Source organism: Carcharhinus amblyrhynchos, chromosome 30 (genome assembly GCF_965287045.1).
Source record: "Carcharhinus amblyrhynchos chromosome 30, sCarAmb.v2.hapA, whole genome shotgun sequence".
Classification (NCBI taxonomy): Eukaryota; Metazoa; Chordata; class Chondrichthyes; order Carcharhiniformes; family Carcharhinidae; genus Carcharhinus; species Carcharhinus amblyrhynchos.
The window spans coordinates 21533922-21597350 of record NC_137353.1 but is presented as its reverse complement, the minus strand read 5'-3'; the positions used below and the strand labels follow the sequence as shown (position 1 = coordinate 21597350).

The 63429-nt window shown below is 46.7% G+C and overlaps 2 protein-coding genes across 2 annotated transcripts in view; one reads left to right on the top strand and one right to left on the bottom strand.

The window, feature by feature from the left end:
- The first annotated feature begins 25987 nt into the window (after window positions 1-25987).
- Window positions 25988-40202, top strand: LOC145360037 (rho guanine nucleotide exchange factor 19). Its single transcript, XM_080214934.1, has 10 exons — window positions 25988-26068; window positions 27311-27471; window positions 28577-28729; window positions 30303-30429; window positions 31860-31934; window positions 33085-33177; window positions 35250-35389; window positions 37601-37747; window positions 38253-38305; window positions 39920-40202. The coding sequence occupies exons 1-10, from the start codon at window positions 25988-25990 to the stop codon at window positions 39943-39945; spliced, it is 1056 nt and encodes a 351-aa protein (XP_080071060.1). The 3' UTR covers window positions 39946-40202.
- Window positions 40203-47886: 7684 nt separating this feature from the next.
- Window positions 47887-63429, bottom strand: part of arhgef19 (Rho guanine nucleotide exchange factor (GEF) 19) — a 103667-nt gene continuing 88124 nt past the window's right edge. Inside the window, exons 13-16 of the mRNA XM_080215165.1 lie at window positions 56858-57016; window positions 54229-54311; window positions 51892-51996; window positions 47887-49806 (exon numbers count right to left, since the gene is read on the bottom strand). Coding sequence (XP_080071291.1) covers window positions 49649-49806; window positions 51892-51996; window positions 54229-54311; window positions 56858-57016 — 505 coding nt within the window. The 3' untranslated portion in view covers window positions 47887-49648. The remainder of the gene's footprint in view (window positions 49807-51891; window positions 51997-54228; window positions 54312-56857; window positions 57017-63429) is intronic.

The following is a 63429-nucleotide window of genomic DNA, read 5'->3' as shown; positions in this document are numbered from 1 at the left end:
ATCTCCAATTAGTTCCAATTCCTCCGTCCTTCCTGGAGTTTATCAAATATCTCATCAAGTGGCTTTTCTGTTGCTAGGTAAATGCAACTCAAAACAATTTTAGATATCTACCACTAAATGGTATTACCTTTGAAACCAGAGAAGTACTTTGCATGAGATATTTTAGTTGCCTGTGTAAGCTCATAAAAGACTGGAGTCGGAGCCAGCAACAGACTGGAATAACAAAAGGATTAGAATCAGAATCAGACTAGGATCAAACCAGAAGCAAGCTGGAATCAGAACTGGAATTAGACAGGAATTAGAATCAGATTTAGAAGCAGAACCATATTTAAAATCAGATTAAGTGAAGACTTGATTTGATTTATTATTGTCACATGTATTAGTATACAGTGAAAAATATTGCTTCTTGTGCACTCTACAGACAAAGCATACTGTTCATAGAGTAGGAAAGAAGAGAGTGCAGAATGTAGTGTTACATCCATAGCTAGCGTGTCAAGAAAGATCAACTTAATGCAAAGTAAGTCCATTCAAACGCCTGACAGCAGCAGGGAAGAAGCCGTTCTTGAATCGGTTGGTACGTGACCTCAGACTTTTGTATCTTTTCCCCGAAGGAAGAAGGTGGAAGACAGAATGTCCAGATGCGTGGGGTCCTTAATTATGCTGGCTGCTTTGCCGAGGCAGCGGGAAGTGTAGACAATGAATGGGAGGCTAGTTTGGATTGGGCTACATTCCGTATATGTCCATTAAGGACAAAAGACTCAGTGAGTGATGTGCACTCCCACAGCAGAAAATCAGGCTATCATTGACTATCTGTATGTGCTTACACATGAAGTGATCCCATGAGAGAGAGTAGACCCCCAGGAACTGTCAGCACCTTAAGGAGAGAGATATCTGACGTTCTCTATCCTCTTTCCATATTCCTAAATCATTTACTTCTCAAATAGGCGTTCATCCCTCTTTTAAATACCTTAACTCGTTTTGTGTCCACAATCTCCTGGTACAATATTTGAGATAACCCTACAAATAAATTGTCACTGGATTTACTTTTAACCATCTGCACTTTTATTTTAACTTAATATCCTCTTGTTCTGGATTCACATGCTTCAGGGACGAGATATCCTGTACCTGCCCTCGACCAATTCATCCAAGCACCAAGCCAACTGAGAAAGTGGCACCCAATGACTATTCTTAAGGTGCAAAATCATATTTTGCAAACCTGCGTTCTGTCTACAGTCGACCAGATGTTCAGTGTCCCTTTGTGGGAACATTTACTGAGCTTTTCAGGAAATCTCCTAGCCAGGAAACAATGGCCTAATGCCTCGGATGTAAATGGGCTTTTCCACTTCCTTATTTATGTTGAAATTCCAGACAAATCTTGGAATGTCCGGTGTTGTCATTTCCTGCAACTCCCCCCCCCACCCCCCACCCCCAACCCCATATTTTACATCAGTCATCTCTGTCGCCTTTCTAAGTGAGGATTTTAATTTAAGATCAGTTCTGGGCAGTTCTTAGCTCACATGCTTTGGAACTAGAGTGAGGCTGCTCCGCCCATTTTATATGGCACCGCAGTGATGGGAGAATATTTTTTCCCAAAAACCTACTTAATTCATAGAATTCAGAAAGGTACATTATATAACAGACTTGCAATAAAATTCGCCTTATAGACAGTGTGTTCCTCTCCGTGATCTTTGTTGTTCCTCTTCCCACATTGAGTGGTGCACAAGACAGTCTCTTGTCTGTTCCCACAGTGAAGGTTTTCCTGCAACAGGATGCTATAGCCTGTGGCCAGGGGCTTATAGCTTGAGGGATGCCAGTCCCCATCAAGCATGGCTGACCAGGAGTCACTCCTATTCTTACCACCAGCCATTGATGTGTTGGAAGGATTTTGCAGGTTGACATTCAACCTGTCCAACCCCGTTATGAGCACACTTTCCTTAACCATCACTCCTGAGGGGGGACTCGAACCCAGAGCTTCTGGCTCAGAGGCAGGGATGCTAACCCACTGTGTCACAAGATCTCTGACATTTTTGATTTGATTTATTATTGTCACACATATTAGTATACAATGAAAAGTATTGTTTCCTGTGCACGATATAGGCAAAGCGTACAAAGGAAATGAGAGATTGCAGAATGTAGTGTTATAGTAATAGCTAAGAAGTAGAGAAAGATCAACTTAATGCAAGGTAAGTCCATTCAAATGTCTGACAGCATCAGGGAAGAAGCTGTTCTTGAGTTGGTTGGTACGTGACCTCAGACTTTTGTATATTTTTCCCCTGGAAGAGAGAATGTCCAGGGGCCGTGGGGTCCTTAATTATGCTGGCTGCTTTGCTGAGGCAGCAGGAAGTGTAGATAGAGTCAGTAGATGGGAGATTGGTTTGCGTGATGGACGGAGCTACATTCATGACTTTTTGTAGTTTCTTGTGGTCTTGGGCAGAGCAGGAGCCATACCAAGCTGTGATACAACCAGAAAGAATGCTTTCTATGGTGCATCTGTAAAAGTTGGTGAGAGTCGTAGCTGACATGCTAAATTTCCTCAGTCTTCTGAGAAGGTAGAGGCATTGGTGGGCTTTCTTAACTATAGTGTCGGCATGGGGAGACCAGGTTATTGGTGATCTGGATACCTAAATACTTGAAGCTCTTGTCCCTTTCTGCTTTGTCCCCATTGATGTAGACAGGGGCATGTTCTCCTTTACTCTTCCTGAAATCGATGACTATCGCCTTCGTTTTGTTGGCATTGAGGGAGAGGTTACTGCTGCCGCACCAGTTCACCAGATTCTCTATCTCATTCCTGTCCTCTATCCGATCCACTACGGTGCTGTCATCAGCAAACTTGAAGATCGAATTGGAGGGGAATTTGGCCGCACAGTCATAAGTGTATAAGGAGTATAGTAGGGGGCTGAGAACACAGCCTTGTGGGTAACTGGTGTTGAGGGTGATTGTGGAGGTGTTGTTGCCCATCCTTACTGATTGTGGTCGGGGGATAAGGAAGTTCAGGATCTAGTCGCAGAGGGAGGGGCTGAGGCCCAGGCCACGGACTTTGGAGGTGAGTTTTGTGGGATTAATAGTGTTGAAGGCTGAGATATAATGAATAAATAGGAGTCTGACATGGGTGTCCTTGTTATCTAGGTGTTCCAGGGTTGAGTGCAGGGAAATAGTTTCTGCTGTGTACCTGTTGAGGTAGTAGGCAAGCTGTAGTGGATCCAGGCAGTCCAGAAGGCTGGAATTGATGCATGCCATAACTAACCTTTCAAAGCACTTCATAATGATGGATATCAGAGACACCAGCCGATAGTCATTAAGGCACGCTGCTTGGTTTTTCTTAGGTACAGGAATGATGGTCATCTTCTTGAAGCAGATAGGGACCTCAGATTGTTATAAGATTGGAATGTTGAATGAGACTGTGGCCTTCAAACCAGTGTTTATAAATAGAATTCCTGAAGGGCACTATTATTTAGATTGGGTTGGGTGTTTAGAAAGGACATTGAGTTCAAAGTGGGGCCATTGATTAGAATAGTGGCTGTGTTTGGAATGTGCCCAGTTGCTTAGAAGGGGTTCGAGTCTTTGCTCCCATTCTTCTCAGGCACAGAGTAAATCCTGATCAACACCACAGTGCAAAGTCATGCCTGCTGCAAATGTGGCTAAGAACACACTTGGGTCTTTCCCTTAGCCAATAAAGAGATAACTGAACTTTAGTTGGATTGACGCAGAGACAAACCAACAAGGAAAATAGTTGAAAGCAGCATAGATAGAAGAGAGAAGGGCACACAGCGAGAGGCGCAAGTACATGTGGAAAGGGATGTAGACAGAGCATAGGTAGAGAATGATAAAGGCATGTGTGCACAATGCTTAAGATCCCATTCATTATCTGACCTTTGAACTTCCCGTTCGTGCGATGGAAAACAACATTTCGGGGACATGGAGCAGCTTGCTCGGTCAAACAAACATGAGGGCTGTAGACAAATCGCTGCCTCAGCGCATCTCAGGATTATTAGCCACCAATGAGAGTACAGGGCCTAGACAGGAATGTTCCATTGAAACTCTTCCAACACAACGCTTAACACTTTCAGTGCTAATGAGAGAGGTGAGCAGGCCAACACATTCTCACTCAGTGTCAGCAATAATCCAATTGAAAATTCCACAAAAGCAAATAGTACACCAGTGCTACAGAACGTCAAACAGAAATCATCAAAACCAGTGGGTAATAAGAAAGGCCATTTGGTCCATCTACCTAATCATTGCATAAAATCCCCTATCACAGGTCCTAGCTCATTTTAGAATGGCTGCAGAATTTGTATCTCCACTTTCCTACCTAGAAATCATTCCAGGTATTAATCACTTTTAGTTCATGTGCTGAACACTTCCTGATATCAGTCCTGAGTTCATCATAGCAACATGGAAAGATGGAAAATAGAAGCAGGAGTAGGCCATTCGGCCCTCCGAGCCTGTTCTGCCATTCATTCTGATCATGAAATTCATGGCTGTCTTCCCTCCAATTTCCTTGATCCCTTTAACCTCAAGAACGATATCTAATTTCTTCTTGAAATCTTGATCCTTTATTAGAATCCAGTCTGAGATGTTTTATGCTGCTTTATCCTCTTATATACTCATTAGTCGGAATTTTACCAGCCCGCCCGCATCAGGAATCGGAGTGGGTGAGGGGAAGGTCTGTTGACTTTGGGCGGGATTTTACGGTTTCGAGACAAACGAGGCTGTAGAATCTCGCTCAGTGCAGAAGGAGGCCATTCAGCCCATTAAGCCTGCACAGACAACAATCCCACACAGGTCTTACTCCTGTAACCTGAAGTATTTAATCTACTAATTTCCCCGACACTAAAGGGCAATTTAGCATGTCCTAACCCAAACATCTTTGGACTGGGGGAAGAAACTGGAGCACCCGATGGAAACCCACACACACAAAGGGGAGAACGAGCAAACTCCACACAGATAGTCACCTGAGGCCGGAATTGAACCCGGGTCCCTGGCATTGTGAGGTAGCAGTGCTAACCGCTGTGGCACTGTGCCACCCTTGACATTGACTTGTCACATACTGGAACACATTGACAAGATAGCAGCTAATTCTGACACGGAGCATTTCCACTTCCCGCAGGAGGTTAATTAGACATCAGACAACTAGAATCCGCTGCTTGGATGTATCAGGTCCCATCTGCCGATATTACTGCTTCTCAGGGATGGTTCAAGGCGTTATGGTTGAAAAAGAGCAAGAAGACCTCCCAGTGTTCTGGTTAACAACTCCCCGCTTCCCCCAACACTATCAGAAACAGATTATCTGGTCTTTAATGCATTGTGCACAAAATAGCTTCTGTCCTTGCCTAACCAATACACTTAACCGAGTGAATTATTCTGGGCTAGTTCTAAGGGTTATGATAAGGACCAGAACATTTCCTATTCCACCCCCGTGGGCAGGATTTATTGTCAGGGTACAATTTTGAAATGCATGATAATCCGAGGACCTTGATAATTAGGAGGAGAGATGAGTATCCGAGGGCACAGCCACAGAGTAATGGGCCAACCCTTTAGAACCGAGATGAGGAGGAATTTCTTCCGCCAGAGGGTAGTGAATCTGTGGAATGTTAAGCCTCTCATTTGCAGTCCAGTAATAAAAGATGATGTAAGTCCAGCTTCTTCACAAACTGACTACACACACACACACACACACACACACACACACACACACACACACACACACACACACACACACACACACACACACACACACACACACACCCTGTGCTGCCTGTAACCCCTTTATATGTCCCACTGAGTACCATTAAACTACTAACATACAAATTATGTCTAAAGTGGAAGGCTGCAGTTCACCCAATCCGAACATTGAATTCATTAGCACACAACGCTGTGGAGGTCAGGTCATCAGGCGGAATTTTCTGGCCACTCTCGCCCCAAGACTGGAAAATCTCCCCCCAATGACAACGGACTTTTGCGTGGTCCAGCCCTGCCCACTACGTTTCCGGTGGTGGACAGGATGGGAAAATTCCGCCCATTGTTTGTATTTAAGACAGAGATAGACAGGTTCTTGATTGGCAAGGGGATCAAAGATTACAGGAAAAAGGCAGGAGAATGGGCAGAATGGGCGGCATGGTGGCACAATGCTTAACACTACTGCCTCACAGCTCCAGGCACCCAGGTTCGATTCCCACCCTGGATCTGTGAGGCAGCACTGTCCGTGTGGAGTTTGCACGTTCTCCCCGTGTCTGTGTGGGTTTCCTCCAGGTGCTCCGGTTTCCTCCCACAGTCCAAAGATGTGTGGGTTAGGTTGATTGGCCATGCTAAAATTGTCCTTATTTTCCTGAGAGGGGGATTAGTAAGTCAATATGCAGTGATACGGGGGAAGAGCCTGGGTGGGATTGTGGTTGCTGTGGACTCGATGGGCTGAATGGCCTCGTTCTGGACTGTAGGGTTTCTATGATTTCTATGATTCTCTTTTTGAGGGTTAGGTACATTGGGCGTGCTAAACTGATCCTTAGTGCATCGGGATGCATAGTTTAGAGGGATTAGTGGGGTTAATATGTGGGATTACGGGGGTAGGGCCTAGGTGGGATTATTGTTGGTGTAGACTTGATGGGCCAAATATCCTTTTTCTGCACTGTAAGGATTCTATGAACAGGGTTGAGAAACCATGAGTGAGCAGACTCGATGGGCCGAATGGCCTAATTCTGCTGTGACATTTTACGGTCTAATTGCATGCACCAACAGTTCTTTGTTAACTAACTTCTTTGTGAAAGATCTGCTTCAGCAGCAATGAGATTAAAATTAATGTGGTTATTGTTTATTCAAGAGGATTCTTAGGAGATTAAAGGTTATAAAGCATAACCATAAATACTTTGTCATGCCAGTTTACCTCAGTATTTTAATTCTGGGGATTATATACTGAAGTTTGAATTAATTATCCATTTCACACCCAGGAATTTTTGGGGTGAGAGAGACACAATGCAGAGGAGTGGATGACAAAGACACTTCTGTTACAATGCTCAAGCCCATTATTTGATTGAATATAATTGTTATCAGTCCGCGTAGGCAACAAAGCCTTTCTGTTGGAGCTAAAGCATATCATTATTACTGAGACATTGTGGGATCTTTGCCGCTGAGGTAAAATTGCAATTACCTTAAGGTCTGCCTCACTCCCTAACTGAATGGAGGGAGTTCCTCGTCATTAAGAAATAATGACTGTTATTTCTTAAGTACACATGTCTTGACAATTAGTCTGCCTTAATGTCTCAACATGACCTCTGTACCCATTTGGCAACACTCATTGGCTCACAGATTTGCCATGGCATTCAGTAATTGTTAATTAAAGCCTTCCATTCCACAGTGCAGGGCTGATTGAGTGTGAGCGCTGTTCAAACAATGAGCTGATCTGTGCAGAGGATTCACGGACGTTGTTTAAACAAATGTGTCATCTGATACCCTGGGATCCTTTCTTTTCCCTCTCTCCACCTACACAGTTCTAGCACCGGCAGACCATTCCCTGCATGAGCCATGGGCTATCTGAGAGAGGGAGGCATCACAGTGGAGACTGATCCTATTCTCACCCAATGTTTGTACCTACTTTCTCATTATCGAATTGAATTGATTTTATTATCGTCACATAGAATCCCCATAGTACAGAAGGAGGCCATTTGGCCCATTGAGTCTGTACTGACAACAATTCCACCCAGGCCCTATCCCTGTAACCCCAAGTATTTGCCCTGCTAATCCCCCTGATACGAAGGGGCAATTTAAAATGGCCATCAACCTAACCCGCCCATCTTTGGAGGAAACCCACACAGACACGGGGAGAATGTGCAACCAGAAGGGAAAATGCTGGAAAAATCTCAGCAGGTCTGGCAGCATCTGTAAGTGGCAAGCCCCCAAAGCTAGTGGCGTTTACTACCAAATAAGCCTGTAGGACTTTAACGTGGTGTTGCGAGACTTCTTACAGCATCTGTAAGGACAGAAAAGAACTGACATTTTGGGTCCAGACGACCCTTTGTCAAGGTTCTTTTCTCTCCTTACAGATGCTGCCAGCCCTGCTGAGATTTTTGTTTTGGGTTTCAGATTCCAGCATCCGCAGTAATCTGCTTTTACTGGGAGAAGGTGCAGACTCTGCGCAGACAGTGACCCAAGCCAGGAATCAAACCCCGGTCCCTGGCGCTGTGAGGCAGCAGTGTTAACCACTGTGCCCATCGTGCTGCCCCATGTTTAGGATACAGTGAAAATTATCGCTTCTTCCGCACTATGCAGACAAAACATACTGTTCATAGAGTTTTAAGGGAGTCTGAAAGGAGGAAAGAAAGAGATAGAGATGTCAGGAGGGAAGTGGCCTGGACTGGTGAAAGTGCAGCTACCAATAATGGAGTGCTTAAAATCAGGGAAACACAAGGGACCAGAATGAGAGAAATGCAGAATAAAAGGTCCATTCTACCATTTCCCCAACATTTTTCTGTTGATTTCCTCTCGTTCAGTCTCTGCTGGAGGAACAGTTCTGGGACGAGGTTCCATAGATTGAGTGTTCTGGTACCTTGTTCAAGTTTTGGTTTATTTTTCTTCCACGTATTGGGATTTAGTGAAAAGTATTGTTCCTTACGCGCTGTACAGACAAAGCATACCGTTCATAGAGTACAGAAAGGAGAAGGGAATGAGAATATAGTGTTACAATTACCAAAACGGTGAGGAGAAAGGTCAGCTTAATGTGTGATAGGTCCATTCAAAAGTCTGATGGCAACAGGGAAGAAGCTGTTCTTGAGTCGCTGGGTACATGACCTCAGATTTTTCCCAACAGAAGAAGTTGGAAGAGAGAATGTCTGGGGTGTGTGGAGTCCTTGATTATGCTGGCTGCTTTTCTGAGCAGTAGGATGTATAGACAGAGTCAATGATGGGAGGCTGGTTTGAGTGATGGACCGAGCTTTGTTCACAACCCTTTGTAGTTTCTTGCGGTCTTGGGTAGAGCAGGAGCCATACCAAGCTGTGATACAACCAGAAAGAATGCTTTCTATGGTGCATCTGTAAAAACTGGTGAGAGTCGTAGTGGACATGCCAAATATCCTTTAGCTTCTGAGAAAGTTACAATAATTCCTTAGAAATTAAGAATCATCTTAGTGTACCTCAACTGAATTCACCAGAGACCAAGAATCAATTCTAGGAACCACAACATTTACTCTGACAATTTGTTAGCTGCGACAGCTATTGCTTATTTTAATCCCAATTCCCAGTGATGCATATATCCACTGATTAGAATAGATAGGTGTTTGATGGCTAGTGCAGCTATGATGGGCCGAAGGTCCTCTTTCTGTGTTGTAAATTCTATGAAACTCAGTCAGCTCCTTAACCAGGAAACAAGAATATTTACCTCTTACTGTGATATTGGAATAGTGTTCTGGTCAGAGAAGAGCTTGAGAATTGGGTCAAATTCTTGTCATTAAGGCAGAGAGCCAAGAATTAACCATTACAAAAAGCCGTGAGACAAATCTCTGGCATTTATGACTTTTGAAGAAAGGCTAGATATATTGGACCATTTCCACCTTTTAAAAATTTATTTATTATTGTCACAAGTAGACTTACATTAACACTGCAATGAAGTTATTGTGAAAATCTCCCAGCCACCACACTCCAGTGCCGGTTCGGGTACACTGAGGGAGAATTTAGCATGGCCAATGCACCCCTAACCAGCACGCCTTTCGGACTGTGGGAGGAAACCAGAGCACCCGATGAAACCCACGTAGACACGGGGAGAATGTACAGACTCCACACAGACAGCGACCCAAGCAGGAAATCAAACCCGGGTCCCTGGGAGGCTGCACTGCTAATCACTGTACCAGCGTATCACCCCCTGTAACTTGTTAGGAGGTATCTGAGTGAGGAAATCTTTACACGGCAAACCGCAAATTTGAAAAAAGTCACCATCGATTAAATTGTGACATAGGACAAGGGTTCAGACTAATACAGGAGCAATTTAGGATTGATATCAGGAAACGCTCTGTACAAAAAGAGTGTTAATCTTTCCCAGTATAATCCAAGAGCAGAGACAGTAAAACCCTAGAATTGTTCAAGGGAAAAAAACCAATGAAGGAACTTTATGGTCCACCCGAATGGATTAACAAAAATAAACCAAATAGCCACCCTCACTGGGAATTATTTCCTGATGATTAGATCTGGGTGTGGACCTGTCCCAAATGGTGAAGTAAAGTCCCAGATGACCAGAGGCTGCTCTCCCCTTTATGGGGGAGAACTGACGGGTGGTGATTTAACCTGAGGATCACCACAGCTCAGGCAAGGTGGAGAAGGCAGATATTAATGAATTGTCTCAGCTGGTATGGGAATTGAACCCACGCTTTCGGTGTTGCTACGCGTCACATACCAGCCATCCGGCCAATTGAGCTAACTGGACACAGCCCGCCTGCTTTCCTGTGTCTACTCATGGCTGACGTGTCCATCGTGTTCGTCCTCATCTCCAAAGTGTCTGGAATATCAATGCTCCCATCACTTGGCCCTGCTGCAAGGATGTTCCCTCAGCCAGAGGGGCCAAGGAAACCAATGAGGATGCGGATAATGGCGGCCTGAGAGGCACCTTTGTCCTCAGCGGTGACTTCCCCGGCCTGTGGATGACCATCAGCTGCGGAGCAATTGACATCCACTCCGTGCGTCATCAACACCACTGATTGATCAATTTTGCGCAAGTCAGTTCCTTCATCAACTCAGAATTCTGTCACATACAGGGTGGCACGGTGGTTAGCGCTGCTGCCTCACAGCGCCAGGGACCCGGGTTCGATTCCCGACTTGGGTCACTGTCTGTGTGGAGTCTGCATGTTCTCCCCATGTCTGTGTGGGTTTCCTCTGGGTGCTCTGGTTTCCTCCCACAGACCGAAAGATGTGCTGATTAGATGCATTGGCCATGCTAAATTCTCCCTCGGTGTGCCCCACAGGCACCGGACTGTGGCAACTAGGGGATTTTCACAGTAACATCATTGCAGTGTTAATGTAAGCCTACTTGTGACACTAATAAATAAACTTAAACTTTAAAACATGAGTTTCTCCGTGAGATTGGCCAGTCAGGATGTATGTTGGAGCACAGCCCCTTGGCATCCACTCCTTGATTGGCCACTCCCTCAGCGGACAATCCTGAGCCATAGCGCTGCACATGAGAATGGACTCCTCCATTCTTAGCCCGTGACCTGCACTGCCTTAGGGAACTTTGGCATCCAGCTCATTCTCCTGGCCAAAGTAGAACTGCTTTGTTTGTGAGTCTGTCTGTGTCCAGGGCTATGTGTCTCCTCCATCATCTGAGGAGGGACTGCCCTCTGCTCCCCCTCCTACTCTCACTGTTGCCCACTAGTGATAAGCTCTTTACCCAATGCCAGTTGTTCTAACTGCGCATAAGGACCCATCGACTTGCATGCCATTTTGCTACCGAGGAGCGTGTTTGAATAATATGACGGTTTTGGGTCTGTGGTGTTCATGTCTTCTGAGGGCGTGGTAATGCTGCGAATACGCGGGCACAATGCCCCCTCCTCCGCAAATGGCCCTGTGGGAGGTGAAAGGAGATCATGAGAACAGGTAATCATCCAGGGAATTCAGAATCTTGTCACTCTGTGCTCCCTCACTTCCTCAGGAAGTACCGCTCTCTCAATGTCAAGTGTTTACCACCTCCACTGTGGTCAAGCTGGTGAGCTGGGGCAATCCACCTGCTGTGCCCACCCTCTCCCAAGCATTTTGTGCCCTCTTCTCCTGCAAAGACAGAAAAGAAGGAGATCAGACAATGCTGGCCTTTCTCAAATGAATCTTCTTTAAAATAAGCTGCTGTTTCTCAGTAGCAGTTAGGTTAGGGCTTTGGGCCTTGCTGGCGGGGCCTGAGGTGTACATTCCTTCCATGTGTAAGAGGGGCACACTCGGGGTGTTCAGCTGGTGTTTATGGTGGCGGCTGCAGACCGAGAGGTCTGGTGTCGCGTTCAGTCACCTTGGCAGAGTTAAGAAGGTCGTCAAACCTCCTACATCACTGACAATATTGTGTCTGAACAAATGATCTCCAGCTGGTTCGCTTGGTTTGGCAGAGCAGCCTTTCCCTGTCAGCTTCCGGGAATGAGAACTTTGTCTTTCTCGCGATGCCTCACTCTCGCCTCGAAGACGATATCTTTAAACCATGTGACAGCTCAGCCATGCTTGCCTGGCCTCTGCCTCTCCTCTTTCGCTTCCCTGACACAATGGTGGTTACCATCACGCCTGTAAATCGGGCCTGCATTTACAGCCTCCCATATCTCTTGTGCCTGTCATCACTAATTGGATGCCAAATGTGCCTTTGAGCCAATTACAAGAAATCTCAGGGAAAATCAGGCCAGTTTTCCCCTTGCTTCCCCCTTGGATCAGATCCAGAAACAGTTCTGAGGTTGGCCTTTTCAAGTATGAGCTCCCTGATTGAGGTAATGATTGGCCAATCAGGGAGCCTCACCGGTGTGTATATATTGAGGAGTGTCAGGGTTACTGACTCTCCAGATTCTGACTTTGTATCTGAAACACTCTTAGGAGTGGAAACCAGTTTGTAAATAAAGGCAATCTGGTGAAGGGACACCGGCCTCTGAGGAGGTAGTACATGTTCCAAAACAAGGATCTCAACCCCAAACAGAAAGTCCTGCCCTAAGAATTTGGGGTGAGTGTGACAGGAGGCTGAGGGGCACAGATAACAAAGGTAATGAATTTGATCCTCAGTAGATAGGCAATTAACCAATTAACCATTGACCTTGAGAGACATCTCACTAACGTTCTTTAGGGAAGGAAATCTGCCATCCTTACCTGGTCTGGCCTACATATGACTCCAGAGGCACACCAATGTGGCTGACTCCCAACTGCCCTCGGGCAACTAGGAATGGGCAATAAACATTAGCCAGCCAGCGATGCCCATGTCCCACGAATGAATTTTAAAAAAAGTTGGTTACATAGCTTGAGGGCATCACCCTGCATCAAGTACAGGGCAGAGATGAGGAGCAAGTCCCCAGTCAACCAAAAATAGGTTGAACCCATGCTTTTGGCAACATTCTGAACCAGGCACTAGCCAAATGAGCTAACCAACCACCCCACCCCCACCTCCCTCCCACCCCCAGCCTCAAAAATGTGTGACAATCTCCTTTTAAATCTGACACTTGCAAACAGGGTGATTTGCGTAACTCACATTTTCACCCTCTGTGAGTTCAGTGTTTCCTCTCCCAAGAGACCCAAGTGAAGTAACTCCCCGAGGGAGGGCTCAAGATTAGGCTGGAAAATAGCCAACTTGGGCGGCGGGGAGGACAAAAGGCTGGAAGGAAACTAACGCAGATAAACTGCCCATGAAAAAGTGGCAGGGCAAACAATAGGAAGGATTCAAACAGCAGACGATTGGGGGACAGACTAGACATATTCCACAAGATTGTGCAACAAAGACAAATGTTCCATGGATGAGTAGAAAAGTTTAAAAAAAGACTTAGGAATGGAGCAGATGCCAAATCTCGGACTAACAAAACAAATCAAGTTGAACATTTGTTGAATGAACATTTGGGAGAGCTGTAACAACAGAATGTTGAGATAAGGAGAGGAATGCCAGTACTTGCTGACTGCTGTAAAGTCACGTATAATTGTTGGCCCACAAGCCCACACCAATGGATTAGCCTTATGTCCATTTTTAACATTCTAACATGGGACGTGGGCATTACTGGCCACTTTTAGTGTCCATCCCTAATTGCCCTTGGACTGAGTGGCTTGCTAAGTTATTTCAGAGGGGCATCTGTGGTCTGGAGTCACATGTAGACCAGACCAGATGGCAGATTCTATCATAGAATTCCTACAGTGCAGAAGGAGGCCATTTGGTCCATTGAGTCTGCATCGACTACAGTCCCATCCAGATCCTATTCCCGTAACCCCAGTATTTACCCTGCTAATCCCCCTGACACTAGGGTTAATTTAGCAGGGCCAATCAACTTAACCTTTGGACTGTGGGAGGAAACCCACACAGACACAGGGAGAATGTGCAAACTCCACACAGACAGTCACCCGAGGCCGGAATTGAACGCGGGTCCCTAGCACTGTAGGGCAGCAGTGCTAACCGCTGTGCCATCACGTCGCCCTAAAGGGCATGAATAAACCAGATAGAATTTTACAACAATTTAACATGATTGCATGGTCATCAGTAGACTTTAAATGCTAGATTTTCATTTATTCAGTTCAAATGGGCAACATAGTAGCATAGTGGTTAGTGCTGCTGCCTCACAGCACCAGGATTCAATTCTACCCTCGGGGCACTGTCTGCCTGGGGTTCGCACATTCTCCCCATGTCTGCGTGGGTCTCCTCCACGTGCTCCTGTTTCCTCCCACGCTACAAAGATATGCGGGTTAGGAAGATTGGCCATGCTAAATTGCCCTTTAGTGTCAGGAGGTTTAGCAGGGTAAATAATTGGGGTTAAGGGGATAGGGCCTGGGTGGGGCTATTCTTGATGCAGACTCGATGGGCTGAAGGGCCTCCTTCTGCATTGTAGGGGTGCTATGGTTCTATGAAATTTCACCATCTGCCAAGGCAGGATTCAACCTGGGTCCCAGATCACTGTCCTGGGTCTCTGGATTACTGGTTTAGTGACAATGCCACTATGCCACTGCCTCCTCTGCAATTCTCCAGTTTATTGTGATTGTAACTTTGATTACTTTAATTTGTATAAATAAACAAACCATTCTCCTCAAGTCGGCCTGGATTTCCTCCGGATGCTGTGGTTTCCTCTGATGGTACAAAAGTGTGCAGGTTTGGCCATGCTAAATTGTCCGTTAGAACATAGAACATAGAACATAGAACATTACAGCGCAGAACAGGCCCTTCGGCCCACGATGTTGCGCCGACCAGTTACAAAAACAATGACCCACTAGCCTATACCAATCCCTTTTCGTCCATAAACCTATCCAGAGATCTCTTAAACGCCCCCAAACTAGACGCATTTACAACTGCAGCAGGCAGGGCATTCCAATCCCTCACCACCCGCTGGGTAAAGAACCTACCCCTGACATCCGTCCTGTAGCTACCCCCCCTTAATTTAAAGCCATGCCCCCTCGTGCTAGCTTTCTCCATCCGAGGAAAAAGGCTATCACTATCCACCCTATCTAAACCTCTAATCATCTTATATGTTTCAATAAGATCCCCTCTTAGCCGCCTTCTTTCCAACGAAAACAACCCCAAATCCCTCAGTCTCTCCTCATAGGACCTCCCCACCATACCAGGCAACATCCTAGTAAACCTCCTCTGCACCCTCTCCAACGCCTCCACATCCTTCTTGTAATGCGGGGACCAGAACTGCACACAGTACTCCAAGTGCGGCCGCACTAGAGTAGTGTACAGTTGCAACATTACACTGCGACTCCTAAATTCAATCCCCCTACCAATAAACGCCAGGACACCGTACGCCTTCTTGACAAGATGTGCAGGTTAGGTGGATTAGCCTTGGAAAATATGCTGGATTATGGGGATAGGGCAGGGGAGAGTGACTGGGTAACATACGCTGTCAGAGAGTCAGTGCAGACTCGATGGGCCGAATGGCCTCCTTCTACACAGTAGGGACTCTATGGTTCTATGATTAGTCTTTGAAAAAGTTGAGCATGCCACATTGCATATGCCATTATGAAAAGTAATTCTTTGATTTTCTTTACATTGTAAATATGATTTGATTTGATTTATTATTGTCGCATGTATTGGGATATAGTGAAATGTATTTTTTCTTGTGCGCTATGCAGACAAAGCATATCAGACATAGAGAAGGAAAGGAGAGAGTGCAGAATGTAATGTTACAGTCATAGATAGGGTGTAGAGAAAGATCAACTTAATACGAGGTATCATCGAACCCTACAGTGCAGAAAGAGGCCCTTCGGCCCATCGAGTCTGCACCGACCACAATCCCACCCAAGCCCTACCCCCATACCCTACCCGCTAATCCCTCTAACCTCAGCATTTTAGGACACTAAGGGGCAATTTTAGCACGGCCAATCAACCTAACCTGCACATCTTTGGACTGTGGGAGGAACCGGAGCACCCGGAGGAAACCCACACAGACACGAGGAGAATGTGCAAACTCCACACAGACGGTGACCTGAGCCGGGAATTGAACCCAGGTCCCTGGAGTTGTGAAGCAGCAGTGCTAACCACTGTGCTACCTTGCCACCCATTCAAAAATCTAATGGCAGCAGGGAAGAAGCTGTCCTTGAGTCGGTTGCTGCGTGACTTCAGACTTTGTATCTTTTCCTGACAGAAGAAGGTGGAAGAGAGAATGTCTGGGGTGCATGGGGTCCTTGATTATACTAGCTGCTTTTCCAAGGCAGTGGGAAGTGTAGACAGTCAATGGATGGGAGGCTGGGTTGTGTGATGGACTGGGCTTCTTTCACGACCGTTTGTAGTTTCTTGTGGTCTTGATTAGAGGAGGAACCATACCAAGCTGTGATATAACCAGAAAGGACGCTTCCTTTGGTGCATCTGTAAAGGTTGGTGAGAATCGTAGCAGACGTGCCAAATTTCCTTAGCCTCCTGAGAAAGTCAAGGAGTTAGTGAGCTTTCTTGACTGTCGTGTCAGCGCAGAGGGACTAGGACAGGTTGCTAGTGATCTGGATACCTAGAAACCTGAAGCTCTCGACCATTTCCACTTCATCCTCATTGACATGGACAGGGGCATGTCCTCTGCTACACTTCCTGAAGTCGATGACTATCTTCTTCGTTTTGCTGACGTGTAAGAAATGGGATGGAAAGCAGCCCAAATCTATAGATGAAAAACAGTAAATGAAAGTGGAGGTTCATGATAATGATCACGCTGAGAGGTGTCAGGAGAACGATGGACCTTTTAACATCAGTTAACAAGAAAAGCAGACCCGGATTGCTTAAAAAGACAATTTGATCCTAAGTATGAGCACAAAAGGGTGTTATGGTGGCACAGTGGTTAGCACTGCTGCCCCACAGCATCAGGGACCCGGGTTTGATTGCCAGCTTGGGTCACTGTGCGGACTCTGCAAGTTCTCCCCGTGTCTGCGTGGGTTTACTCCGGGTGCCCTGGTTCCTTCCCACAGTCTGAAAAACATGCTGATTAGGCGCACTGGCCACTCTAAATTCTCCCTCAGTGCACCCAAACAGGCGTCGGAGTGTGGGAACTAGGGGATTTTCACAGTAACTTCATTGTGGTGTTAATGTAAGCCTACTTGTGACTAATAAAACTGTAAAAGATGGAGCACAGAATTGTTGAGAAAGCTGAATGAGCCCGTGTACTTTTCATGGAGATAAGGGATGAAGTTAAAGAAGACAGCTGGATCTCGAGAGACTGGAAACATGAGAAAACGGCTTCTGCATCAGACAGCGAGGGAGGATGGAAAGCCACTGAGAGGTTTGCTTAGCTGGTGGCCAAGATATAAAAGGAGGAATGTTCAACCCTACAAAAAGGAAAAAAATATAGCAGCAGCAGCGAGGAAGGGGGCCCAGCGTCCAAGAAGAGAAACAAGGTGGAAAGTGTACTCTCAAACAAGGGTGCAGTTTGCACATTACACAGACTCTCCACTTTAAACCAGTGTTAATCTGTGGCCTAAGTGATCTTCTGTAACAATTGTCTTCCTTTTTCTCATTATCTGTGACTATCACTTTCCACAAACTACAGCTCTCCCTCATTTGGAAAAGGCAGGCTCACACTCTGAGTAAAGTTTATTTATTAGTGTCACAAGTAGGCTGGCATTAACACTACAATGAAGTTACTGTGGAAAAATGATCAGTGCCAAATTTAAATAATTTGTTAATTTAATTGAAAAGCTGTCCTTGGCACAGCGATTTGAAGAAATCCCAAACATATTGTATCTGAACTGGTCTCTCCCTTCAATCTCTGCCTCAGGGGCAGATGTTATATTGGATTCTTGAACTATCCTTGTAAAGTTTCTGCGATCCTCCGTCCCTGCAACAGATGACGAATCCCCACTGCTGTCTGCGCACAGCTAGACATTGCCAGCAGGGGACGGCTGGTTTGCAATGAAAGGTAGAAGCTCTGGGAGTTTCTTTTCTCTCCTCCCCCACTCCTCCCTATTTCTAATGGAATAGCCATTCGATTAGACATTTGCCAAAAGCATTTTGTTAAAAGTAAAATGGAAGGAACCGTGTCACTGATTGTCGGACCAAGAATGTAAGAAATAGGAGCAGGAGTAGGCCATTCAGCCCTTTGAAATAGGAGCAGGAGTAGGCCATTCAGCCCTTTGAAATAGGAGCAGGAGTAGGCCATTCAGCCCCATTCTATCAGATTATGGCTAATCTGTTTTCACACCAATTTCCTGCATTATTCCCATATATCTTCATGTTTTTAATTTGAAGAAATCTGTCAATCTCAATTTCAGTTACGAGGCTAGATTGATTTGGTTTAGTATTTGTATTAATATACAGTGAAAAGTATTGTTTCCAGCACACTACGCAAAGTATACAATTCATAGAGAAGGAAAGGAGAGAGTGCAGAATGTAGTGTTACAGTCGTAGCTGGGGTGGAGAGAAAGATCAACTTAATGCAAGGTAAGTCCATTCAAGTCTGGCAGCAGCAGGGAAGAAGCTGTTCTTGAATCGGTTGGTACGTGATCTCAGACTTTTGTATCTTTTTCCCAATGGAAGAAGGTGGAAGAGAGAATGATCGGGGTGCATGGGGTCCTTGATTATACTGGCTGCTTTTCTGAGGCAGCAGGAAGTATAGACAGAGTCAATGGATGGGAGATTGGTTTGTGTGATGGACTGGACTTCGTTCACAACCCTTTGTAGTTCCTTGCAGTCTTGGATAAAGTAGGAGCCATGCCAAGCTGTGATGCAACTGGAATAATACTTTCTATGGTGCATCAAGTTGGTGAGAGGTGTAGACATGCCAAATGTCCTTGTCTTCTGAGAAAGTAGAGGTGTTGGTGAGCTTTCTTAACCATTGAGATGGTATGGAGGGACCAGGACCGGCTGTTAGTGATCTGGACACCTAAAAATTTGGAGAGGACTTGGAGATTGGAGAGATTGGGACTGTTCTCCTTAGAAAGGCAGGGTGACATAGTGGTTGGCACTGGTGCCTAATGGTGCCAGGGACCCGGGTTCAATTCCAGCCTCGGGTCACTGTTTGTGCAGTGTCTCCCATTCTCCCCTTGTCTGCCTGGATTTCCTCCAGTTGCTTTTGTTTTCTACAAAATGCCAAAGTTGAACTGGTTAGGTGGTTTGGCCATGCTAAATTGCCCCTTAGCATCAGAGAATTAGCAGGGTAAATGTATGGGTTTACAGGGATAGGGCCTGGACTGTTGCTGGTGCAGGCCCAATGGGCTGAATGGTCTCCTTCTGCACTAAAGCTCTAAGAGAGTTAAGGCTAAGAGGATATTTGATTGAGATGTTCAAAATCAAGAGGGGGCTGGACACAGTAGATGAAAAGAAACTGTTCCCGCTTCTAGAAGGATCAAGAACGAGAGGGCAGTGATTTAAAATGATTTGAAAATAAGCAAATGCCATGTGAGAAAAATTGTTTCCACACAGCGAGCGGTGTTTGGAATGCACTACCTGAAAGTGTGGTGGAGGCAGGTTTAATCGAGACATTCATAGAAACATAGAGAATAGGAGCAGGAGTAGGCCATTCAGCCCTTCGAGCCTGCTCCACCATTCAACATGATCATCAAATTCAATATCCTGATTACCCCCTCCCCCCCAAGCCCCCACTCCACATATCCCTCGAGGGCATTAGATGATTACTTCAATAGAAACTATGTGCAGTAGTATGGGCTGGGTAACGCAGATTTGGAGAGCTGGTGCAGACGCAATGGGCCGAATGGCCTTCTGCACCAGAGCAATTCTGTGATTCAATCTTGGATATACTCAATGACTGAGTCTCTCTGGAGTAAGGATTTCCAAAGATTGACCACCCTCTGGGTGACGAAACTCCTCCTCATCTCGGTACCATCTTATTCTGAGTCTGTGTCATCTGATTCTCAACACACACTCTCCCTGCCCCCAAGCTCCCCCTCACTCCCCAGCCAGAGGAAACTTCCTTCCTGCTGAAGGTGGTGTGAGCACAGGATTTGAAAGGGCATCTTCAACTCAGTGGTCATTATGGTAACCACTGATCACTTGAAGTTGGAAATGAGTTTAAGTAAGTTTATTGATTAGTGTCACAGGTAGGCTTACATTAACACTGCAATGAAGTTACTGTGAAAGTTCCCTAGTCGTCACACTCCTGTTTGGGTACACTGAGGGAGAATTTAGCACGGCCAATGCACCTAACCAGCATGTCTTTCGGACTGTGGGAGGAAACCGGAGCACCAGGAGGAAACCCATACAGAGAAGGTGCAGACTCCACACAAACAGTGACCCAAGATGGGAATCGAACCCCAGTCTCTGACACTGTGAGGCGGCAGTGCTAATCACTGTGCCACCGTGTCGCCTACTGTGAAAGAGGTCGTGTATTTTGACACATACAGAGCAAGCATTTCACACTCAGCGCACTCGTGATGGCGATGCTGTCATTGTAATGGAATTTGCTGCCAGAGAGGTAACTGCCAACAGCAGTCATGGGCAAACTCAGAGCCCCCACTGTGCGTCAGATCACTGCTTCTGGTCTGGGCCAATTTTATCTTGGTTTTTATCTTGAAATTAAATTTTAAGAAACACCGAAAGGGGAAGTGAATGGAAAGAATAAAAGAGGTAAAATTAGGATGTAATTGTGGGAATAACTAAGCAATTGTCTTCAACCATTCAATGAAGGGTTACAGATTGTGACAATGAGTGAAACTGAGCACTGGGACAGGGGGAAGCAGTCACATCTGCAATGTGTTTGGTGACATTGAGTCTTGTTATCAAATACTTAAGGGACAATCAGGAGCTTAAAGGGGAGCGTTTAAACTGCCCCAGAGGATGGGTTAGAAGTCTTTGACAGGGGAGTTTTATATGAGGCTGTATTATTTCCTGTTGAGTTTTAATATTTAATTTTAATTACGTTTGTCCGGGCAACTGATGTTGCCACAGTCGGGTCAGTATTTAACTCTTTAACCTCCGGCATTGTCAGGCTGAAGAGATATCCTTGTGGGACGTTAGGTATCAAACCGATCCATTGGAGATTGGATGCAGGCAGCGTGTATGCTTGTGAACTAGCCGGAGAAGCACATTTTAGGGTCTCTGAAAAGCTGCCCCCTCCTCACTGCACATTGCCCTGGCAGGGGTGAGGTTAGCTCTCCGACAATCCTCTTCCCATTTACTGTGAATTGGAGCTTACTCGCCACAGGCGGAGCCAACACGAGTCTCCTGTGTGTTTTCTTTTACAGAACCTGGAAGATTCCCGTTGGAAAAGGGGGTAAATGTCTCACCAACTGCTGCAGAAAAGAGAATCCAAGTACGTCCGAACACGTAAGTGCCCCTTTCCTCGGAAGGTTCTGATACAGAAGCTAAGCAGCCCAAACCAATCTCAGCTAATCCTAGGGGAATTTTCACAGTAACTTCATTGTAGTGTTAATGTAAGTCTGCTTGTGAGGCTAACCAATAAATCTTAATCAAAAAACTCCTTTGGATTGCCAGCCGTCCTGCAATTGAAGGACAGGGCAGTGTGCAACATGGTGCTGGGGATATCAGTGAGAGGTTTCATAGAATCCTATAGTGCATAAAGAGGCCATTTGGCCCATCAAGTCTTCACTGACCACCCAGGCCCTATCCCCTTAAACCCCATACATTTATTCTAGCTAATCTCCTGACACAAAGGGACAATTTAGCATAGCCAATCAACCTAACCCACACACCTTTTGGACTGTGGAAGGAAACCAGAGCACTGGGAGGAAACCCATGCAGACATGGGGGGAATGTGCAAACTCCACACAGATAGTGACCCAAGCTGGGAATTGAGCCTGGGTCCCTGGTGCTGTGAGACAGCATTGCTAATCACTGTGCTGCCTAATCTAATTTAATTTATCATTCTTTGAATGCTTCCCTTCACCAGGTATTCAGACTATTGAAAGTGGGGATAAAGGCTGTTTGTCTGACAGTCACCCATTGCCCAAGTGGGTGATGAGGCTTTTTTTTCTTGTTTGCTTTCCAGTTGGCATAGTGTGTCACAAGAATGAATGTGTTGGTCAACTGATAAGGATGTCACAGTGGTTAGCACCGCTGCCTCACAGCGCCAGGAACCCAGGTTCAATTCCAGCCTTGGGTGACTGTGGAATCTACATGTTCTCCCATGTCTGAATGCAGTTTTCCCCTACAGTCCAAAGATCTGCATAGTAGGTGGATTGGCCATGGCCCTTGGTGTCTGAAGATGTGTAGATTAGGTGGTAAATGTGCAGGGTTACAGGGATAGGGCAGAAAGTTTGTGCAAACTTGAATGGCCATCTACACTAAGTTTACAAGTTTTTTGTTTGTTAGTATCACAGGTAGGCTTATATTAACGCTGCAATGAAATTACTATGAAAATTCCCTAGTTGCCACATTCTGGCATCTGTTCGGGAACACTGAGGGAGAACTTAGCATGACCGATGTACATAACCAGTAAGCCTTTCGGACTGTGGGAGGAAACTGGAGCGCTTGGAGGAAACCCAGGCAGACAGTGGGAGAACATGCAGACTCTGCACAGACAGTGATCAAGCAGGAATCAAATCTGGGTCCTTGGTGCTGTGAGGCAGCAGTGCTAACCACTGTGCTGCTCCTACTGTAGGGATTCTATGAAGAGTATGGCAAGAAAGCTCCAGGAATACATTTAATTACTGTTGACAACCCAGCAGTCCTGTAAGAGTGCTGCAGTGTTGGGAGTCCCTGTTGTTCTGATGATTTGATACACCAAAATCTCTTTGGTAGATGTAAAAGATCCCATGGCAACTTTTTTTAAAGTGCTGGGGAATTCTCCCCTGCTGTTCTGGACAATATTTATCAGTCCCTAGATTTATCTCAAACAGATTATCTGCATTGACACTGCTGTTCCAGGTTAGAGATAGCAGTGTGCGTATTGCCTACACTTCAAAGGCAGCTGCAAATTGCGTAAAAACATCCTGAGGTTGTGAAAGGCCCAAGTCTTTTATTATCCCAGTGTTTTTCTGGTAAACAGAGATAACTTAATTGATGTTGAAGGGTTTTGTGGTTGGGGAGTTCTGAATGTTCGCTCTGTTTTAAAATCCTCGCTGGTAGAGAGGGATTAGGATAGTTCTTTGTACAAAAAAAATTATACTTTGTATAGCACCTTTGCCAACAATGAAATGTCTTCAAGTGTTTCGCAGGATTAATGCTCCAAAGCCAGGCTTAACACCAAGTGGTTTACTCAAAAATGTAGGTTTTTAGGCAGTGCCTCTTTTTAAAGGAAGAAAATGAGTTGGGAAGATGTCAAGAGCAAATTCCAGAGCTCTGGAAACTGAAGGCACCATCACCCAGAATGGAGCCGTTCTGCCTGGGTTTAATTTATTATTGTATTGGGGTACAGCGAAAAGGATTTTCTTGTGGGCTTTACAGACAAAATCTACTGTTCATAGAGTACATGGGGAGAAGGAAAGGAGAGGGTGCAGAATGTCTAAAGGTAGAATTAGAGGGTATGCTGGGGATGGCTCGCAAGAAGCCACCTCAATTCAGCACCACTTTGAGGCCACAATCAAACGAGTGCAGCTATGATGGAGATTAGAGATCGGGAGAGGTGAGGCCATGGAGGTATTTGAAAGCGGCAATACGGAAAGAATACTTTGCAATATGTGATAGGCTGTTCCCTTTGGCAAAGAAACACTTAAACTGAGATTGGGAGAGGTGAATGAGTGGCCTGCAGGGCAATGGGATTATTTTTGTCCAGGCGCAGACCTGGACAACTCTTGGTTCTGTGGATTCCCTAATGATAAAATTGGTGCACTTTTTGTATAGCAATGGGAGACTCTGGAGCAGCAATATGTCCTTCAAGCCTACTTCACTTTTTTGTTAATGTCATGACTGATCTGGTTGTCTCTCAATTCTATTTGCCATCCACACCTGCCTCCACCCAACACTAAACTCCTTTGTCTATCAAAAATCTGTTAATTCTGCCCTCAAAGTCAATGACCCAGCCTCCACTGGGCTGGCACATTGATTAGCACTGCTGCCTCTTAGCACTAGGGACCTGGGGTCAATTCCTGGCTATTTCATAGTCTGTGTGGAGTTTGCACGTTCTCCCCGTGTTTGTATGAGTTTCCTCTGGGTGCTCTGGTTTTGTCCCATAGTCCGAAAGATGTACTGGTTAGATGCAATGGCCACGCTAAATTCTCCCTCCGTGTACGCGAATGGGTGTCGGAATGTAGTGACTAGGGGATTTTCACAGTAACTTCATTGCAGTGTTAATGTAAGCCTACTTGTGCTACTAATAACTGAACTTCAACCACTGCTCTCTGGGGAAGAAAATTCCACATACAAACAACTATTTGGCTGTGCTAAATTCTCCCTCAGTGAACCCTATATTAACAAACATAACCCTATATTAATTCAGATTAAAACAGGGTGGTCTTGCTGCGGCGGTATAGGGCATTGGTGAGGCCGCAACTGGAGTACTGTGTGCAGTTTTGGGCGCCGTACTTACGCAAGGATGTTTTGGCCTTGGAGGGAGTGCAGAGGAGGTTTACTAGGCTGATGCCGGAGTTGAGGGGGTTGAGCTATGAGGAGAGGCTGAATAAACTGGGCTTGTACTCGTTGGAGTTTAGAAGAATGAGGGGAGATCTCATTGAGACGTATAAGATGATGAATGGGATGGATAGGATGGAGGTGGAGAGACTCTTCCCGCTCAGAAAGGACAGTAGGACTAGGGGGCACAGCCTCAAGATAAAGGGGGGGCGGTTTAGAACGGAGTTGGGGAAGAATTTCTTCACTCAAAGGGTGGTGAATCTCTGGAATTCTCTGCCTGTTGAAGTGGTGGAGGCTGCCTCGCTAAATATTTTTAAGAAGTGGGTTGATGGGTTTTTGATAAGAGAGGGGATTAAGGGTTATGGGGAGAGGGCGGGAATGTGGAACTGAGCCACGACAGATCAGCCATGATCTTATTGAATGGCGGGGCAGGCTCGAAGGGCTAGATGGCCTACTCCTGCTCCTATTTCTTATGTTCTTATGAACCCAAACAGACGCCAGTGTGGCAACTAAGGGATTTTTACAGTAACTTCACTGCAGTGTTAAAGTAAGCCTTGTGACATTAAGACATACATCCTTTACCAGGTGGGGGGGAAAAGTGAAGGGATGGCCCAGTGGCTTTGAATTGATGTAAAGCAAAATGACAACTGACAAAAAAATGTTGGCTCTATTCTTACCACAGATGCTGTCAGATTTGCTGAGATTTTCTGTTTTCAATTTCAGCATCTGCAGTATTTTGCTTTTTATCTTGGAGAAGAACAGTTACTGTTTCAGCTTAATTAAAGCAAACACTGCGGATGCTGGAATTCTGAAATGAGTGTGTCCACTTGATGGTGACTTCCTGTCAGAACTGGGAGACGTTGGAGATGGGGGAAGAAAGCTGTACAAAAGGAGAGGTGATTAAATGACAAAAGGGTGATGGCGCAAAGCAAAAAAGAGTGGTAATGGGACAATTAATGGAACAGAAGATGGATTTGAGGAGGTGTAAAATCAGAACCATTAGTCCCTGCTGCCTGAGAGGGAGGACAGGGTGCGGAATGAAAGAAATGTTATGATCCGAAATTCTAGAAATCTGTGAATTAACCAGTAGACAAATGGTAACTGATCTGAAAGATGAATTTGCAAATCAGTCTTCCATCCCCGGACTGTTCGCTTCTATCTACCTAGTTTCTGTGGCTATGACTCCTCTTTCTTTCCTTCACCCTGCAGTAGAAATATTTCCCACTTTCTATGTCTTTTTTAGCTTTGACAAAGAGTCATCCAGACTCAATGTCAACTCTTTTCTCTCCTTACAGATGCTGTCAAACGTACTGAGATTTTCTCTTTTTGGCTCCTGTTTTCTAAAAAGAAATTGGGAAGAATATTTTGAATGGCTGGCACAGTAATGATTCCGAATCGGGGTAGGATGTGAACATGTCCAAAACGACAGCAGTGTTTTCCCCAGTGATCCTCCGGCTCTTCCTCCTCCAGCTACCGTGCCTGAGGAAGGCATTAGTGAGCATGGATTTCCATTAGATTGGCCCATGATGATGCTTGACAAAGCACTGTGGCTGACCTGGAAACACACCATCTCTTTATCACCTGGAGGGATTTGTTGCTCAGCCTGCTTGACCATGTTGTAAATGCACTTTCCTTGGCTATTATGCCCTGAAATTGGAGTTTGAACCCAGAGCTTCTGGTCCATGGGTAGGGGTGCTACCACTTAGCTCAAGTCCCCTCCCAAGTACAGTAACATTATATCCAGCAGTGATCATGGGATGTAAGTGTGCCACATGTTCATAGCTATCAGGATCATTTAGAGAATCATAGAATCCTACAGTGAAGAAAGGGGCCATTTGGCCCCTCAAGACTGCACTGACCACAGTCCCACCCAGGCCCTATCCCCATAACCCTATGCATTTACCCTAGTTAGTCCCCCTGAACGAAGGGGCCATTTACCATGGTCAATCCACCTAACCTGCACATCTTTGGACAGTGGGAGGAAACCAGAGCACCCGGAGGAAACCCATGCAGACACGGGGAGAATGTACAAACTCCACACAGTGACCCAAGCCGGGAATCCCTGGCGCTGTGAGGTAGCAGTGCTAACCACTGTGCCACCCATATTTCTGTGTCCTTTGACTTTTAAACAAAAAAAAATCCTGAATTCACAGAAAGCCAAAGTTGGGAAAGATGGCTTTGTTGGAAGAAGTCTCAGGTTTGTAATAGTGGAGAGAAATATTCTGCTGCAGAATAGAACTGGGGGACACTGATGGGTTGAGAGAAAGATGTGGCGATCAGAGGGGAGTGGGGCAGGAAATGTTGGTCTGGGACAGAGGTATTAAAGGTGGAACAAGGCCAGGGGTGATGAGTGGGACTTCATGTCCACAATGTGAGTGGGACATTGGTGAGGGTGGGGGGGGGAGCAGATGTTAACATGCTAATGGTTTTGTATTTTCTACCTAGATTGACAAGGGATATGACATCTTAGATATACTCTAGTTAACAACCTGCTGTGTCAATCATTAAAACAAGGCTACAATAACATGAGAAAAACAGTTTCTGGATCATGAGTTTTTATGGGGTTGGGAAGTGACCAGAACAGCAGTTGAATCAACATATATTCCATTACCAAGCCAGATCCTCCTTGGAGCAAACAACAGTTTGTTTATTTTCTCAGTATTTATTTGGTGGTGTGAGTGGGACCAGGGCTTGTGAAGTTTGACACTAAACTGTACGGTTGTTTCCACTCCTCAGGCCATGTTTGAAGTTATTACCTCCGAGGCATCTTACCTGCGGAGCTTGACAGTGGCTGTCAACCATTTCAGTAGGAGCCAGGAGCTGCTGGGTACACTGACACTGACAGACAGGCACATGCTGTTCTCTAACATCCACGAGGTGAAGGATGCCAGTGAAAGGTAGGTGTGTGGGGTCCAAAGGTTACTAAATCCATTATTATTCATCCAGAAAGCAAATCTGAAAATGTTGAGAAGCAGAAACAAAAAGATTGTGGGGTAAAGGCATCACCGTAGTGTAATACTGAACTGTGCAGAACCTTGCTTCAGGTCTTGCCCTGTAAATGTTATTCACAAGTAGGCTTACGAAAATCCCCTAGTCACCACACTCTGGCATCTGTTGGGTACATAGAATCTACAGTGCAGAAGGAGGCCATTTGGCCCATCAAGTCTGCACTGACAACCCCACCCAGGTCCCATCCCATAACCCCACATTTACCCTGCAAATACCCCTGACACTAAGGGGCAATTTAGCATGGCCAATCCACCTAAACTGCACATCTTTTGGAGTGTGGGAGGAAACCGCAGCACCTGGAGGAAACTGATGTAGAAAATGTGCAGCCTCCACAGTGACCCAAGGCTGGAATTGAACCTGGGTCCTTGGTGCTGTGAGGCAGCAGTGCTAACCACAATGCCACACAGGGCATCATCTCAGTAAAGTACAGCACAGTGCAGATTCTCAGGTTTGTAATAGCGGAGAGAAATATTCTGCTGCAGAGTAGAATTGGGGGACGCTGATGATGGGTTGCGGGGAAGATGTGGATATCAGAACGGAGTGGGGCAGGATATGTTGAGTTGTATTGATAGCTGGACAGTAGTGAGGGTTTTATAATTTAATCGCCCTCAACGTCCAGGGGGGAGACATATGCAGGGAAAAGATACGGCCAGATTGTGGTGTCCTTGACGATAGAATAATTTGCTTCTGCTCATTGTTATGTTCAAACATCAAAGGCCATTTGCACAAGGTTTAAAAATTCTGTAGATCTGCAAGGAACTGGATTATAACAAGAGTGAAGTGCTGTTTGGAAATGGGAGAGAGGGAAACACATGAAACAAATTCTGATTGGCCAGTCAGCTGCTTTTGGACATGGTGACAGTCATCACCCAGCCAGTGTCACTGGGAAGTTTGGAGGTTCATACAATAAATGTCATTTCAGGCAGGGCACCCCTGTGCGTGTTATCTCTCACTTTTGAGTTAAACTGGCTGTAACGTGTTGTTGTTGGGCAGGTTTCTGTTGGACCTGGAGGAACGTCTGGAGGACAATATCTTTTTAACAGACATCAGTGACGTAGTTCTGCAGCATTGTGCAGAGTTTCACCGAGTTTATGTCCCATATGTCACCAATCAGATGTACCAGGAGAAAACCATGCAGCACCTCATGTGAGTGGCGGTCGCTTTAAATATTTAGTAAGTTTTTTTTAATTTAGCTCCCCAGCAACTGACCTTCGCAAGCACAACAGGAATCTAATCTAACGGGAGGGTGCTATTGTGTCACAGTTCCTGTGTATTCATCAAGCTCCACAACCCAGTCACTGCCACATGATCCGGTTACATACACACTTAACAAGTCTACACTGTTTACTGGCATCACCCTTCTCCCACACCTCCATGTCACAGACCCAAAATTAAGAGAAGGATTAATTTTATTATTGTCACATGTATTGGGACACAGTGCAAAGTATTGTTTCTTATGCACTTGTGTAGACAAAGCATACTATTCATAGAGCACACAGGGGAGGGAGAGGGTGAAGAATATAGTGTTGAGTTTAAGAGTTGGGGTGCAGTTTAAGAGCATCAAATGAGAGTAAAAGATAGAATTAGAGCATAGCTGGAGACAGCTTACAAGAAGTCACTGCAGGCTGGTGCCATCTTGAGTGTGACTATTTGGCCCATTAGCTGCTCCCCCATTGAACAATTCACCTTGTGGCACTCTCCCTGTCCCCGTAACCCTGATGTGGAGGGTGAATCTGATCTAACCTGACGAAGAGGGTATCCTCGAAAGCTAGTGAATTTACTATCAAATAAATCGGTTGGACTTAAACCTGGTGTTGTCAGACTTTTTACCCCATAACCCTGCACATTCTTCCATTTTGGATCAGAATCCAGTTCCCTCTTCAATTTTCTATTTTAACCTGGCTCCACCCCTCTCTGGTAAGAACATTCCAGATCCTTGCACGAAAAGATTTCTCCTCGTATCACTGTGGCTGTTTTTGAGGTGGACCTTTTTTTAATCTGTGCCCTCTCATTCTCGATCCTTCCATCGTAGAATCCCTACAGTGCAGGAAGAGGCCACTTGGCCCATCGAGTCTGCATCGACAACAAACCCACCCAGGCCCAATCCCCATAATCCTATGCATTTACCCTGCTGATCCCCGACACTAGTGCTGGAATTTTACCAGCCCATCCAAGGCCAACAGAGAATGCCATTGTGCGAGCCTCATTTGCCTCAATTCTCGGGCACGTGCTGGTAAAATTCTGGCCTAAGGATCAATTTAGCAAGGCCAATCCACCTAACCAGGGGAACAGTTTCTCCCTATCAACCCTGTCCTCATCCCCCTCAGTTTTGAATACCTGTATCAAATCCTTACTCCAAGAAAAACAGTGTCAACTTGGTTTCTCATCCTTGGAACCATTCTTGTGAATCTTTGTCTGTCTGTCTCTGTGTTGTTGACTGGTCAACTGACTTGCATTCCTGTTCTGTTCTCAGTCCCAACACCATGTGTCTGGGTGCTTCAGAGTGAAATGGAAAAAGTTACAGGATAAAATAGCAAATGAGCCACTAACCAACTGGGCAGTGATCCCCAGACAGGCAGGCAAATCTAGTAGCAGTGGGTAGCATGGTGGCTTGAAATTGTGCTGAATTCTGATGGGGGCAGTAACTGGAGGGTTTGTGAGCTGCCTGTGTGTAAAGCCCATCTCGTACCCATGCCCGTCTGTTTGGTTTCTCTGCCAGGCTGAATGAGCAATTTGTGCAGGTTCTAAGGAAACTGGAGGAGCAGCCAATCTGTCAGAGGCAAGTGCTGAAATCCTTCCTAATCCTGCCCTTCCAGCGCGTCACAAGGCTCAAGATCCTGCTCGAGGTAAAGGCTCCAGTTTCTCTCTCTCGCTCGTGCATTTAATATTTTTCTACCCAAAACCATCTCGCTCTTTCTCTTTGCCACCATGCTGTGGGGCAGCTCAGTCGTTAGTACTGCTGCTTCACAGTGCCGAGGACCCCAAGTTCGATTCCCAGCTTGGGTCACTGTCTGTGTGGAGTTTGCACCTTCTCCCCATGTCTGTGTGGGTTTCCTCCCACAGTCCAAAGATGTGTGGCTTAAGTGGATTGGCCATGCTAAATTGTCCCTTAGTGTCCGGGGTGGGGGGCAGCTAGGGTAAATGCATGGGGTTACAGGGATAGGGCCTGAGTGGGATTGTGTTTGGTGTAGACTTGATGGGCCAAATGGCCTCCTTCTGCATTGTAGGATTTTTATCCTTCCATCTTTCTCTTCTTCTTCTTTCTTTCTTTTCTCCCCACCCACCCTGAAATCTCTTGATCCCAGCAAGAGCAAGTGATCTGTTGACGTGACAGTTTTCATTCGATAGTTCCAGGAATTGTGGACGTCTTTAGCTCAAACGGAGTGAAAGTTGTTCCTAGTTGCTCCACACAGGGTGTTTTTACCCCCCCCACCCTTGCCTCCGTTTGTGCCTCTTTTTGTCAGAGCAGTTACCATGGTAACCAGGAGGAAGCTGTCATCCATCTTGGCCGGGTTGAGGCACATCCAGTTCTATTAAAAATGAAAATAGATGGAAAGGGGAGAGAGAACCTGATTCTAATCTGAGATTAGAAGTTTTCTTGCCCTGTTTCTCTTTGCAATGCGTTGAGGTGGGGGTGGATTTGGTTTCACCGGATGCCTTCATTTTAAACATTCCAAAGTCTGGAAGTTTCTTCCCCCTTTCCCTCCCCCAACCTAATAGTCAAAGGACTCCAAACATTAACTCTTTCTCTGTTTGGCAAACCTGTTGAATTTTTCCAGTGTTCTCTGCTCTAGTTTTAGACTTGTATTGTGTTCTGTCTCTTTACTCCAGTGTTAAAAATATAGTTGCTGAGGTGAACTGTCTGCTGATATCATTGATGGAGAAATTTCACACTTGTAAGGCCTTTGCTTTGTGTTGGAGAGAGAGCCCTGTCTGTGGTGGCTGGCCACTAATCGGATGGCAGTGCTGCCTCAGTGCCAGGGACCTGGGTTCGATTTCCCAGCTTGGGTCGCTGTCTGTGCAGAGTTTGTAAATTGTCCCGATTTATATCTGTGTGGGGTTTCCTCCCACACTCCAAAGGTGCGTGGGTTAGGTGGATTAACCATGTGAAATTGCCCTTTAGTGTCCCAGGATGGGCAGGTTAGAGGGATTATAAGGTAACTGTGAGGTGATGGGGACTGGGTGGGATTATTGTCAGTGCAGACTCTGGGCTGAATGGCCTGTTTCTGCACTGTAGGATTCTATGATTCTAATCGGTTGTTTGTCCTTTTTAAAGAAAATCCTAATGTTGACCTCTCCAGAGTCTCCGATGGCAGATTCGGTCAGGAAAGCTGTGGAAGCAATCGGGAAGGTGATTACAGTTTTGTTTGGTGATCCCTTGGACTTGAGGACAGGCCTGGTCTGCCTGAGTTGCTGCTTTTTTTTTTATTATGCCTGAACAGTGCTCTCCCACATTAATGCTACAGTCATCATGAACTGAAGGTCTGATTGTTCTAGAAATACCAAAAATAGAAGCAGGAGCCCTTCAATCCTGCTCCACTATTCATCATGGTCATGGCTGATTGTCCAATTCAATAGCCTGAATTCTATGATTCACATTATTGGCAACAAGCTGTCTTTCCTCAAGATAAACTGCTTTGTGTTGAGCTGCCTTCGTTATAACTCGGCAAACACAATACACCCACATGATTCAGAGTGCGGGTAACTGGGAACAAAGACACGCAACTTGACAATAATTGCATGCACAGAAGGGTCCTTTTCATCAACGCCTTGTCAGGAAGCTCTGAATGTATGGTAGAGCTCTGAGTATCAATAAACAGGCGAACATCCAGCCAACAAAACATGTCTTCACTGATTGAAGAAGCAATTTGTTAATGGTACCTGCCAGTCATTCATCATCACCCCTTCCTCCTCAGCACAAACAGATCTTCATGCAAAGCTCACCTCTCACTGTCCACTTGCTGTCTTAGCACAGAAGTTAGCGCTGCCGTCTCATAGTGCCAGAGACCCGGGTTCAATTCCCAACTTCGGTCACTGTTTGTGTGGAGTCTGCACGTTGTCCCCATGTCTGTGTGGGTGAGCCGGTTTCCTCCCACAGTCCAAAGAGGCGCAAGTTAGGTGGATTGGCTGTGCCAAATTACTGCTTAGTGTCAGGGGGATTAACAGGGTAGATGCATGGGGTTATGGGGATTGGGATTGTGATCGGTGCAAACTTGATGGGCTGAATGGCCTTTTTCTTAACTATTTTATGATCTTTTTAGCAAGTATGTGAAACCCATGGATTAAATGGTGTTGGTTCATCTGAGCGTTGTGCAGTGTTGGAATGCTGAGCTGAATCTGCTTTGAATTCCACTGGATGTTGTTTTTTTTTCTTAGAAAGAAACCTGTTTTTCAGGTTCCATCAGGGGAGTGATTTACTTTATAAATGTGGGGAGGAGGTGGTAAGGTGGTGGGGTCGAGGATTGGAGGAACATAACATTCTTCTGTTGTTCCTCCTGCAGATAATAAGTAGATGTAACGAAAATGTGAAGAAGATGCGACAGATCGAAGAGCTGGTGTCTCTGGAGAAGCAGCTGGAATTTGGCAGCACCAAGGTGTGCACTGACAGTGTAAGGCTGAAATGAAGTGAGGGAGGTGTTGGGGCTTTTGGCAACAAGTGACATCCAGTGAACTGTGACCCTTTTGTAACTGCACACCCTAAGGAAGTCGAGCAGCAGGATCCATTGACTCCTCACTGTCAAAAAAACAAGCGATTGTTTAAAATCTTGTTGCAGAGGATGGGGAATCTGTGCTTGTAGAGACTGCAGAATAGGTAGTGGGGAAAACACAGCACCTGTGGAATGTAACACAAATTCAAGTCATTGCTGTTCATTAGAACCCATGAGGGGTCATGTGTCTCGTAACGTTGGCTCTATTCTCTCTCCCCGGATGCTGTCAAAGAAATTTTCCAGCATTTTGTTTCAGATTCCCAGTATTTTGCTTAATGTCTGACACTATCAATCTCTCCTTCACTCCGACCTATTCTGCCACTCCGACTATATAATTTTTTTTACAACTTCCACTTCTCTCCAGTTCTGTAGGAGGATGATATGAATGCGAAACATTAACTGTCTCTCTCAGCAGATGCTGCCAGACCCGCTGAGTTTATCCACCACTTTCTGCCTTTTATTTCTTCTAATAAATTGTCCAAACCACGTTATTTTAAGCAGATGTGACCCGCAAACCTTCATGGCAAGTGTTGTCAAACAGCCATCATAAACCACTTGGGCAGGTGGATCCATTTCATTTCATTTTAGTTTAGTTCAGTTCATTTCATGGGCAGCACAGTGGTTAGCACTGCTGCCTCGGTGCCAGAGACCCGAGTTCGATTCCCAGCTTGGGTCACTGTCTATGCAGAGTCTGTATGTTCTTCCTGTGTCTGTGTGGGTTTCCTCCAAGTGCTCCAGTTTCCTCCCATGGTCTGAAAGACATGCTGGTTAGGTGCATTGGCCATACTAAATTCTCCCTCAGTGTACCCGAACAGGTACCAGAGTGGCAACTAGGGGATTTTCACAGTAACTTCATCAGTGTTAATGTATGCCTACTGGTGGCACTAATAAATTAACCTTTTATTTTGCTCTTCGCTTCTTGAAGGCTGAGAACTACCATTTTCATCCACTAAACCATTATTGTGATACTGTCTGCCGGGGTGAAGGTGGGCTTGGATATGATTTATTGTCACGTGTATCAGGACACAGTGAATTTCTTGCATGCTATACAGACAAAACATACCTTTCAGTATATAGAGGAGGAGGAGAGGGTGTGGGATATAGTGTTGCAGTTACAGATAGCATAGAGTGAAAGATGAGATTAGAGGATATGCTCACAAGAAGTAATCTCTTTGGCACCATTTTCTTTCGCTAGGGTTGGTTTCAGTGAAATGCTAATAAATGAGGTGTTAATAATAGTGACAAATACCTTTTGTAGAAACTAATCCAAATATGGAGATGCTGGCAGCGTCAGGTGAAGGAGCAGTGCTCTGAAAGCTTGTGCTACCAAAAACCTGTTGGACTTTAACCTGGTGTCGTGAGACTTCTCACAGTGCCCAACCCCAGTCCAACACCGGCATCTCCACATCATGGTTACCATCGACACCACAAACAACTGGCTGAAAGTGGAAAGGATCTTTCAAGCAGGTTGTGTGCATATCGACACTAATGGAGCAGCGCTCAAAGCTTGTGATTCCAAATAAACCTGTTGGACTCTAACTGGTGTTGGGAGACCCCTTTCTTAATTCAAAAAGCCCTGAGCTGCCTGGTTGTGACAAGCCCAGAGTTTAGGGGATGGAAAATGTGTTCAGAATTGTGGGCAGCATAGTGGTACAGTGGTTAGCACTACCTATCCACCCCCACCCCCTGTCTGCATGGGTTTCCTTTGGGTGCTCTGGTTTCTTCCCACACTCCAAAGATGTGTGGGTTAGGTCAATTGGCTATGCTAAATTGCCCTTTAGGGGAATTAGCAGGGTAAACATGTGGGGTTACAGGGATGAGACCTGAGTGGGATTGTTGTCAGTGCAGACTCGATGGGTTGAATAGCCTCATACTGTACCATCTATGATTCTATGAATTGAGATGCTTTGTTTTTCAGGTTATGGGGAATGAATAATTCTCTTCCTCTTGGTTTGCAGTTTCTTCCTCTTATTTCCCAAAAGCGTTTCCTGGTCAAGGAAGGGGAACTTAATGAGATATCTGGCCCTGAGTCTGGGTGTGCAACCACCTCTATATATCTTCATCTATTTAATGATCTCCTGCTGCTGTCTCGGAAAGAGTAAGTGCATCATTTATTTCGCATTTACTTCCATTAGCCTTTAAATTGGACATTTTGCATTGATTCTGAACTTTGAAAAGGTTTCAGGCATTTTACTCCAGTATATCCAATCCCTGCCCATAAGGTGGGGCAGGAGAGTGACAGGCAGGCAGTCAGGAACCCCTGATGGTTGAGGGGCCAGCTCAACCTTTAATTTGATTTTATTATTGTCATGTGAATTAGTATACAGTGAAAAGTATTGTTTCTTGTGCGCTATACAGACAAAGCATACCATTCATAGAAGGAAAGGAGAGAGTGCAGGACGTAGTGTTACAGTCATAGCTGTAGAGTAAGATCAACTTAATAGGGCAGGTTCATTTAAAAATCTGACAGCAGCAGGTAGAAACTGTTCAAGTCAGTTGGTATATAATCTCAAACTTTTACACTCTTCTACCTTTTGAGACATATACAAAGATTGTATATGTCCGGGTGTGTGGGATCCTTAATTATGCTGGCTGCGTTGCCAAGGCATCAGGGAACTATAGACAATCAATGGATTGGAGACTGGTTTGCATGGTGGACAGGCCTTCGTTCACTTGCTAACGGTTCCACGTGCAGCCAGTCTTGATCGGGCCCCATCTACCTGTGGTGAACAGTGGCAGCTGTGTGTACGATCTACAAGATGCACTAAGAACTTGCCAAGGCTCCTTCCATAGCCCATGACCACCACTATCTAGAAGGACAAGATGCATGGGAACACCAATACCTGGAAGTTCCTTTCCACATAACCACTCGCCAAGCTGATTTGGAAATATATTACTATCCCTTCTGTCGCTGAGTCAGAATCCTGGAACTCCCCACCCTAGCAGCACTGTGCATGTACCTACACTGCATGGATTGCAATGGTCCAAAAAGGTGTTGCCTCATCACCACCTACTTGAGGGCAATTGGGGATGGGCAATAAATGCTGCCCTAGCCAAGGATGCTCCTGTCACTTAAATGTGGGTGGCAAGGTGGCAGTGATTAGCACTGCTGTCTCTGTGCCAGGGACCCAGGTTCAATTCCCCACTTGGGTGACTGTCTGTGTGTGTCCATACCTTCTGGTGTCTGCATGGGTTTCCTCAGTGCTCTGGTTTTCTCCCATGGTGGAAAAATTGTGCCGATCAGGTGGACTGGGAATGCTAAATTGCCCCTTGGTGTCCTCAGATGTGTTGGTTAGGGGAATTAATGGGGTAACTACATAGGATTATGAGGATAGGGCTGGGTTAGATGGTCTGCCAGAGCCAGTGATGACTTGATGGGCCGAACAGTCTCCTCCTGCACTGTAGGGATTCTATGGAAATGATTTTTAAAGTTTAGAACAAAGGTACAGCACAGGAAACCAGGCCCTTCAGCCCTCCAAGCCTGTACCACTCATTGGTCCAACTAGACCATTTGTTTGTATCCCTCCATTCCCAGTCTGCTCATGTGACTATCCAGGTAAGTCTTAAACGATCCCAGTGTGTCCCCCTCCACCACACTACTTGGCAGTGCATTCCAGACCCCCACCACCCTCTGTGGGGGGAAAGAAGTCCCTCTGAGTTATACCTCGTCCCTCTCACCTTGAGCCTGTCACCCCTTGTGATCGTCACCTCCAGCCCGGGGAAAAGCTTTCCACTGTTCACCCTATCTATACCCTTCATAATTTTGTACACCTCTATTAGGTCTCCCCCTCATTTCCATCTTTCCAGGGAGAGCAACCCCAGTTTAACCAATCTCTCCTCCATAGCTAAGACCCTCCATACCATGCAACACCTTGGTAAACCTTTTCTGTACTCTCTCCAAAGCCTCCACGTCCTTCTGGTAGTGTGGTGACTAGAACTGGATGCAGTACTCCAAATGTGGCCTAACCAGCATTCTATACAGCTGCAACATAAGACTCCAGCTTTTATACTCTATACCCTGTCCTATAAAGGCAAGCATGCCATATGCCTTCTTCACCACCTTCTCCACCTGTGCTGCCACCTTCAAGGATTTGTGGACTTGCACACTCTGTGTGTTTCTATACTCTTGATGGTTCTACTGGTTAGCATTGGATCATTACAAATCTTCATCATGTTAATCCTCTAATGCTCAGTTAGAATTGAAAGTATTTTTGTGTTTTTAAAATTTGAAATAATTACTGGATTTTTGACCCTCCACCAATTTATTTGCATAACTTGGGATATTTCTTTCTCTCTCCCCTTGTACCAGGAAAGGCAGATTTTCAGTACTGGACTATGCCAGCATCACCAAGGTGAGAGTTGACTGCTTTGAGACCAAGTCGCTGGTTTTTGTCCTCTGCCTTCTGGAGAATCACAAGGCATCCAACAGAAATGTTATCGTAGGAGCAGGAAATGAGTAAGTGTTTATCCATAAACAATGTGATAAAACCCCAAGATCAAAGTACTGGAAATTCACAGTAAGTTAATGTACAAAAGGACAGGTTGACATTTAAGATAAGTAGTTTGACCTGCCCATCATAACATTGCTTCTCCCTCTTGTGTTCCTGTTTCTCTTTTTTTTTTAAATTCACTCATTTTCTTTCCCTCTTGCTATTCTAGTATCCTAGTTGTGAGATTTTGTCTCTGGAGGAATTTGAGGTCCAATCTATATCTGGAAAGCAGTCAGTGATCAGGCTGTCGTGCTATTGTATCGCATTTTATTAATCCATTTTGTATATCTCAATCTAAATGAGATGAATTATGGCCTTGCCCTTTTTTAATACGGTTAGGTGGATTAGCCATGGCAAATGCACAAGGGGTGGGGCTAGGTGGAGAGCTGGTGCTGACTCAGTGGGCTGAATGGCCTCTTTCTGCAATGTAGGGAGATTCTAACTTGTCTACTCTGTATTTGGACTGTGCAGGTGTGAAATGCAAGAGTGGGTCGCAGCCATTTCTACTCTGCAACGAGGGGGAGGTAAGCCACCAATCGGGATGAGTAAGCTTTCACATCTGGTGGGAAATAGAGCACTATCTTGGGCATGGAGTGAGAAAGGCCCTACATTCATGTTCCCTGCCCCCACCCAGACACCACAAACTCTACACCACCCATTTAATTGTATTAACAAACAAAGAACCACTCCTTTTCCAGCATTGTCTCAAACTCCATTTCCTTACTCCCCATTTGTGAAACTTTTTTTTTGCTTCTTTTTAAGGTTGAAGTCTGGCACAGTGGTTAGCACTGCTGCCTCTCAGTGCCAGGGTTCAATTCCCAGCTTGGGTCATTGTCTGTCTGTGGGGATTCTGCACATCCTCCCCATGTCTGTGTGGGTTTCCTTCAGGTGCTCTAGTTTCACCCCACAGTCTGGAAAAACATGTTGGTTAGGTGTGTTGGCCATGCTAAATTTTCTCTCTGTGTATGCGAACAAATGCCAGAATGTGGTGACTAGGGGATTTTCACAGTAACTTCATTGCAGTGTTAATCTAAGCCAACTTGTGATTGATTAAATTTTAAAACTACTTTTTAGATGCTGTACACGTTGCTACAGTATTACCCATTGCAATCTGCCCTACACTGGATTCCTTCCATTCTAAACCCCAATATCCCTCATCCCCCAGTGATAATTGCAGGAGAATCCCAGAACACTTATCTGTCCTCACATCTCCTCTTGCTGGCCTGCTATCAACCTCTATCTATCCAATGATTTCCAGTTCTACCCTTAACCATGTGGTTTGTTTGTGAAGGTTCAGTGATTTGGCATCAACTTTGCGTAGACTCTGTTCTCTGGGAGGGATGAGCATGAAGTGTGGATCCCTTACCTTGAGGTTTCAAATCTAAATATATATTTGTGCTTGGAATATTAGTAATGCTAGCAAGGCTTCATTTATATTACTGTTACAAGTAGGCTTACCTTAACAGCTTGCATGGGTTTTCTCTGGTTTCCTCCCACACCCCAAAGATGTGCTGTTAGGCTGATTGGCAATAATAAATTGTCCCTAAATTAGTTTCCCGCAATGTGGATGGCCATAAAACATTAGACAAGGGTCATGGGTGGAGACTGGTGGTGTTGGGCGGTGTGGGCTCGTTGGGCCGAAGGGCCTGTTTCCCGGGCTGTTTTTGTTCTTTGTTACACTGCAATGAAGTTACTGTTAAAATCTCCTGGTCTCCACACTCTGGTGCCTGTTCAAGTGCACAGAGGGAGAATTTAGCATGGCCAATGCACCTAACCAGCATGTCTTTCAGACTGAGGAAACCACGCAGACATGGGGAGAATGTGCAGACTCTGCTTGGGCTGTGACCCAAGCTGGGAATTGAACCTGGGTCCTTGGCACTGTGAGCCAGCAGTGCTAACCACAGTGCCACCAACCTTTGCTGCTTGCCTAAGATATGGTGATCACTAGTAAGTGCGTGTGCACACACACCACTGCACCCCCCCCCCCCCCCCCCCCAAAAAGGGACAAGCAGCCTATTGTCATCTGGGAGAATGGCTTTTTCACCTTTCACTTCATTCCCTGACCCAAGTTGTCCTGGTTTTGTCATGACTAACCTTGCTTGTCTTGTAACTTTTGTTCCTCTCTGGTTTTTTCCTAGGGATCTTGGGAAGTGTGGATCGTTGAACTGTGTCTGGAAGGAATGAAGGGACCTGATGTCTGAGCTGGCAATCCAGCCTGCCGACCATTCAGTTATGGTGTTGACTGAGTGATTGCGGTGCCGAAAGATTCCTATTGGATTTGGCAGCTCCTTGCTTGTTTTCCGAACACTCCAGTGAAGTTGTGCTCTTTGCAAGACTGAAATGACCTGTGATTGTCACTGCCACCATGGCTGCTGTTCTCACACAACTGGTAATGCAACACAAACTAATCCCCCTGACAGTGAAGGAGCAATCATTTATTTAACTTGATGAATATGTTGAAAGGGGTATATGTGATCATTCCACAATCTAAGAAACAATTGGAAGGCCAAGGTACTGGAAACAATTGGTAATCAGAATGTTGGAGATTAATAGACATAATTTTAAACTGACGTAGTGAACTTTAACACTTCAATGTTGTGAAAGGACTTTGTGCGATTTGTGATTCGGGTTGAGTTGCTTTGCTAAAGATATGGAATTGCAAAGCTGGGAGTCACACAAGGAATCAATTTATAACCAACTTCCCTGGACAATTTTAACTCCCGATATTTAGACATATATGAGCCAGCACTCCAATGCAAACCTTGTGTCTTCAGACTGACACTCCCACCAGTTTCTGAGAAGACCAGGGTTTGCCTGCTGCTTGTTGAATTAGTTGGAGCCTACCCTTGGGGAAACTTCTGGAAATAGTGGCTTATTTTGGAACCTGTAAAATAGCTATAAATAACTATTAATGTTAACATATATCTTTTCTTTTACCTTGTGCTAATAAAGATTTTAGTGTTTACTCAATTTCCTCCAAGTGCACTTCATTTTCCCAAGTCTCTATCCTTCCATGTAACTGATAACACTTACAAACTCAGAGTAACAATCTGGTGGGAGCTTCCTCTTGTGTGAGCAAGGCTCAATGTGATCCTTGATTCAAGGCGGGTATTGAAATGGCAAGGGATGGCCATTCTCAAAGATGTACTTCTCTCTCCTGAGTACGGACTCTGCTGTTGGGTAAGGGGAGGTCATCCTGAAAGATGGTGGATGTAGAATGGTGATTACACTGCTTGCTACTTGAGTGGGGTACTTGGAGTAAAAGTGTGTTTGTATTTCAGATTTGGAGGTGATGAGTGAATCCAATGTTATTGTGATGTTTATAAAGTTTGATGCCTTTTTTATATTCAAAATTGTTAAGATGTTTTGCCCCACCCCTCCCCAAATCTGTGGTCCATACCCTACTACCAATTTTGGCTCAGCTTCCCACTGGAGCAATCCATAGCACCCTTGGTCACATGACCCTCAACATGTTGTTTCCCATTCTTCACACACACACACACACACACACACACACACACACACACACACACACACACACACACACACACCCCTACTGTTTGAATCTACATCATACTGGGGACAATCCTGACTCTCTGCAGTAAAATGCACCTGATGATCTAATCCTAAAGATTTTTACTTCCTGTCTTTCCCAATTTTTTTTCCCACTGCCGGCAACGTTTTGATGACTCTCCCTTACTCTTGCTCTATCCCAATAATCAAGCTGAAATCAGGAATTTGTACAGGGCAGGTGATGGTGGTTATGAATCAGTCTTGCTGCACCTTCCATTGTCTTTTTAGTCTTTACTGTTTAAGCAAACAAAATGAGTATTGGTTTGAGTCTGGGTTCCATTCTCTGCTGCATTTTGAATCTTTATTTCTCCCAGTTCTGGAATGAGCTACTACACTCTATCAAGAAGTCTTCACATCTCAATTGTACTCTATCCTCATGAATGAAATTTCACCCACCCACCCACGTTGCTTTGATTCTTAGCGAAATTCTTGCATCATCTGCCCCACCCCTGAAGTTTAACAATTGTCAGCTCCTATCTCCACAATAACTCCAACTAACTTCACCCCTTCAACCTCAAAGGTAGGGCTTTCCTGTGGATGATTTGTGTTTCTCTTCCTGTTGCCAAGGTGAATTTGTATTTGTAGCCTTGGTGCTGATTTTAAATTGAGAAGGATGCAATTCCATACCCCAGATTTTGTTGTTCCTATTCAAAGCTTTCAACAAAGACAGATGGGTTAAACAGGCTGTGTGTTCAGGACCCAGTGCAGTTTGGATTTGAGAATTGTGGTCATCCTGGGATCTTGCTGCCTCTGAGACAATTCCCAGTTTCAGTGGATGGGCAGGGAGTGGAACGGTTAATACCAGCTTGCCATTGATGTAACTGCTCCCCAAACTAGAATTCTACAGTGAGCTTTGACAAAGGGTTAACTGGTCTCAATGTCAGCTCTTTCCTCTCCTTGCAGATACTGCCAGACCTGCTGAGATTTTCCAGCATTTTCTCTTTTTGGTTTTAGATTCCAGCATCTGCAGTAACTTGCTTTTATATAGAATCCTACAGTACAGAAGGAGGCCATTCAGCCCATCAAACCTGCACTGATAACAATCCCAAGTCATCTTCCCTGTGACATAATTGCCCTGCTAATTTACCCTGTCACCTAAGGGCAATTTAGCATGGCTGATCCATCTAACCTGCACTGCTGCCTCACAGTGCCACAGAACCTGAGTTTGATTCCAGCCTCGAGTCACTATCTGTGTGGAGTTTGCACATTCTCCCCATGTCTGGGTGATCTGGTTTTTCCACCCCCCCCCCCCCCCCCAAACTCCACAGTCCAAAGGTGCACAGGTTAGGTGGATTTGCAATGCTAAATTGACCGTAGTGTCAGGGGATTAGCAGGGTAAATTTGAGGGGTTATGGGGATAGGGTCCGAGTGTGATTTGTGGTTGGTGTAGACTTGATAGGCCGTATAGCCTCCTTCTGAATAGTAGAGATTCTAATCTAATCTCCTAAACTTTGGAGAGGAGGAGGTTGCCCAAGGTCAGAATTGAACCAGGTCTCTGGTGCTGTGAGGCAGCAGTGCTTACCGCTTTGCAAGCACAGTTTAAAAAGCTCCATTCTGCAGTGGACTGATACCTTTACAAATCCCTCAATCAGTCCACTGCAGAATGGAGCTTTTCAAACTGTGTTCATTTATGTGGGGGGAGATGTTTGTGCATTTTTGTATTAGACATGGGCAAGTTAAAGTTTCTTTTTGTTTTTTAACCTGTTTTTATCCAAGAATCATTGCTGCTGCGAGTATTGGATTTCTGTTTTCTTCTTTGATTCCTGCCCCAGCGATGAGATTGCCTCTGCCTCTGCCTCTCAGAGCTGCTGATGACTAGTTTCAGTAAGATGGCACTAGGGTCCAACATGGCCATTTATTCGAGGCAGAACTCACCTGGCCAGAGAAACAATTTGAATTTGAAACATAGCCATGCAAGGGATGCCCCTGCCTCTCCCCTGTTTGAGGCAGGGGGCTGGTTCCCAACCCAGTTTTGAAAATCCAGCCCCAAATACTTGAGCCTCAATAGTGTTACTGGCAACATTGTACCCAAGCATAATCCCAATCTTACCTCACATCCTTTCTGGTACAGGAGGGGGATATTCAGCCCACTAACCTGCACCAACTCTTACCTAGGCCCAATCCCTGTAGCCACATATATTTATTCCACTAAAACCCTCACCTATCTTGTGTATCTTGGGACACAAGGAGCAATTTTAGTATAGTCATTCCACCTAACCTGTACGTCTTTGGCTTGTGGGAAGAAATCTGTGAAGACATAGGGAGAATGTGCAAACTCCACATAGATAGATAGTGACCAGAGGACGGAATTGAACCTGGCAATGTGAGGCAGCAGTGCTGACTACTACCACCGTTCTGCTCCAAGATAAGTGAAGTCATCATAGCCCGAAGGGAGACTAATCGGCTCAGCCAGGAATCTGAGCCCAGACAGCGACTCAACTCTTCCTTCCCCCTCACCCTCACTAGGTCAGGCCATCTCAGACTATGGGCTAGTCCTAGTGAGGCAACCAGACAAGATTCTGGGGTGGTGAGCTCTGAGATATCAACGGCTACGGCGGAGTTTCCCAACTGGGTCCAAATCCTGGGACTCCCATCTCTCTCACTGCGGACTGCATCTCTTCAGGATGGCAGCTCACTACCCCCTTTAGGGTAATTAGGGAGGGGTAATGGGCAATGCACACATCCCATGAAATTACATTATAAAGAATGTGTTTGCTGCTTTGAACTGTCCTGTTTTTGAGCAGTGGGTATGGCCTGGCAGACGAATCTTCGAGGCTTAATTCCAGCTGCAAATTAAGTTGCCATTAGAAAAATAGGGTTTTAAATCCCTGAACAGTACATTGTACACCCCCACCAAATTCTGGAATTCCCCTTTTCCCTAGTAATGACTCTTCACAATCTACTTTCTGATGAAGATTTTAGTCACTTTTTTTTTCATTTTCCCAGGATGTGGGTATCACTGGCTGGGCCAGCATTTATTGCCCACCCATAAGAACCCCTCAGTGGTTCTGAAGTCCCAAGCAGGCAAGGATCGCAGGTTTCTTTCTCTAAAGGGCATTAGTGAACCAGTTGGGTTTTGACGACAGTGGTTGTCATTAGACTTGTAATTCCAGATTTTAATTGAATTCAAATTTCACCATCTTCCGGGATGGGATTTGAACCTGGGTCCCCAAAGCAATCTCAGGATTGTTAGTCCAGTGTTTAGTTCCATTGTGCGACTGTCTCCCACATATTAATACTGCTTCACATGCTTTGGTTTAAATTGTTTGATGACACTTCTCTTGTAAAGTGCCCAGGAACTTTTAACTGTATAAATAGTTCTACAGAAACACTTTTTTTTTGAATATCCTTGTGTTTAACCTATAAGCAATGGGAGTCATGTTTTGACTGATAATTGGTCCGTTTTGGGCTGAATAATTGACCTGAAATAATTGTATGGAAAGTGAAAGCGCGACTGAAGATTTGGCGTGTGCGCGGTGAGACCGGATGGACTCTGCCTGCCCCAGCAGCGAGCTGTACCGCCCCCGGCTTAACATTCTGCCTGTACATGTCTGCGTTGTGACTAATCTCACTCGGCTAGAGGCCATGAAGGGAATTGTTGCGCATAAAGGCAAGGTGAGATTAGGGTTAAAAATCTCAGCACACTTTCACTCCTGCCCCTCCTTCTCTCCCTCCCTCCCACTGCCATGTAGTGAAACCTCCTGCGAAGCCTCAACAGAAGGTAGGTACGGGGGGGTGTCAGAGGGGACGATGTTACCAAAAAAAAATTCTAAGTGCCTATTGAGAGTAAAAATGAGAGAGAATCATTACCATTTTCTTTTGATGAGCTCCGAGCCACAATCATAGGCACTTGCAGGAAACAAAGAGCTCACATGTGATTCTTGCCAGTAGGGGGAGGGGTGGGTGAGCCCAGACTATTGATGTCAGGATATCAGCTACCGAGCTCCAACAGAGCCATTGCGCAGGTATGAATGAGATCTCTCTCTCTGTCTCTCTCTGTCTCTCTCTCTGTGTTCCCTTCTCTTTCCCCCAGCCCCTCGATCACCGCTCCCCTCAGGGTCTGCACCTTGACACAGCCCTGCCCTTCAGTGCCAGCTGCAAGGCCATTACAGCAGGTCCCCATTGATGGGAGCCACACATGATCCTCGCTGGCGAGCAGGGAAGAACAAGTGAGCCCTGGTGCTGGTGTCCAGAACTCGGTAATTACATTTAAAATACTTGCTGAATATTGGAATCGACTTCACACCCTTTCTGGGTACAAAGCCAATTTCACCAACAAAACAGGAGCAGTAACAGCGCGCGACAAAAAAAGACACAAAGCTGATTGTTTTTTTTTTGCTCCCTTTGCTTGTAGCGAGTGTTGTGATGATCCAGCCTATCACCCACTCGCTCTACATTCAGTTGTGGAAGGGATTCACTGGAGTGGGTGGCATGTTTTTGTGCATGTGTAGTAGCTCATTGAATCATAGAATTCCCCATTCAGCCCATCAAGTCTGCAACAAGCCCAATTCTACCCAGACCCTATGCCTATAACCTAATGCATTTACCCTAGATAGTCCCCCTCCCACTAAGAGTTAATTTAGCTTGGTCAATCCACCTAACCCACACATTTTCGGACTGTGGGAGGAAACCCACACAGACACGAGGAGAACGTGCAGACTCTGCACAGACAGTGACCCAAGCCAGGAATCGATCCCAGTGCTAACCCACTGTGCCGCTTGCCATTGGAAGGAGGGGTGCATAAGAGAGACAATTAGTAAAATAAGTCACCACGCTCATCGTAACTTACCACATGACAGCAATCGTGGATCATTTTATTTGTAACACTAGAGTAGCAAATGTTCCAGCAGTGTTTTGATGGAGGTAAAATCCTGAAACATCAGACCTTGTTGTGTTGTGCCAGTGCATAAATCAATTGTCAATAACCACACGTTTGACCCAAGCATCAGATCTAATGCCTGAGTGTTTGATCGTGAGCATTTGATGCTCAGGAATCCTCTCATAATGATGCAAACACGGGGTCAAGTCTGTGTTGCATTTCCGCTGTCTCCTAGCTATGTACAAAGTGCCTTTACAAATGCTCCCTCAGTGGCAGTGTTAGTATAAGATGGCAGTAATGGAATCATAACTCAATTGTCACTTAAAAAAAAACCTTTACAATAACGCAATGACTTTCAGCCAACGTGTGCCCTGTTTTACCCACTGACTTTAGATTCGGCTTGTAGTGATACTGAAGATAAAAGATTTTTTCCGTGGCGCACAGAACTTGACAACAAGTGATGGTGCTTCTGGGCTGGGCCATGTTCAGGCAGAGAGGACTTGCTCTCTGAGCACTTCCCACCTCAACACAGCTCCACGATCTGCGCCAGGCAGGTGGGGTTGTGTCCGGTGGCCTCTCGTTTCTTTTTCTGGGAATGTACAAATATATATATATAAAAAGATGAGTGCGTCCTCGATTCCCGTCCAGAGCTCGCTCAAACCTGGCTCTGACACGTACCTCCTGTAACCAGTTTAAAGTAATCTTACGTTGAAACGTACAAAGAGCAGGAACGATTCGGGATCAGAGTGATACCATTTATAAAATGAAGCTCTTCGGAGTCTCGGAACAATAACTTAGCACTTGAGCAGAAACAGCAGGGCAGTCACCAAGCAGTCATACCAATTGCGGGCATTGTCCAGTCAGGCCGATATCAGGGTGTACAGAAGGATGGTGATTACAGTCGCTGCAAAGATTTGGTGAGTGGCTGCAGGGAGTGTAGTCATATTATAGCAAGCAGGCACTCACTTTGTAAACATCATCATTTGCTGCTGTTGTGATGAGGGCGATTTATTGTCCATCACCGGTGGCCCTCGGAAGCTGATTGATGCCAGTTCATCACCACTCGAGGGAACCGAATCAAACAGCCAGTCCCAACCGGTTACAGAGTCCATTCCCCCACCCCCCGGGAAATCATGACTGAACCAGTTGGGGTTTTAACAACCCTATTGCATCACATTTTCCAGAGCCACATTTATTTCATTCAATGGCCCCCCCCCCCCCCCATCTTGGCCATGGTGAGAATTGATGTCAAGGTTTCCACAGGGGTACCGTAACCTCCATGGGAACGCTACCCTTGGCTATGGTGACATGGCAAGGTCACAGTAAGGAGTCTCACAACATCAGGTTAAAGTCCAACAGGTTTATTTGGGAGCAAACGCCACTGCCAGAGGCTGGCAGGGGCCAGTGTGCGGCAGAAGAGGCCGGAAGAGAAATGTCTGGAGGTTCCCACTGACAAGATCAGAATGTCACTGCCATCACATTGAGGGACTGAGTCCTTGCTTTGTGCTCTCTGCCTTTGTCTCTCCCACCCATTCGGTTAGTCCCTGGCTGAGACCGTGTCGGAATTCTGGAAGCTTCCGTTTGGAAATGAGGCCAAGGGATTGGTGATTCCACACCCATCTTAAAAGAAACTTCTTTTTTCTCTCTGGGTCTGGTAGCTGGTGATCGGGGCAATGCTGGGGTGGGGGGAGGGCAGTAAGGCGGTGGGGGAACAGTAAGGCGGTGGGGGCGGGGGAGGAACCTGAAGGGAGTACATTCTGGCCTCTTCTGCCCGCACACTGGCACCAACCACCCTCTGGCACCTTGCCATATCACCATAGCCAAGGGTAGCGTTCCCATGGAGGTTACGGTACTGCTGTAGAAACCTAGATATCAATTCTCACCATGGTCAAGAAGTGGGGGGGGGTGCCATTGAATGAAATAAATGTGGCTCTGGAAAATGTGATGCATTGGCATGTTAAAACCCCAACTGATTCATTCATGATTTCCTGGGGTGGGGGAATGGACTCTGCAACTGGTTAGGCCTGTTTTATTCACACAGGAAACTGGTGGCTGAGACAGTTGCTGAGTTCGATGCGGCAGAGAGTTCAACTGTTGTGTCAGAGGGGCAGGGATTACACACAGAGGCAACCACAGGAACACTTGTGTCAGGTTTGCCCTGTCATGATGTTCAGTATGACTAGGAGCATTCAGTCCCACTCACTCTGAACCGCTAACTCAGCCCTTGCCCAGCTAAACATTTGACTGTTTGGAGATTCGGACCGGAATTCTCCCACTGGAATTGTAGTGGGCAGGTGGCAGAGAATGTGAAACCCCATTGATGGGCCAAGTGGGAATTTCCAGCTTATAGACCGGCACGGCTGGAGAATTCCGCCCTTGTTATTTAGTGGGTGTTAAGTGAGGGGGATGTGTGCGGGGTTGGGGGAGGGGAGGGGCTGCGTTTCCAAAGCCCCACTGTCCGTGAACAGCTTTCAGACTGTGTAGGATTTGCTTTTACCCAGCAGAACGCAGAGAACCCCCAACCACACACCCTGAGCGTCAAACAGAGCCACCAGTTGTTGGAGTGGAGTGGGAGGGGAGGACGAGAGACAGAGGATAGGGTGACACAGTGTTAGTTCTGCTGCCTCACAGCGCCAGGATCCCGGGCTCAATTCTAGCCTCGGGTCACTGTCTGTGTGGAGTCTGCACATTCTCCCCATCTCTGCGTGGGTTTCCTCCGGGTGTTCTGGTTTCTTCCCACAGTCCAAAGATGTGCGGGTTAAGTGGATTAGCCATAGTAAATTGCCCCTTAGCATCCGTGGGACTAGCTAGGGTAAATGCATGGGGTTGTGGGAGTAGGGGCAGGGTGGGAGTGTAGTCGGTGCAGATTCCATGGGCCGAATGGCCTCCTTTTGCACTGGTGGATTCTATGATCACATCATCCCTTCTACTCTGTGGGCAATCATTTTTGAATCGTTGCCACTAAGTGAGAAATGGATCGATGCTGGGACTGTCCTGCTTGGGCACAGCGAGGATGAAAGTGAGGGCTTGACTGTGTCCGAGAGAGCGAAATAGTCCCCCCTACCCTGCCCTGCCTCAATTTCTGCTGCTTGAGATCCTCCCCCCTACCCTCCGCCCCCATAACCCTGAGCTACAGGCCTTGTGGATCAGATCCAAAAGGGAACTGGACCTTTTGTCAGTCACAGCTATTAAGCAGCCCCTGGGACACTGGGCCCTGTGGCCTTTTCCTTCCAGCCCACTGGGCTTATGGACAATTTATGGTGTCTTCTTGAAAGCTGGGGTGTAATCAAACCTGTGACATGCCGTAACATTCCCACCCGCGCCAAAGATTAAGCTTGTTCTCCGGAGGAGACATCGCGTATGTCATTCGTGGACTCCACAGTGGGGAACTCGAACCTCGTTTCCCCCCATTAAATCCGGGATGCGTTCAATGTCCGCGCTCCACACGTTCTCTCCAACGCAGCCCAGCCTCTGGTTACTGACATTCCTCCTGGAGTTTCTGTGTGGCGTGTTTAATCCGATTCTTCTCCCGTAGATTCCGTATCCTGGCGTTCTTGTTTGTTATCTCTTCCACGTGACTGTCCGGAAACCATCCTCGCTCTCCGTCCGACAATCGGAATCCCTCGATCCAGCCTGGAATGAGATTCGGAAAGTCGGTGAGGGGAACAGCAACAGGTCATTTATTTCACACAAACCCTCCTGTTCAGGTACACTGAGGAAGAAATTAGCAATGGCCAATGCACCTAACCCACACGCCTTTCTGACTGTGGGAGGAAACCAGAGCACCTGGAGGAAACCCACGCAGACACGAGGAGAATGTGCAGACTCCGCAGACAGTGACCCAAGGCCAGGAATCGAACTGGGGGTCCCTGGCGCTGTGAGGCAGCAGAAAAACCTCCGGATCTTCTCCCGGTTTCAGTTCCTATGAGGCACGGGGCGGGATAATCTCGGATAGAGGAAGAGAGATTTCTTCACTTCAGAGGGTAAGGAATGTCTGGAATGTTTTATCCCGGAAGGCTGTGGGTGCTGCTTGTTGAATATATTTAAGGCTGGGATAGACAGGAGACTCGGAATGAGGGGATATGGAGAGCAGGCAGGAATGTGGAGTTGAAGCTACAGGTAGGTCACGATCATACTAAACAGTGGAGCAGATTCAGGGATCTGGCCAAATGGCCCATGGGTCCCGAGATCTACTCCTGCTCCAATTTCTTGGGGAGATTTTCCCCATTTCCCCATCCTGCCAGCCACGAGAATTGTAGCGGGCACATGGAGCCCTTTATTACAAGTGATACTGTTTCAGAATCACCGAATCACGGGATTGTTACAGGCTGAAGGAGGCCATTTGGCCCATCATGATTGCACCAGCTCTCCAAATCAGCCTCTTCTGAGCGCCCCCCCCCTCCCCCGTGCCCCTGCACATCGTTTCTATTCAAGTAATCATCTAATTCTCTCCTGAATGCCTCAGTTGAAACCTGCCTTCACCACACTGGCAGGATGGATGGCAAAACTGGTTATGCCCATTGGTCATGGCAAAATTCTCCCTCAGTGTACCCGTACAGGCACTGGAGTGTGGCAACTAAGGGATTTTCACAATAACTTAATTGCAGTGTCAATGCAAGCCTACTTGGGACTAATAAATAAACTTTACTTTGACTTTACTGTATGGTGGCACAGTGGTTAGCAGGAACACGGGTTCAATTCCCACCTGGGTCACTGCCTGTATGGAGTTTGCACATTCTCCCCGTGTCTGCATGGGTTTCCTCCGGGTATTCCGGTTTCCTCCCACAGTCTGAAAGATGTGCTGGTTAGGTTGCTAAATTCTCTCTCAGTGTACCCGAACAGGCACCAGAGTGGGGCGACAAGGGGATTTTCACAGTGACTACATTGCGGTGTTAATGTACACGTTCTTGTGACATGAATAAATATACTTTAAACTTGCAGTCAGGTGTATTTCAGACCCTAACCATTCACAAAAGCTTTCTCTCACATCACATTTGCTTCTTTTGCAAATCATTTTAAATCTGTGTCCTCTCATTCTCAATCCCTTTACCATCGGGAACAGTTTCTCCCCGTCTACTCTGTCCAATCCCTTCATTGCAGCATTACATTATCAGGATTGGCTGGAGACACTTGGATTGAATTCCCTGGTATAGGGAATTGAAGGAGGATTTAATGGAGGTGTGTGAAATGTTAAAAAGATTGGATAAGGGAGACACAGAGAGATTATTCCCTTTTGCTGAGGGATTCCAGGCCCAGGGAATTTTCTGGCCACGCTCACATCAAGGCAGAAATTCCCACTTGAGGTCGAAGGAACTTTGCATGATTCCCCCGCTTCCCCTCCCCCCCCCACAACCTCCCCATCCCCCCCACCCATTAAAATTCCCGTGAGAGACAGGATGGGAACATTTTCCCCCATAATGTCCATGAGGAGGGAGGTCAGGAAGCATTTTCTCACACTAAGAGTAACAGAAATGTGGAACTTTTGCCTCTCTGAAATCTGTGACTGCTGGAGGGGTGTTCAGGACTCTCTGGGAAAGGTTATTGAAGGTCGAGGATTTCAAAGGATATGCAGCAAAGGTAGAACGATGGAAATATAGACCCGTTATGATCGAATTGATCGGAGGAGCAGGCCCGAGGGGCTGAATGGCCTCCCTTTTGCCCCTGAGCATCCCCAGGGACCCCCTGATGCTGCGGTCTCTCAGGCAATGTTTCTCTCACCGTCTTTAGTTCTGGTCTTCACTTCAAGGACATCAGCTTTTTCCAGTGCCAGCTCATCAGCTTCCTGGGGCTTGTATGTCTTGACGCACTGAACCTGCGGAATGTCTGTATCGGAAAGGGGAAAGGTCAGCTGCTGGTCAGGTGGTTCATGGTGTCAATTCTTATTAATTACGTTGTTATACTTTAGTAGCAATGACATTGTCAATCAGGTGATGAGTGTTTGTACATCTCGAATTGGGGATAGCTGGGACACTGGGCCGGAGGGGGATAATGTTGATTGTCAATTAGGTCAATAAACTCTCTCCAACAAAAGAGCTGCATCTTAGTTTTATCTTCACTAACTGGTGTGGATCTGATTGACACATAGTTCACAAGTAGGCTTACATTAACACTGCAATGAAGTTACCTTGGAAGTCCCCTAATCACCACACTACAGCGCCTGTTCGGGTACACTGAGGGAGAATTTAGCATGCTCAATCCACCTGACCAGCACGTCTTTCAGACTGTGGGAGGAAACCAGGGTCTGCACTTTCTCCCATGCAGACATGGGGAGAATGTGCAAACTCCACACAGACAGTAACCCAAGCTGGGAATCGAACCCGGGTCTCTGGCGCTGTGAGGCAGCAGAGCTAACCGTTGGGTTAGGTGGATTGGTCATGCTAAATTGAGCCTCAGTGTCGGGGGTGGGGGAGGGTAATCATGGGGTAAATGTGTGGGGTTACGGTGATGGGACCTTGGTGGGTTCGTGGTCGGTGCAAGTTTGATGGGCCGAATGGCCTCCTAATGTACTGTAGGGAATGTTTAATATGTAAACGCTGAGCCGTGTGGCGCAGTCCCATTCCCTGGTCTGGATCGAGTGGCCGGCTTCAGTCACGGGCAGCAACTGACACAAAGCGTTAGAGTCCAGGGTACCTGGGTTAGGGAGCAAGCGAATCAGCCATGGCCATAAATTCTATTCTACGGTGGGACAGCGGAAATAATTCCCACTCATATAGCACCTTCCACAACCTCAGCGTGTCTCTCAGTGTCTGGGAGGTAATGGAATACTTTTAATGTGTCAACGCAGTTGTGATGTAGGGAAGACAACAGCGAAGGTATGCATAGCAAGATCCCAAAAGCAGCCATTCAAAATGACCCGATGATCTGTTCTGGCGACGTTGCTTGACAAATAGATACTGGCCGGGACAGTGTCGAGGACTCCCCAGCACTTCGTATCTGTCACATTCAACTGAGAAAGCAAACCAGGCTTCATTCAAACACCTCACCTGAAACACAGTGTTTCCGATAGTGCGGCATTCCCTCTGCACTGCTCTGGGAATGTCAGGCTGGATTTTGTGCTCAAGTTTCCAGAGTGGGATTGAGACCATGAGGTTCAGGCTCAGCGAGGAGAAGGAAAGCAATAGAGAATTTCGAGAGCCGCATGGGGAGGGGGTGGGGGGTGGGGAGGGGGGGGTACAGCCATCGGGTGGAGGGGGAGGCGAGGGGTGTCTGATGCCTACCCATCACCGTGACACGTTTAGCAGCAGCACAAACTCCACTCGGTGCTCAGTGGGGTCACTTAGCTATCCGACTGAAGGGCACCACCTGCATTTGACTAGCACCGGAATCGGCTGTTGTTGCTACTGCGTGGGGAGACTGCAAGGTAAACCCAAGCGAGGTCCAAGTGGGTTCCTGAGGTTTGGGGCAGGGGGGAGGGGAGGGGATCCTTCTTAGTGGCAACTCCATGGTTCAGTGAGGACCCTCCCCCAGTGCCAATGACCGCCCCTGTGGCAACAGTCCCCGATTGGACTGGCAACACTTGAGGGGTGCAGGTGGTGGGAGCGGGAATGTGGGGGGGGGTGGTATCCATCATCAATTGGATGGTGGTCGCGACAGTCTGTTAATTGGCCTGACTCGGTGACAAGTCTCCCACTTCAACATCAGTTTTCCTCAAACGTCTGAAGCAGCTTAACATATTCCGCTATGTTAAAGCTGGTCTATTAACGCTGTTATTCGCTTCTTCTGTGGACTGGGTCTGTCCCCGGACCACCCGACAGGACGAGGCAGCTTTAGGGATTGATTAAAACCACCTCCTTTAAAACCAACCACCCCTGAGAAGCACATTGGTACCTTTTATTATATTCAAGGCGCTATATAAATGCAAGTTGTTGTTGAAGTTGGGCCACCAGCAGAGAATCTCAATGCTGGGTCACTCTCACCTCGAGAGGAGTTATCCCTACCGTGCCACTCGCAATATTCCTTTCATTAATCACTGGCAGTGTTTTAGGGATATCCCGGTTAGCACAGCATGCTGCCATTGATAGAACCAATCCCGTGTACACAGTGTGAAATTCTCACCGTCCTTCTCCAGCTCCGTATATTCCCTGTCGATCTCTTTGTCCGCAAGAAGCATGGCTGTGATCCAACGCTGCTTCTCACTCCTGGGGAAAGATCAGAAAAATACAATGGAATCTGTACGTGAACAGGATTGGGTACATGAGCTCTGTATATCTGTATGTATTATGGGTGGCTCGGTGGCACAGTGGGTTAGCACTGCTGCCTCACAGCACCAGGGACCCGGGTTCGATTCCAGCCTTGGGTCACTGTCTGTTCAGAGTCTGCACATTCTCCCCGTGTCTGTGTGGGTTTCCTCCACAATCCGAAAGACTTGCTGGTTAGGCACATTGACCATGGTAAATGCGCAGGATAGTGGGGATAGGATGGGTGGGCCTGGGTATGATACTCTTTTGGAGGCTCAATGGGCTAAATGGCCTCCTCCTGCACTGTTGGGGCTCTATGTTTATGTATATGAGCAGGACTGAGTACATGGGTTGTGTATATCCACCAATCCAGTATACATGGTTCACTGCATATCCACCAATCCAGTATAGGTTTGAGTGACCGGTTGGGATCCATGTAGTCGGAAGGGGTGGGGAGGGGGAGTGGGGGCGGGGGGAGTGGGAGGGTGCTGATAACATTATTTGTTTATCCTGTTTCGAGACTGAGTTTAAACTTCCTCCAGACGTCTCCTGCTCCTGTTTCAGACGACAGCTGTAAAGCTTCCCCATCCCCTTTCCCCTGGAGTCTGTCTCCGTCTCCCCCTTTCATCTTCTATCATCGAAACCCTACAGTGCAGAAAGAGGCCCTTCAGCCCATCAAGTCTGCACCGACCACAATCCCACCCAGGCCCTACCCCCATATCCCTACATACTTTACCCGCTAATCCCTCTAACCTAAGCATCTCAGGACACTAAGGGGCAATTTTTAGCATGGCCAATCAAACTAACTTGCATATTTTTGGACTGTGGGTGGAAACTCCACACAGACACGAGGAGAATGTGCAAACTCCACACAGACAGTGACCCAAGCCAGGAATCGAACCCAGGTCCCTAGAGCTGTGAAGCAGCAGTGCTAACCACTGTGCTACCGTGCCACCCATGAACCTTCTGAAACATTTTTCTTTACAGCCTTTCCCTTGTCTTGACGTTATGGCCTCGTAACAGGTTCCCATCGGACAGGTTGCTGGTTATTCAGCCCATTAGAGACCCTCTCTGTGACTGGAACAGCTGCTCAATGGTCAATGTTTTTTATTCATCCGAGGGACATGGGCGTCGCTGGCTGGGCCAACGCTTATTGCCCATCCCCCTAGTTGCCCTTGAACTGAGTGGCTTGCTTGACCATTTCAGAGGGCAGTTGAGAGTCAACTACATTGGAGTCACATGTAGGCCAGACCAGGTAAGGACAGCAGATTTCCTTCCCCAAAGGACATTGGTGAACCAGATAGGTTTTTCCGACAAAGGTCATGAATAGATTCTTAATTCCAGATTTTATTTAAAAAGTCCCACTTCTACCATCTGCTGTGAGGGGATTTGAACCTGGGTCCCCAGAACATCCACTGAGTTTCTGGATTAATAATCTAGCGATAATATCACCAGGCCATCAAATGTTACTTTGTCTTTTCCCTTGATGGATTTATGGAGTTTGGTGCCACCTGCTGGTCTGCTGGATGCACCACCCAGAATGATGATGAGCCTCTTGAGACTTGCTATTCCCTCTGGTGTAACTCTTGCATTGAGTCATGTGAGCTGACTTCAACCCCAGGGCAGCTGTGGGCCCTTGGTGCGAGTGGAACATAGGGCAGCACGGTGGCACAGTGGTTAAAGGTGGCATGGTGGCACAGTGGTTAACACTGCTGCCTCACAGCATCAGGGACCTGGGTTCGATTCCCGGCTTGGGTCACTGTGTTGGCTTTCTCCCCATGTCTGTGTGGGTTTCCTCTGGGTGCTCCAGTTTCCTCCCACAGTTCAAAGACGTGTGGGTTAGGTGGGTTGGCCATGATGAGTTGCTCCTTAGCCTGGGTAAGGTCCTCTGTCAGAGAGTTTGTGCAGACTCGATGAGCCAAATAGCCCCCTTCTGTCGGGATTCTACGCCTGCAGTTTTTCAATTAGCCCAAGTTATTTCATAGAATTATAGAATCCTACAGTGCAGAAGACCATTCAGCCCATCGAGTCTGCATCGACCACAATCCCATCCAGTTCCTCTCCCTGAAACCCCACGCATTTATTCTAGCTAGTCCCCCTGACATTAAGGGTTAATTTATCACGGCCAATCCACCTAACCTGCAGATCTTTGGACTGTGGGAGGAAACTGGAGCACCCGGAGGAAACCCACACAGACACGGGGAGAATGTGCAGACTCCACACAGACAGTGACCTGAGGCTGGTATTGAACCCGGGTCCCTGGCGATGCGAGGCAGCAGTGCTAATGACGGCGCCGTCCTTTTTTAAAGGAAAGGAAACTTCATAGAATTATGGAATCCTGCTGTGCAGAAGGAGGCCATTCGGCCCATTGAGTCTACATAAAATAAAAGACCTCTATGCTGCCGGGACCCACACGAGTGCCAGATGTTACAGTGGCGCTGCCCATTACACAGCCCTGGCAGGCAGCACTCAATCATTGCTCGGTAACACGGTGCTGGATCACTCACTCGGTGCGGGCTCGGAGGAGGATCTGCTGCTTCACTCGATCCTTCTCGAGTAGTTGCAAGTGGAAGACGTGCCCCGGGATCCCGTGCACCTTCATATTCAGGTCCTTTGCTCGGAGCTGATGGGTCTCGGCGTGTACAAACACAGCAAACTTCCCTGTACTGAGAGAGAGAGAGACACACACAGAGTTAGAGTCTGCAACCACATTGTAAACAGCCTCTTCACTTCAATCTGCCAAGATCAGGAAGAAGTAAATACAACACCCTCCGCACTTAGAGAGTGTCAGACCACAAAATAGCTAGCCCAAGGAGCAGTTGAAATAGAGACCGTTGCATCCTCCGAGGAAAATACAGAGCTGTGGGAAGAGAGCAGAACAGCAAGATTGGTTTGGTGTTGTGCCAGCAAAGAGCTAGCATTGGCTAGAAGGGCTGAATGGCCTTTGGTTGAAAGATTGGAATTCGGGGAATTGCAGTTTTCATCATAGAATCGCTTCATTGCAGGAGGAGGCCATTCAGCCCATCAAGTGTGTACTGGCCACAATCCCATAACCACACACATTTATCCACTAATGCCCCTGACACTAAGAGGCAATTTTTGTATGGCCAATCCACCTAACCAGCACATTCCTGGACCGTGGGAGGAAACTGGAGCACCCACAGGAAACCCACGCAGACACAGGGAGAATGTGCAAACAGACAGTGACCCAAGCCGGGAATCGAACCCGGTCCCTGGCGCAGTACTAACCACTGTACCATCCCTGTTTCCGCTAATGCGGTTTGTAAAACAGAAAGGCTTGCATTGCCACTGTGCCTTTGATAACCTTAAGATGAACGAAAGTGCTTTACAGTGAGTTACTGACTTCTGTAATATAGTTACAGTTGTATTGTAGGAAATGCAGCAACAAACCTGCCCTGAGCAGAATTCCACAAACAGCACGGTGATGGAGACGATATCTGTTTTTACAATGTCAAATGTGGGATAAAGAATGCCCAGGGTCCTGGCAATAACTGCTCATAAACCTCTACAGTACAGAAGGAGGCCATTCAGCCCATCGAGTGCACACTGACCCTCTGACAGATCATTTCACCCAAGCCCACTCCTGCCTTTTCCCCATAACCCCATGTATTGTCCCCACTAACCCCCCCCCAACCTACACATCTTGAGACACATTCTGCTTTGTAATAATATTCTGACATTCTTTGCTCTTATCTTTCTTTATAACAATACCACAGGATCTTTTGTATCTGCCTGAAGAACATTTTACTTTGTCCTGAGGCGCGCCTAATTATCCCATAACTGACAAAATGGATCCCAAACCAAACAGTGAATTATGAAACCAGTTAGCGATCCTTTCCTTGATAATTTAGTCGTTTATTTGGGGCAGCACGGTGACACAGCGGTTAGCACGGCTGCCTCACAGCGCCAGGGAGCCAGGTTCGATTCCCGGCTTGGGACACTGTCTGTATGGAGTTTGCACATTCTCCCCATGTCTGCATGGGTTTCCTCTGGGTGCTCAGGTTTCCTCCCACAGTCCAAAGATGTGTGGGTTAAGTAGATTGACCATGCTAAATTGCACCTTAGTGACAGGGGGTTAGTAGGGTAAATAAGTAGGGTTATGGGGATAAGGCCTGGGTGGGATTGTTATTGGTGCAGCGTCGATGGGCCGAATGACCTCCTTCTACATTGTAGGGATTCTATGATTCATTTGCAGGATGCAGGATTACTCAGCTCCTATCTGCAACCACCAGTGTCCCAACAATCTCTTTTTTTTAAGTTTATTTATTAATATCACAAGTAGGCTGACATTAACACTGCAATGAAGTTATTGTGAAAATCCCCTAGTCACCACATCCAGTGCCTGTTCGAGTACTCTGAGGGAGAATTTAGCATGGCCAATCCACCTAACCAGCACATCTTTCGGACTGTGGGAGGAAACCGGAGCACCCGGAGGAAGCCCACACAGACGCGGAGAGAACGTGCCAACTCCACACAGACAGTGACCCGAGCTGGGAATCGAACCCGCGTCCCTGGGCTGTGAGGCAGCAGTGCTCATCACCATGCCATCGAGTGATATCTCTTTTGAAGTACCGATTAACTAGTACAACACTTTTCACAAGGAGCATTTTCGTGTTAATGCAACTCAGCCTGAAACCTTACAATCTTAGAATCCCTACAGTGCATGAGGAGGCCATTCAGCCCATTGAGTCTGCACCGACTACATTCCCACCCAGACCCTATCCCCATACCCCAAGCACTTAGCCTAGCTAGACACGAAGGGGCAATTGAGCATGGCCAGTCCACCTAACTCACACATTTTTGGATTGAAACCATCAAAGGAAACATATTAAATTTAAAAAATCACCGCAAAGGGGAGTCTCTCTTTACATGTGCTCAAGAGACTTAATCAATCAAAGCCCTCCATCTGTTTGTCCTTAAGTTTAACAATATTATTGACATAATATTAACATTATCTATATTTAAATAGGCTATTTCAGCCTTTTCCAGTAATTTTTCACAGAAAGATTCCATTTGCTGTCCCTTCCTACGCTTCTCTGACCACTTGGGACCCTGGGATTTGAACCCTGCCTTATTATAAACAATATTCCCAGAATATCTCTGACTATTCTCTCCAGATCTTATTTTGGAATGCTTCAATTAGGTGACCTTATGGTCTTCTACTTTCCACAGTAAATAAACTTTAACCTTTCCATGTAATCTCAATTCCTAATGTTCAGTTCCTGACTCTGGGGGCCTGTGTGTTTGGTTTCAATCCAGTTCTCAAGGGATTTGCTTTAAAAGCAGCTTCAGCAGCCTCTGTTTTCCTACTTTTATCCCCTCTGTTTTCTCTGTGGGATACAGGTTCCCAGTCCCGGATGTAGAGAGAGGGAGTGTCCAGTGGGGCGAATGATTCGGATAAGTACCTGAGTTCTCAGGAGGGAACTGAATGCCTGAGGATGGGGGAGGGAACGTTGCTGCCCCCCTCCCCCTGCACCCGACCTGAAGCAGAGCGGAACAGAGACTCTGACAAATATTTAGAAATCCCAGTTGAGTCACTGTCCTGGCATTTTACAGAGCAGCGGACTCCCAAATTCTGCCTCAGCACCGGCAGAGATTGATACAGTATAACCGGGGTCAGAGGATCTGTGTGGGGAACAGGAAAAAAATCAACCAAGGCTTTTTTCATATACGTGTGTGTGCACATTTGAATGAGAGCGTGCGTGTGAGTGCGCGTGCGAGTGTGTGTCTGAGTCTGTGCGTGTGAGTGTGTGCGCATGTGTGTGTGCATGAGTGTGAGTGTGACTGAGTATGAGTGTGTGTGTGTGTGTGTGTGTGTGTGAGAGAATGTGTGTGTGTCTGTGTGTGTGCGTGTGTGTGTGTGCGTGTGGTGTGAGTGAGTATGTGTGTGTGCGAGTGTGTGCATGTGCCTGTGTGTATGCGTGAGTGCGGTGTGAGTGATTGTGTGTGTGTGTGAGAGTGTGTACACTGGGTGTGTGTGTGTGAGAGTGTGTACACTGGGTGTGTGTGTGTGAGAGTGTGTACACTGGGTGGGTGTGAGTGAGTGTGTTGGTGTGTGTGTGTGAGAGTGTGTACACTGGGTAGGTGTGTGTGAGTGTGTGTGAGTGAGAGTGTGTACACTGGCTGGGCGTGTGTGTGTGATAGTGTGTACACTGGCTGGGTGTGTGTGAGTGTGTGTGTGTGTGTGTGAGAGAGTGTGTACACTGGCTGGGTGTGTGTGAGTGTGTGTGTGTGATAGTGTGTACACTGGCTGGGTGTGTGTGTGTGATACTGTGTACACTGGCTGGGCGTGTGAGAGTGTGTGTGTGTGATAGTGTACACTGGCTGGGTGTGTGTGAGTGTGTGTGTGTGTGTGTGAGAGAGTGTGTACACTGGCTGGGTGTGTGAGAGTGTGTGTGTGAGATAGTGTACACTGGCTGGGTGTGTGAGAGTGTGTGTGTGAGATAGTGTACACTGGCTGGGTGTGTGAGAGTGTGTGTGTGAGATAGTGTACACTGGCTGGGTGTGTGTGAGTGTGTGTGTGAGATAGTGTACACTGGCTGGGTGTGTGTGAGTGTGTGTGTGAGATAGTGTACACTGGCTGGGTGTGTGAGAGTGTGTGTGTGAGATAGTGTACACTGGCTGGGTGTGTGTGAGTGTGTGTGTGAGATAGTGTACACTGGCTGGGTGTGTGTGAGTGTGTGTGTGAGATAGTGTACACTGGCTGGGTGTGTGTGAGTGTGTGTGTGAGATAGTGTACACTGGCTGGGTGTGTGAGAGTGTGTGTGTGAGATAGTGTACACTGGCTGGGTGTGTGTGAGTGTGTGTGTGAGATAGTGTACACTGGCTGGGTGTGTGAGAGTGTGTGTGTGAGATAGTGTACACTGGCTGGGTGTGTGTGAGTGTGTGTGTGAGATAGTGTACACTGGCTGGGTGTGTGAGAGTGTGTGTGTGAGATAGTGTACACTGGCTGGGTGTGTGTGAGTGTGTGTGTGAGATAGTGTACACTGGCTGGGTGTGTGAGAGTGTGTGTGTGAGATAGTGTACACTGGCTGGGTGTGTGTGAGTGTGTGTGTGAGATAGTGTACACTGGCTGGGTGTGTGAGAGTGTGTGTGTGAGATAGTGTACACTGGCTGGGTGTGTGTGAGTGTGTGTGTGTGTGTGTGTGTGAGAGTGTGTGTACACTGGCTGGGTGTGTGTGAGTGTGTGTGTGTGAGAGTGTGTACACTGGCTGGGTGTGTGTGAGTGTGTGTGTGTGTGAGAGTGTGTACACTGGCTGGGTGTGTGTGATAGTGTACACTGGCTGGGTGTGTGTGTGTACTGGCTGGGTGTGTGTGAGTGTGTGTGTGTGTGTGAGTGTGTGTACACTGGCTGGGTGTGTGTGATAGTGTACACTGGCTGGGTGTGTGTGTGTGTGTGTGTACTGGCTGGGTGTGTGTGAGTGTGTGTGTGTGTGTGAGTGTGTGTACACTGGCTGGGTGTGTGTGATAGTGTACACTGGCTGTGTGTGTGTGTGTGTGTGTGTGTGTGTGTGTGTGTGTGTGTGTGTGTACTGGCTGGGTGTGTGTGTGTGTGTGTGTGAGTGTGTGTACACTGGCTGGGTGTGTGTGAGTGTGTGTGTGTGTGTGAGTGTGTGTACACTGGCTGGGTGTGTGTGAGTGTGTGTGTGTGTGTGTGTGTGTGTGAGTGTGTGTACACTGGCTGGGTGTGAGTGTGTGTGTGTGAGTGAGTGTGTGAGTGAGTGTGTGTACACTGGCTGGGTGTGAGTGTGTGTGTGTGTGAGTGAGTGTGTGTACACTGGCTGGGTGTGTGTGTGTGCCTGTGAGTGAGTGTGAGAGTGTGTGTACACTGGCTGGGTGTGTGTGAGTGTGTGTGTGTGTGTGTGTGTGTGTGTGTGTGTGTGTGTGAGTGAGTGTGTGTACACTGGCTGGGTGTGTGTGTGTGCCTGTGAGTGAGTGTGAGAGTGTGTGTACATTGGCTGAGTGTGTGTGTAAATGTTGCAGAAGGCTGGGGTTACGATCAGCCTTGGTCAGTGTGCTGCAAATATCACAATCTGCGTCAAGGGTGAAAATTGTAACCTTGTCTGACGTACTCGATCCGGGGATCTGAACCGCAGACTTGGACTGTAACAGGGATCAGTGTCCTCGGGAGAGTTGGGGAAGCTAATATAATATAAACAGAAAATGCTGGAAAGTCTCAGCCGGTCAAACAGCAGCTGTGGGAAGAGAATAGAGCCAACGTTTTGAGTCTGGGTGACCCTTCATCAGAGCTAGACAGAAGGAAAATCGGACGAGATTTATACAATGAGAGCGAGGGGGGTGTTGGGGGGGGTATAATTGATAGGCATGGAATAAACAAAAAGACAAAAGGAAATTTGAATGGTGAGGATAAAGGCTGAGAAAGGCGCTAATAGCGTCCATTAAGAGATTGGGATGTGTGAATGACTCTGACCTTCCTGTCAGAATTTCAACACAGCCCCTTCCTCTCCTGTCCACAGGTCTGGCCTGGGTCTTTTACAGTGTTCCAGTGAACGCAAACTGGAGGAACATCACCTCACCTTCCCATTGGGAACTTTACAGCCTTCCGCACTGAACATTGAGTTCAACAACTTCAGAGCGTGAACTCTCTCCTCCACCTTCACCCCAATTCCATTTATTTTATTTCTTCTTTTCATCGTATTTGTCCGTTTTTATTATTTTACATTCTTATTTTTATTTCTCCAATTCTGAAATCTGGTTTTCCAACAACCAGCCCCTCCACCCACGCATCCCCTCCCCTTCCCCCCTAACCCCTCACGTGCGCGCACACACACACACACACACACACACACACACACACACACACACACACACACACACACACACACACACGGAGCTAACTGTAAGATTCCTCAGGATGTCCCCTGACACTCTGCACCTTTGTCCTGCCATTCATACATCCTCATCTCTTCATGAATGCTCTTAACACCTTTCTCAGCCTTTATCATCCTCGTTTACATTCCCTTTCGCCAATCACAGTTCCTCCCCTACCCTCATAGTATAAATCCTGTCCTATTTTCTTTATCTTTAGCTCTGATGC

Excerpts from the sequence above, each read along its gene's own strand:
- LOC145360037 (XM_080214934.1), top strand. The coding sequence starts at position 25,988 with ATGTCCAAAACGACAGCAGTGTTTTCCCCAGTGATCCTCCGGCTCTTC. Across the intron at positions 28,730-30,302 it reads AAAACCATGCAGCACCTCAT|GCTGAATGAGCAATTTGTGC; the intron begins GTGAGTGGCGGT and ends TTTCTCTGCCAG. Across the intron at positions 31,935-33,084 it reads CTGTGGAAGCAATCGGGAAG|ATAATAAGTAGATGTAACGA; the intron begins GTGATTACAGTT and ends TTCCTCCTGCAG.